Source organism: Lactuca sativa, chromosome 1 (genome assembly GCF_002870075.4).
Source record: "Lactuca sativa cultivar Salinas chromosome 1, Lsat_Salinas_v11, whole genome shotgun sequence".
NCBI classification, from domain to species: Eukaryota; Viridiplantae; Streptophyta; class Magnoliopsida; order Asterales; family Asteraceae; genus Lactuca; species Lactuca sativa.
This window is the reverse complement of record NC_056623.2, coordinates 40,078,584-40,150,672: the sequence shown is the minus strand read 5'-3', so window position 1 is coordinate 40,150,672 and position 72,089 is coordinate 40,078,584. Positions and strand designations below refer to the sequence as shown.

At 35.5% G+C, this 72,089-nt stretch overlaps 6 protein-coding genes and 1 long non-coding RNA gene across 9 annotated transcripts in view; all 7 read left to right on the top strand.

Annotated features, from left to right (window-relative positions):
• The window catches only part of LOC111909968 (receptor-like protein 56), a 6,801-nt gene extending 310 nt beyond the window's left edge, over positions 1–6,491 (top strand). Inside the window, exons 1-10 of the mRNA XM_052765465.1 lie at positions 1–437; positions 771–929; positions 1,025–1,099; positions 1,850–2,005; positions 3,577–3,651; positions 3,817–3,975; positions 4,085–4,159; positions 4,384–4,530; positions 4,733–5,586; positions 5,627–6,491. The exon at positions 1–437 is cut by the window's left edge and continues 310 nt beyond it. Of these exons, the coding sequence (XP_052621425.1) occupies positions 1–437; positions 771–929; positions 1,025–1,099; positions 1,850–2,005; positions 3,577–3,651; positions 3,817–3,975; positions 4,085–4,159; positions 4,384–4,530; positions 4,733–5,586; positions 5,627–6,412 (2,923 nt within the window). The 3' untranslated portion in view covers positions 6,413–6,491. The remainder of the gene's footprint in view (positions 438–770; positions 930–1,024; positions 1,100–1,849; positions 2,006–3,576; positions 3,652–3,816; positions 3,976–4,084; positions 4,160–4,383; positions 4,531–4,732; positions 5,587–5,626) is intronic.
• Positions 6,492–12,380: 5,889 nt separating this feature from the next.
• On the top strand, positions 12,381–17,845 carry LOC111909923 (receptor-like protein 13). Its single transcript, XM_042900210.2, is given in 7 exon segments — positions 12,381–13,284; positions 13,606–13,764; positions 13,868–13,933; positions 14,509–14,583; positions 14,659–15,012; positions 15,131–15,277; positions 15,433–17,845. Coding segments are annotated over 7 exon segments (3,456 nt in total). The 5' UTR covers positions 12,381–12,839; the 3' UTR covers positions 17,643–17,845.
• Positions 17,846–27,537: 9,692 nt separating this feature from the next.
• Positions 27,538–39,274, top strand: LOC111909845 (receptor-like protein 14). 2 transcript variants are annotated; one of them, XM_023905620.3, is made up of 11 exons: positions 27,538–29,004; positions 29,308–29,466; positions 29,560–29,634; positions 29,758–29,913; positions 31,006–31,080; positions 31,396–31,551; positions 35,575–35,649; positions 35,803–35,958; positions 36,117–36,149; positions 36,287–36,433; positions 36,952–39,274. In XM_023905620.3, the coding sequence occupies exons 1-11, from the start codon at positions 28,563–28,565 to the stop codon at positions 39,135–39,137; spliced, it is 3,660 nt and encodes a 1,219-aa protein (XP_023761388.2). In that variant the 5' UTR covers positions 27,538–28,562; the 3' UTR covers positions 39,138–39,274. The 2 variants fall into 2 exon arrangements, with proteins under 2 accessions (XP_023761388.2, XP_023761382.2); XM_023905614.3 differs by having other exon boundaries at positions 36,075–36,149.
• A 5,694-nt stretch (positions 39,275–44,968) lies between these two features.
• Positions 44,969–45,671, top strand: LOC122195872 (uncharacterized). Its single transcript, XR_006186835.2, has 2 exons — positions 44,969–45,323; positions 45,429–45,671. It is a non-coding gene; the product is annotated as an uncharacterized LOC122195872 (long non-coding RNA).
• Positions 45,672–46,242: 571 nt separating this feature from the next.
• LOC111910654 (putative UPF0481 protein At3g02645) lies at positions 46,243–48,076 on the top strand. Its single transcript, XM_023906496.3, has one exon. The coding sequence runs from the start codon at positions 46,378–46,380 to the stop codon at positions 48,070–48,072; it is 1,695 nt and encodes a 564-aa protein (XP_023762264.1). The 5' UTR covers positions 46,243–46,377; the 3' UTR covers positions 48,073–48,076.
• A 5,441-nt stretch (positions 48,077–53,517) lies between these two features.
• On the top strand, positions 53,518–55,347 carry LOC111909984 (26S proteasome regulatory subunit 7A). 2 transcript variants are annotated; one of them, XM_023905791.3, is made up of 4 exons: positions 53,518–53,963; positions 54,072–54,254; positions 54,599–54,680; positions 55,037–55,347. In XM_023905791.3, exons 2-4 carry the CDS (start codon positions 54,090–54,092, stop codon positions 55,156–55,158), a joined length of 369 nt encoding a protein of 122 aa, XP_023761559.1. In that variant the 5' UTR covers positions 53,518–53,963; positions 54,072–54,089; the 3' UTR covers positions 55,159–55,347. The 2 variants fall into 2 exon arrangements, with proteins under 2 accessions (XP_023761559.1, XP_023761565.1); XM_023905797.3 differs by having other exon boundaries at positions 53,519–53,963; positions 54,988–55,347.
• A 7,651-nt stretch (positions 55,348–62,998) lies between these two features.
• Positions 62,999–63,988, top strand: LOC111910001 (uncharacterized). Its single transcript, XM_023905805.3, has one exon. It carries the CDS (start codon positions 63,105–63,107, stop codon positions 63,753–63,755), a length of 651 nt encoding a protein of 216 aa, XP_023761573.1. The 5' UTR covers positions 62,999–63,104; the 3' UTR covers positions 63,756–63,988.
• The last annotated feature ends 8,101 nt before the right edge of the window (positions 63,989–72,089 follow it).

Sequence of the window (72,089 nt, the reverse complement as noted above, 5' to 3'; positions counted from 1 at the left end):
TAGTAAGCATAAATCATTGCTATGTTGGCTGTTGATGTTAATGATGATACATATTCTAATAATGGCTGGGCATACACAAGGGGATTGCGTAGAAGAGGAGAGAAAGGCACTACTGGAAATCAAAACCTCCTATATGAAGTCATATGGTTCTGAAATTGACAATTTTCTCCCTACCTGGGTTGATTATGGTGGTGGTACCCCTGGGGATGGTGGCAGCAACTGCTGTGATTGGGAGAGGATCAACTGCAGCACAACAACAGTGCATGTGACAGACCTCTCTTTGTACAATTTAAGAGGGGTGATAGGGTTCGATGCTTACTGGTATAAGGATGAAAGCAAGCTGTGGCCATTGAATGTTTCCTTGTTTCTTCATTTTAAAGAGTTGACAAGTCTCAATTTGTCACAGAATTCTCTTGATAAAGAGTTCATGAAGTCAGGTACAACATGATTAATTGCTTTAATTAGTATTTCTTTCACCTTGTTCCAACATCATATTTTTTTGAGCAAAACATTCCAGTAAGTCGACTCTATTCAAATTCGTGAACATAACATCCAACTAATTTATGCACTCAAAGACGCTTCTTAGGAACCCTAATGGTTGGATAATGTTTTTCTATATATAAAAGACCAAACACAAGACTTTATGTGTACTTCAGATCCTGCAAATCATGCTACAGCTTTTTAGTATTTACCAATTGTGCTTAGAAAGTTGCCCTTTCAATATCAAAAGGCTAGGATGCCTGTGTTAAAAAATTCTCTTTCTTTTGCAGGGCTTGAAAGGCTGTCGAGTTTGAAGAAGTTGGAGGTACTAGACCTTAGTGGGAATCGTGATATCGATAACGACATCCTTCCATCATTAAAGACACTCACTTCACTCAAAGTCTTGGATCTTAGCGACACTAGCTTGAATGGAAACTTCCCTACCAATGGTAGGTTTGTGTCTTTTTCGTTTCTTCTTTTTTATGGTTAACATGCATAAATGCCTGTTTTAAAGATACTTACATCCTTCTCACATGAATTGCAGAATTTGGTGCTTTAGAGAACTTGGAGGTGTTGGATCTAAGCTATTGTCGCTTCAATGGTACCTTTGAGGTTCAAGGTAAGCAATATCATCATAAAAACATCATGCCAATAAAGTCACCTTGGACTTGTACACAAATCCCTCTTTTGCAACATTACAAGACCATAACAGAATGACTCATCCATGTGTGAAATTTAAAATATGACCTTTCTTTACTTGGGACAGAAAAATCGCAATAAGGACTTGATTATCTGTGGTAGAGATATTACTACTGCAATACACTACAATCAAGTCACTTGGTCTGATATAATAAACAATTCTTTTAATGGAAGCCTTACAATGCTTAAAACGGATATAGATATGTACTTGTATACGTTCTCCAAAAGAGATTGATAGACCCTTATTCATTCTTGCATACAATCTGATAATGAAACTATGAATTGATAAGATAGATTAGGGTTTTCCCATTCATTTGAGAGGAATGGACTCTCGAAGAAGAACAAAGTTCATTTTACAAATTAATTCTTAGCTACCTAAACAAAAACCTGCAGGGGTATATATTTAAAGTTTAAACTAGACATGACTCAGGGGAGTGGTCCCCTAAAACAGACCTGGGACAAAGTTAGTGCTCCCAACATAACAAACAACCAATAACAGACATAATACTAAAAAAGACCAAACTACCCCTGGACCCAAAACAGACAATAAAATAACTATAATAAAGCAATTCAACTAAAAGCAATCCATGCTAAGTTGGGGCTTATCAGAGCTCTGTGGCTGTATGAAACTGGCTAGAGCTTATAAATTCGATTGGATTCCTAAATGTAGGTTCTGAGAGGGTTTCCATATTGAGGAAATTGAAAAGTTTAAATCTTGCGGGCAACTGGTTTAATGAAAGCGTCATAACATCTCTAAAAGCCCTTTCATCGCTTACAAACTTGGATCTTAGCTACAATCAAATGCCGGGACCATTTCCAGCTCAAGGTACCTCCTATGACTGTATATACTTATTTCCATAGTTGTTTGAGTATCATTTTTAGACCATATGAACTTGATTGATTTTATCTTGTTTTCAATTTGGTATGATGCATGAGAACCTATATTTATAGAGTGTTTGTGGGATGTTGTGTCATGTCTATGGTCTATGTGTGATCTTCACACATTGAGATGTATAAGTGTTTCGGTTGCATTGGCTTGGTTAATAGAGAGACGCGATAGGTGACATTGAGGGGGGCTTTTGTTTATGTTTCAAACTAGTGGTGCCGATATGAAATTTCCTGCAGAATGAGGGACACAAAGTCCAAGAAACTTAGTATACATGTCTGAATTTCTATGTAATTGTAGTTATCATTTATTATCTACAGAAGACAGAAATATTATCTTTAAATAATTGATACATATAAAATAATTTTTCATGGTCATGGGTAGATATTTATAGTATATTGATTTCATTAGTTCTTTTATGCATTAAATTTACATTTAAAACACTAAAGTGAATGTTGACTAAACATATTGAATGTGCAACTTGATAGTAAAATCATTCCTGCATCTTATACTTATACTTTTTTTTTTTTAATAATTACATATATGTATCTTTATAGCTTTTCAGTTGTATATGCTTTATGGAATTTGTAAAATAAAATATAATGTTTTATCTTTATGATGTCAAATAAGCAGTTACTTTTTATAACTTGGCATCACAAAAATAGTTGCATGAAAAAGATTTGGTATGTGGAAATCACATTCATTACAAAATTGACATCACAAAAGGAAGGCACGTCTTGAAAATGCATAGTTCTAGAAATTCAGTCACATTTTAAACTTAGCGACAGAAAATGTATTCAGATTCATATATATAAAATAGTTATTTCTAACCGCATCTAAGTGAAAAATATAAACACACACACACACGCACACACACACATATATATATATATATACATATATATATATATATATATATATATATATATATATATATATATATATATGCAATTGGAAAAATATGAAAATGTATTCTTAAGAGGTTATGCTAAAGTAGGGGTTGGAGCCAGTCCAGACCCAAACCGATCTCACTGAGGATTGGACTGGTTCCAAATATTGGGACCCAAAAGGACTTTTTTGCAAGGTCCGAAACATGTTAATCTGGGGTTGTTAATCTAATATCATGCTGGACTTGGTGTATATTAATCTTATTTAAATGTCAATTGTTGGTGTAAATTTGTAAATTTCTAACTAGATACAATTTGTAAAAGAGTTGGAGATATTGGTACAGCTTTTTGATTATTTGATTTAGTACAGGATTTGCTTTTTGATTTCTGGTGTAGGGATTTAGGGTTTTGATTAAGGTTTTGAGGAACAAGAGAGATATACCTAAATAAGAGAGTGGGCATATTTTGTTGGGCCGATATTATACTCTAACTAAGGCTGCCTGGTTATAATGATGAGAAAGATTAATGAACATATAATGCTCCAAATTAACTAGCTTCAAAATTGTACATCTGAAAATACATGCATACTACATGATATATATGTGTTTTTCTTTCGCATTACAGAATTATCACATCTCACTAACCTGGAGGAGCTGGATTTAAGTTCTACCCATCTCAATGGCACACCAAATATCCAAGGTAAATGAATTCTCTTTTATAAGAGCGTAACCGAACCATGGTATGTTAACTTGTTAATAGTGATGAAGTTCCTGAATGCTAATGAATCTTAAATTCTTCCATAATTACAAACTTTACAAGACCATGCATGGTTTCTCTAAGATTTACCTTCCTTTATTTTTACAGATTGTAAGACCTTATCGAGATTGAAAAGGCTGAAGAGTATAAATCTATCATATAACAATTTCAACAAGAGCATCATATCATGCCTAACTGCCCTCCCATCCCTCAAGATTCTTGACCTTACATCTTCTTTTTCATGGGGAAGTTCCTTTCCTGTCCAAGGCATGTTTATCTTAAAAAGACTCATCAATATAGAAATATTATTTATTCATTTCGATTTTTGCTAATTGTTTTATTAAAATGATTGACACGACTCTATGCCTTAAATCAGAATTCCTTAATTTGTCTGATTTGGAAGTCCTCCTCTTGAGCAGTAATGGTTTCAATGGAACAATACCAATTGAAGGTAAAGTTCTTCCGTCACGACTTAATTAATGACATTATTATTATTGGCTAAACAACTCAGCCAAATTTAAATGAAAGATTACAGAGGCGGGTGGGTAGGTGGCTCACCACATTATCTAGCTTCAACCATCAATCATACATGACTTGTAGTTGTAACAAATCCTTTTTCAGGGTTTTTGTTTAGTAACCTACTTATCCAATCCTCTCTTCTTATCGATCATCCAGCTTTTGCATCTTTTCACCATCTGGAGGTCTTAGATTTGAGTTGGAACAGTTTTGTTGGGAGCGTCCCATCAGCAATACAGGCATTATCTTCCCTAAGAGCTCTCTCATTTGCTCGCAATAAGCTCAACGGCTCATTACCGGATCATGGTAGGTTAGCTAAAGCATGCACGTGTCTGTCTTGTGATTATTTTGTAACATTACCTTTCCTCGATGTTTAATCTTTTTGAAGCCGTATGACCATGCAAATGCAAGTCATATATTTCTTGAAGGTTAATATTTTGTAACTTACCTTTTGAGTTTCATGGCTTACGCATAACCTTTTTTTTTTTTTTTTTTTGTCGTTTGACAGGGTTGTGTGAGTTGAAGAACCTCCATGAGTTGGATCTTAGTGGCAACATGCTCCATGGAACTCTGCCTCAGTGTTTGAAAAATCTATCATCTCTTAAGTTGTTGGATATTTCTTCAAACCAATTCTCAGGGATACTTAAGCCATCCCTCATTGCTAATCTTACATCTCTCGAGTATATTGATTTTAGTCATAACAAATTTGAAGGTTCATTCTCCTTCAGCTCCTTATCCAATCATATAAAGCTTGAGGTCGTTCGATTCGGAGGCGATAATGACAAATCTGAGGTGGAAACAGAAGAGCCTATAGGTTGGATTCCAATGTTCCAGTTGAAAATTCTTGAGCTATCTAATTGTAATATGAAAATGCCTAAAGGACATGTCATTCCTGGGTTTCTAGTTCACCAGCACAAGTTACGGCAACTGGACATGTCACAGAACTCCTTGGAGGGACACTTCCCAAATTGGTTGGTTAAAAACAACACGTATCTGGAAGGTCTTGTTCTAAGGAACAACTTGTTTGTCGGTATGCCACTGTATAGGAATGCTAATATGCTGGAGTTGGATATGTCTGGGAATGGAATGATAGGTATTATTCCTGACGATATACCAAAGTTCTTTCCCAACATGGGGCATTTGAATTTGTCCATGAATAGTTTAAGTGGTGTTATCCCATCCTCAGTTGGTGAATTGAGTGAATTAGTGATGCTGGATTTATCAGACAATGAGTTATCAGGAGAAATACCAAAGGGATTGTTTACAAACATCTCTAAGTTGAATTTGTTAAAACTATCAAACAACAAATTGCATGGCGAGGTACTCTCAGGAAGCTTAAGCTGGGGTTGGCTCCAATTTCAATAACGGGAGGATTCTACGGTTTACAACAAAAAGACAATGAGTTATCATGATAGGGTTTTCCTTTAGTTCCTATTTCAATAACGGGAGGATTCTACGGTGGTCGTTTTCTAGCAACTTCGACTTCAATGCATTCGAAACAGATGATGAAGTTGAGTTTACAACAAAAAGGCTCTTTCTCAGCTACAAGGGAGACATACTTGATTACATGGCGGGATTGGATTTTTCCTGTAACAAGCTAACAGGTGAAATCCCACAACAACTTGGATTCTTAACCCAACTTCGTGCTTTAAACCTGTCTCACAATCAGCTGACTGGACCCATTCCTGTGAGCTTCTCAAATCTTACAAAAATAGAGAGCTTGGACCTTTCTTCAAATGGTTTGACCGGAAATGTTCCATCAGAACTGATTAAGCTTACCTCGCTATCTACTTTCATTGTTTCTCACAACAATCTATCAGGCAGACTCCCAGAATTTACTGCACAGTTTGGTACCTTCTCGGAGGCAAGCTATGAAGGGAATCCACTTCTTTGTGGACCACCACTCGTGAAGAAATGCACAACTACTAATTCACAGCTGACCAATCCATCAGATGAAGAAGAAGACAATGAGAAATGGTATGATATCGATATGACATGCTTCTACGGAAGTTCTAGTTCCACATGTTTTGTCTTCTTATCGGGATTTGTTGCAATTCTTTACACCAATCCTTGGTGGCGTAGAAGGTGGCTAGACTGGGTTGAAGATTGTATGTTTACATTTTATTACTCCCTTTCTGATCTGGCAAGGAAGCCTTCCCTGACCATTCATAAGCAGGACCTCCATTAGAATGCGTGATAAAATAAATGCAAACTTGTTTGTATGTGTATTCATATGTATGATGATGTATAAAGAAAGATTCGACTAATTTTTTTTCAATTGAATCGCCTCCTGATCACTACCCAACATTACATGTTGATCTCCTAAACATCCGGAAATCAGGATTCCAGATCAATAACCTGGGCCTTGCTTTCAAATAGCCTTAGGGATCTTTGATGTTTGCAAATAATGTTGATTCCTCCCAATCAGGTGTTTTAAAACTCAGAAGCATGGTTCTTGATGCATTAAAGATATGAGTAAAAATCCGAATTAACTAAAATATGTCTGTGGGCAAACCACATGATTTTACAAGATGGGTTTATCCCTTGATAAAATAAAGAATTTAAAGATCGAGGTACCCGGTGTTGCCCTCCCTCCTTGAGGTTGAGGGTTCAAGTCCCGTCGTGGACATAGGTGGATTTAAGGTGTAGTTTAGGAGTAGGTTAGATTTGCCGTTTCAAAAAAAAAAAAAATAATAAAAAAAAAATAATAAATAAAGAATTTAAAGACCGACTAACACTATAAATGTGATGAATGGAGTCGAGATTACTTATTATTATTTTTTATCAAATAAACTGCGACATTTTCGTAAAGCAAATTCTGAGTTCAACTCATTTACTTAGAAACCAATCAATTTAGTATATTTTACATCTACGACCCAAATGAGTCAAATTTTGAAACTTAGAAAAAACAGGAATTAAGTTAAATAGGTAATAGGTAACCCAAATGTACTAAGTTGCTTATTCAAAATGTTACGTTACAATTTTAATGATATAACTTCTTAATCACATGTAATGCATTAACTACTTGTGAGATCCAATAAAAGACAAAGCAGTAGTGGGTGTTGGTGTTGATGTAATATTTTGATGGTTGTTTAATACAAATATCAACGATTCTAAATAAACAAACCACTATTATTCCATGTTACCAATGAGTAGAAATCCTGATTTAATGACCATCGATGTAATGCTGATGGTTTACAGTTTGTCTTAATTAGTCCTACCAGAACCTAATGCTTAATATTTAACATCATCTGCTCCAAATACATACTAATATTTATGTATCCAATTAAATGATTAAGAAAAGATACGCAAAATATTAGAACGATTTTGGAAAAATCCCTAGATTTGGTGTCAACCCTAGCAGTTCGGCAACGCTTCTATACCAAATTGCTCAAAATTTACCAATAAACGAAGTTCACAAATCCAATTTACAAACTACCCTGTGAGTGAATCAGAAGTATAAGAACCTAACCACATTTGTAAAAGGTTTTGCACTGAATCGACCTCTTTGTAATTTTTTATTTTATCATTCATTAGTGATTTTCTTCTGCCTAATCGTCCTTTTACAAAACCAAAATCGATTTCTTTGTGTGAAGAACCCAAGAGCCAAGCAAAAGGGAAAAAAAACTTAAAAGAATTTGGCTCAGGCCCATCAATAAACAGACAACCTTTTATTACATTAAAAATATGTTTATTATATTAACTAAATTTAAGGTTTATTCTCTTTAGATATATGGTTCTATCATTTAATTTTTGTCTTTATTTTATTATTAAAAAAAAAAAAAAAAAAAAAAACTTGTTAAAGGCGTCACAAACCCGAAATCTAAATTATTCTTTTTTGCAGTATTTTGCTGGGTAAATCTGCTCCAATTTTTTTTTTTATTTATTTATTTATTTATTATTATTATTTTTTTACAAATGGATCACATGTAGGTTATTATTTGTATAATAAATTTCTATATATAATATTTGTTACTTATAATGTTATATAATATATTTTTTTTACATCCCGTGTTGTTTTAAGACTCTTGTAAGTCCTCAAGCTCCTACCTTTATGTGTCAAGAATGCTAGATCTAGGTTTTTATCCAATTTCTTCCATGTTTGGGGTGGGTTACTCGTATGGACTCCATAAAGTTGGCAGCTTTATGGGTTCTTAAAGTTCCTTCGTGGTCTAGTTTCCCATATCTGGAGAGTTGTTGAGTTTTGGGTTCATACATGAGATCTCGATCTCTTTTTTATCCATATTGATATAACTTGAGCTCAAGACATGCGTGTCTATAAAGCGATTTTTATGATGCTTTGGGGTGAATAAAGCCTTTTAGAAAGTTTGAGTGTATAGCTTGAAAGATTAAGAGCTTAATGCATTAAGCTGTCTAGAGATGTTCCTATGACGTGGCGGATTGACCACCATGATGTGGCGATGGACACTCCTACGACTGTTTTTATCCTAATGCTGCCATAGTATGGCCAAATGGTATCTACGATGTAGGGGTTGGCCGGGGATAGCTTTAACCGCTAACTTTGACCATTGACTTCTTGACCATGTTAACTTTTAGTCAACCTGGGGGTTATAGAGTGTAGACTGAGAGTGAAATTTTATATTGTTAGTTAGGTGATTCTTAGGGTCGGTCTTCACCATTTGAGTAATGTTGTGTTGTGTCGAGCTGCTATATACAAGGTGAGTATTCTCACCATATTACCTATGTCATAATGAGGTGCATGCTAGACTAACTAAGTCTTATTTGTTGATTTTTGTTATGTGTGTTATTTGAGTTGTTAATAACTCCAGGACTATTGAAAGCCGTTGTTGATAACCCATATGGTTGCTGAGAGCCCATAGGACTGCTGATAGTCCTCGGGTTGCTGATAGCCCATAGTTGTTTATTATGTTGTGTTGTATGTGATATTTAGGGTAACTTACTAAGCTTCACACTTGTTGTTTGTGGATTTAAATGTGTTTTAGGTACTTAATATGATTGTGAGAAGACGAATGCTAGATTGTACACTCTCATCGACATCTTTCATGATTTCGTATTGTTATAATACTTTGATTTTTGGGATGATTGTATTTTAATACTTATGGTTTCATGACTTGGTTTTTCTTAGAAACAATGATTTTACTTAATTTAAAAATGAAAATTTTGGTTGTGAAAATCATGACGTTACAAACCACAAGACTACATCACATAATTTTGTCTTTATTAAATTAGAGGTTTATATGTTTAGATATTTTAAATTTCTTTCTGGAGCATTTATCAATTACATTTATTTTTATTTTATTTTGAAAAAGTGTAAAAAATAACTTGATTTGAGGAATTTTCAATTGAATTGTAAATCCTATATTTGCACTTTTATATTTGCACTTTTTCTTGGTGTAAATTTGCATCAATGCAACACAATTTTTTACATCAAATATGATATTGATAAATGGTATAAACCAAGAGAAATTAAATATCCTCCTACATTTTATTTCTAATATTCTTCTACCTATATTAAATGGTGATAAGTGGACTAAAATATTATCAATTTCATTATATATGTCATTAAATATGCCACATATCAATATTTTATAGGATAAGAAGATAAGTAGGAATAAAATGTAGGAGGACATTAAATTTCTCATAAACCAAATATGTTGTTAAAATATTCATTAACACCAAATATATTTGAATATTTCTTTTACATATAACTCCTTCAACTTTGAATTTATTCACATTTAGTTTGTTATACACCACTATAAAATATGTCTTTAATGACATACATTACGTGTCATAAAAGGGGACAAATGACATGCAAATACATGTCTATAACCCTCGTCATAAAGAAAGATGGCATGCAATTGTGTTTCATAAATTTACAACGTGCAATATAGTTTGCATATGCTTGTTATAATGGCCCCAAGAGTCACTCACTTGCATGGTTTAGGTCGAATAACTTGTTATAACAACAATTTTGAGCATATAACCTAGTAACTTGTTACATTGAGAAACTTCCTTAAAATGTGTAACTTGTTACCTTGAAAAGCAATGGAAGAATGATCTTCACAATTAACATACAAAAGGAAGGAAATGAGCATTTAGGATGATGTTTCCTTTCTTTATATTAGCTTTAAATTGGGTTTGTTCAAGGAAAAAAAACTAGAAGTGGGAGAGGGTTGCCAAAATTTAACGATAGGGTGGTTGTCGGAAAAAGTGAAGGATTATGAAGGTTGTGGGAGAAGAAGATTGCCAGAAATTACTCAAGATGGGTGAAGGATGGCGGTGATAAAAGAAGATGGTCATTGGTTTGGAAAATAGTAAAATGACTCAAATACCCCTCATATGAGGGGCACATGAGGGTGGTTAACGGATTCAATAAAAAAGTAACAAAGATATGGACGAAATGTGTAATCGAAACCTAAAATAAGGACCAATTTTGACAAATTTGAAAAATAGGACTAAATTTGTAAAATCATACTAATACATGGATCATTTTTGTAGTTTAGTCTTTATTCTATTTTGTTTTGGGAAAATAACACAAATGTCCTACGAGTTATAAGGTTTACCCGTTCAGTCTCTAAAGCTTTTGTCGGGCATTATAGATCCTTAAACTAGGATATGACATGGTCTTTTAGTCGTTATCAACCTGTAATAGCCCGTTCAGTGACCTTTTAGATAAAAAAACCTCACAGTATACCCTATAAATTAAAAAAAAAAAAAGTTCGGAGGTCAATACGAATTAAGTGTGAGTCGATTTTAGAAGAAAATCAGAGGTTTTTTTTTTTTTTTTTTGATCCCCAAACTTATTTTTTTTGCTTTATAAGAACACTTTATGAGTTTTTTTAATCTAAAATATCAGTAAACCGATTATTATAGTATAGGTTGATATGATCTAAAAGAATCATCTAGACAAGGGACTCGGGTAACCCTAGAAAATGCATTTCCCTTTGTTTTTTACCGCACTCCTCCATTTCCCTTTCCAGTTAAAACCCTTCCCACCCCTCCGTTTGTTCTCCGCTTCCTCTTCCGTCGACTCGACGGTGTCACGCTTATAGAATCCACTATGAACACCCCCCCGCCCCCCCCCCCCCCCCCCCCCCCCCCACGCCCCACCCACACAGACACACCATCTCGCCGCTGCCTTCACCCTCTACCACCCCTCTAAATCGAGGTCCGAGACTCTGTACCCTCGCCGTCGTCGGTGAATTGTGGTGAAAATGGTTACGTGGTTAGGGAAGACGAGGAGGAAAGGAAAGGAGGTGAAAGGTTAAGCATACTCATCGGGTTAGGGTTGTTGCAATTTCAAATTCGCTGACGCCGGTTTCATTGTCGGGTTATCGTGCTCTCTAGCAATGGTTCTCAATTCGCTGTTTACCAGGAATTGATATGATCGATCCATGAGAACCGCAAGGAGCTGTGCGAGTCTACAAAGGTATGGTAGGTGGATTTTATTTTCTTTTTATGTGTGGGCATATATGTGTTTGTGCGTCATCTGTAATGATCCACATAACTTTTTACATCAGGGTTCAGGAATCTGCTTTAAAAAATGAGGGGATATGAATGGGGGAGGTGGGGCCAACTTAATATAATATGGTATACAATAATTTACATAATAGTAAAATATCATAAAAAGAGTAGATAAAGGTATATATGAGATGATGGCCAAAATCGTTATAAAAACGTCAAATTAAGGACTAAATTTGTAAGACAACTTTCTTGTACCAAAACTGAAAAAATATGTTAAACTTGAGAATCAAAATATAATATCGTTCTAAATGAATGATAATCAGTACTTCCGTTTTTTATTCATAAGTAGGATGCTGTGGCCTTCTAATATAATATTTGAAATTACAATCTTTATCTTTGAAAATAACTTCTAATATATCGAAGTAAATTATTACAAATGTGTCGATTGATACAAGACACTCTTAATATCGGACCCTTTATGCTTTTGTTTGTTCTTCAAAAATTATTACCTATGAGATTCATGGTGTAAATCAGCTTACCTTTTAACCAGCCATTAGCTTATAAATATTGTTGGGTACCTGTGTAAGAGCTCAAGTTTTAAGTGGTCTTTTTGAGTAACAATAAGCTTGAAATGCAGAAGGGAGTACAGGAATTCAATGCTTAAACAAAAATATCTATTAATTACACTAGTCATTCTCTTTGTCAAATTCTTCTTAGGATTATTTATATACTTTAGAAATCTTGAATGAAAATTATGTAAAAGAAATGATTGTGATAATATTAATGTTTAGCTAATAAATATTTTTGTTTATATAAGCAATTGAAAAATATGCTATGTGAATGGAGACTTGTAAGTTCGTTGAAAAGTCAACAAATGTCGAATCATAAGTTTTGGGGAGTGTAACTGTATCATACTTGATACTCCAAAAGGGACAAGTTGAAGGAATGGTTGACAATGGAATAGATGGAATAGAGTTATGTGTGGAGATCGACCATTGACTTGATGAATGGCGGAGAATTATGCAATTAATATTCAAACATATTCACTTTATCACATATAAATTGTTTTCCATGCCTCATTACATATCTGTTCATATACCAAGCAAATAAAACCAAACCAAACTAAACCGGAAGTTTGTGTCTCTATAAAGTCATCGTTAGCTACTAAAATGGAGTGTTGGGTTGTGAGTCAGAGTAAATCATGGGTATATCGGTCCTTGATGTTGATGATGATAAATATTCTAATGGTCGGGCAAACACAAGGAGATTGTATAGTAGAGGAGAGAAAGGCGCTACTCGAAATCAAGGCCTCCCATATGAAGTCATATGATTCTGAAATTGACGATTTTCTCCCTACTTGGGTTGATTATGGCAGTAGTACCCCTGGGGATGGTGGCAGCGATTGTTGTGATTGGGAGAGGGTCAACTGCAACACAACCACCGGGCATGTCATAGAGCTTTCTTTGTACAATTTGAGAGGAATGGTAGATGAAAACATGGAGCTTGGGATCCAGTTGTGGCCATTGAATGTTTCCTTGTTTCTTCATTTTAGAGAGTTGACAAGTCTCAATCTATCATATGATTTTCTTGATAAATTAGAGATTATGAAGACAGGTATAGTACAATGTGATTAATTGCTTTAGTTATTTTTTTTCATCCGGTTCCAACATCATCTTTTTTTCAAATTCATAGACTCAACATCCAATTAATATATGGGATGTAATTTTCTTCCCTCTTTTTCTGGCCTTTAGCTATTTTAATAAAATTACGGTTGCTCTAAGTAAAAATAGACCAAACACAAGTCTTTACTTCAGAAGCTGCAATTCATGCCGAATCTTATCTGTATATAACTACTATCTGTGCCCGGAAAGTAGTCCCTAAAGTATCAAAAGACTAGGATGCCTTTGATAAAAAACTTTTTTTTTTCTTTTGCAGGACTTGAAAGGTTGTCGAGTTTGAAAAAGTTGGAGATACTAGACCTCAGTTTGAATTATGATATTGATAACGACATTCTTCCATCATTGAGTACACTCACTTCACTCAAAATCTTGGATCTTAGCCACACAGGCTTGAATGGAAACTACCCTATCAGTGGCATGTTCTTGTCTTTTCTTTCATTCCTTTTTTTTATCATGTAGAAATGCATATTTTAAAGGTACTAATTACACCCTTTTTACATGAATTGCAAAATTTACAGCTTTAGAGAACTTGGAGGTGTTGTCTCTAAGCTTTTGTTACTTTAATATTACCTTTGAGATTCAAGGTAATCAATTTGTCATCTTAAACCCATCATGCCAATATATAATCACATTGGATTCATACACAAATTTACCTTTTGCGACATTACAAGTCGACCCTAACAGAATGACTCTTCCAGGTTTTGAAATTTGAAATATGGCCTGTTTCTTTTATTGGACAAAAGAAAAATGTAATGGAGTCTTAATTCTTTTGACTAATGCATAACAGAAGTAAAAGTGGATGTATTTTTATACTTCATATATGTTCTCCAGAAAGAGCTTTTCCATTGTTTCCAATTTACGGTGATACATGAGAACGCATATCTATACAGTGTTTGTGAACATATATCTAATTGTTAATTAGATTAACGCAACCGAAACACCTATAATCTTTTAATTACTTATATAAGCATCCCTTGAAAAACATTTATCAAAATATAATGCCTATTGTGGTGAACTGGTATTGCACGTTAAATAAGGGTACCTAGTTACAATCATGTAAAAATACCAGCGAACATATAATGCACCAAACTAGCTTCAAAATGTACATATGAAAATAGCAAGCATGATGTGTGATATATGTTTTTCTTTCATATGACAGAATTAGCTCATCTGATTAACTTAAAGAAGTTGGATTTAAGTAATACCTGGTACCTTGGCACACCCAATATCCAAGGTAAATGAAGATTTATAGTTACATGCTTGATAAGACCATGCATGGTTTCTTTAAGAATTGCCTTCCCTTTTGCAGACTGTAAGAGCTTATCAAGAATGAAAAGGCTGGAGAGTATAAATCTTTCTGGTAACAGTTTCAACAAGAGCATCATATCATGCTTAACTGCCCTCCCATCCCTCAAGATTCTTGATCTATCCTATTCAACTTCACTGGGAACTTCCTTTCCTGTCCAAGGCATGTTTACCTCAAAAGGAGTCATCGTTAAAAAACTAAAATACTATATTTCATCTTCATTATTATTTATTAATTTCTCTTTCTTGCTAATTGTTTAACACGTCCTTCTATGTAATTCAGAGTTTAATGATTTGCGTGATTTGGAAGTCCTCCTCTTGAGACGTAATGGTTTCAGTGGAACACTTCCAATGGAAGGTAGCGGTTTTTCCCCACAGCTTAACCAGCTTCATTCATCAATAATCATCACTTATAACAAATCCTTTTTCAGGGTTTTTATTAATTAGTAACCTTCTCTTCTCTTGTTTCCATCTAGCTTTTGCATCTTTCCGTCATCTTGAGATCTTGGATTTGAGTGAAAACAGTTTTGTTGGGAGCATCCCATCAACAATACAGGGATTATCTTCCCTAAGAGTTCTCTCATTCGCTGAAAATAGTCTTAATGGCTCATTATCTGATGATGGTAAGTTATCTAAAGCATGCACGATTAGAAGTCTAGGATTTTTTAGGACAAATGCATATATGAAATGCTGTTACGGTATGGTTAAATTGGCCTTTCCCCGATAGTTACTCTTTCAGATGCCTAAATGAGCGAACAACTTTTTTTTTTTTTGGCAGGATTCTGTGAGTCAAAGAATCTCCAGGAGTTGGATCTTAGTAACAACATGCTCCATGGAAGTCTGCCTCTGTGTTTTGACAGTCTAACATCTCTTAAGTTGTTGGATATTTCTTCAAACCAATTCTCAGGGATACTTATGCCCTCACTCATTGCTAATCTCACATCTCTCGAGTACATTGATTTTAGTCATAACATATTTGAAGGTTCATTCTCATTCAGCTATTTCTGCAATCTTACAAAGCTTGAGGTAGTTCGATTTAGAAGCGACAATGACAGGTTTGAGGTGGAAACAGAAGAGGCTATAGATTGGATTCCAAAGTTTCAGTTGAAAGTTCTTGCTCTATCTAATTGCAATATGAATTTTCATAAAGGACATCTTGTTCCGGGGTTTCTACTTCACCAACACAAGTTACTAGAATTAGACATGTCCCACAACTCCTTGGAGGGGGATTTTCCAAATTGGTTGATTGAAAACAATACGAATTTGCAAGTTCTTAATCTAAGGAACAACTCCTTTGACAGTTTTCCACTGTATTGGAATGCTAATATGAAGTTGTTGGATTTGTCTGGAAATCACATGAAAGGTACTATTCTAAACAATATCCCAAAGTTCTTTCCAAACATAAATCGTTTGAATTTGTCCAGAAACTCTTTAAGTGGTGCTATTCCTCCGTCATATGGTGATTTGAGCAGATTACAAGTACTAGATTTATCCGATAATGAGTTATCAGGAGAAGTACCAAAGGAATTGTTTACAAACCTCTCTTACCTGGATATATTGAAACTATCAAGGAACAACTTGCATGGGGAGGTACTCTCAGGAAACCTAAGCTGGGGTAACCACCAATGGGTTTACTTAGATGGCAACCGTTTCACAGGGAAAATCGGAATTAAGAGCTGGGAGGAAAATCTTGAAGGTTTGAGAGCTCTTGATATTAGCAATAACTTATTTACAGGTGTCATTCCTAGCTGGTTAAGCAATATGAAATACCTGTCTGAACTTGTGGTGAGAAATAATAGTTTGAAAGGTCGGTTTCCTTGTGGAACAGCTCCATTCTCGTTTCTGGATATCTCACAGAATTCTTTCTCCGGGCCCATCCCATCCTGCTTAAATTTGCAAAATATGGAGCATCTTTATTTGGGTTCCAACAGATTTACTGGATCAGTTCCTCTTTCCTTTGGTAATTTGACTAAGGTTTTGATTTTGGACATAGGCAACAACAAGTTGTCGGGCGGGATTCCCGAATTTCTTGGCGAACTATCCGATTTAAGGATTCTTGTTTTGAGAAATAACAACTTTAGCGGTTCTATTCCGAAGCAATTATGCCAATTAAGTAATGTGAGTTTGATAGATTTATCCAGTAACTCTCTTTCTGGTTCAATACCTAGATGCCTTCAAAATATTACAGGCCCACGTTACCTTGCTTTCATTGAAAGAATGATGAGTCAGTCTTTCACGGATTTCACTTACGTGGATGGAAGTGATCCTCAGAGGGGGCTTTCTATCAACTTCTATCCCGAAGTGATTGAAACACGAGACGAAGTTCAGTTTACAACAAAAAGCATGTCTCGTCCCTACAAAGGCAATATTCTTGATTACATGGCAGGATTGGATTTATCGTGCAACAAACTGACAGGTAAAATCCCTGAAGAACTGGGGTTTTTGACCCAGATTCTTGCTTTGAACCTGTCTCACAATCAGCTGACTGGACCCATTCCAGTGAACTTCTCAGATCTTGCTAAACTGGAGAGCTTAGACCTTTCTTCAAATGGTTTGACTGGCAAAGTTCCATCAGAACTGATTGAGCTGACTTTTCTAGGAGTTTTTAATGTTTCTCACAACAATCTGTCGGGTAGACTCCCAGACATGAAACAGCAGTTTGGTACCTTTACAGAGGCGTGCTACCAAGGCAATCCGCTTCTTTGTGGACCACCACTGGAGAAGAAATGTGCCACTGAACCACATGTAACAACACATCCATCTCTCGAAGAACAAGGCACTGAGAAATGGTATGAAATTGATATCGTGTGTTTCTATGGAAGTTCTATTTCAACATTGGTTGTGTTTTTATTGGGATTTGTTGCCCTTATGTACGTCAATCCTTACTGGCGCAGAAGGTGGCTAGACTCTGTTGAAGAATGTATGTATACATGCTATTACTTTCTTTATAATTCAGTAAAGAAGGCTTGTATCATCTTCCGTAAGTAGGACCTGATTATTTAGAAAGAGTGATGTATGCAATAAGACTATGTAAACCGGTTAAATTTATGGTAGGCAACATAGCTGAATCTATTATTGCTTAGAATCTGTTATGAAACAAATTCTGTATTGCTTTCTTGTATTGATTATTTGAAGTTTGAACACCTTTGCTTCGGCTGGTGTCTAGGTAATGAATGTTTATAAGCTATAAATTTATATAATAGTATTACTCGTTAGTAGGAATCCATGACCTCAAAACCAGTATTTGCACAAGAGAGAACACAACTGCACTTGCCTTCCACTTTATCACCTCTTTGAAAATGTTGCTGTGGTGGCCTCCTATGATTATATATGAGAATACAGTCTAAAGTTACTTGGTACATATTAAAGTAAATTACTACAAATGAATCTGTTGATACCCTTTTAATTTGTTTTTTTTTTATTTTACATTTTTTAATACTTTTATAACTAAAAATTAAAAAATAAAATCTCACCCCACCGTACCTCACAAGCATGCATACACCACTCATAACGCTTAACTGTCTAAAATCATTTTACATTCTTAAAATCATCCTTTTCGTAAAATGATCCCAGTCTTAGTTTTTTTAATAAGGTTTACAATCTAAAAGTTTAAGAGTACGAGCGTGTTCAAGATAATATCACATAAGTCTCAAGTAAGAACTACATCAATTGTGGCCTTCTAAATATCCAACCCTCCTCTATAGTCTTCAATCTGTCAAAATACATACGTTAGGCTCGAGAAGCCTAGTGAGTAGCACCGGAGTTCAACATCGTGAAAAAAAAAGGTAAACAACACCATTTGAGCGGCCCACGTAAATCTGCCCCAAGGCCAATGTGGGAAATCAATTACGGAACACTAGTAATATTTCAAATGTGTCATGGTTTGAACTGTAGACCTTCTGTTTGGAATTACGTACCTCAACCACTAGGCTCCCACCGCAAGGAAAATAATGAAATCAAACTATAAAGGGTTCAAGGGTTCAACATCTTGAAAATTCAAAAAATTGGCACATTCTCAAATAAATATGAACCCTGGAAATATCATTAAAATCATTATGAGTAATGTACAAAGAGTTACTTTTGGGTAATAAGAAACATTTGTAAATACATTGTATAACTCTTTAGGCGTTAGTCATTAAATGTCATCAATAGTAATTTTGAGTCTTTCTCATATGTCATCAATAGTTTTTTTTGGTCTTCGTGATAAGTCATCAATAGTAATTTTGAGTAACCATTAAAGTCTTTAGTCATTCCTCAGTGTACTTTATATTAAAGTCATTCATAAAAATACGATTTTGGTAGATGCACACAAGTTTATGTATAGTATTTCGCATTGCATGGAAGGTATGTAGCCATCATTACTATATTAATCAATAAAAAATAGTGTATATATTTAGATTATTGTATTTGATTCTTTCCTTATTATAAGGATTCGGTTCTTGTATTTGTATATATACTTGTATCAACGAACAAGATCTGCAAGTGATTATCATAAACCTTTATGGTATCAGAGCTAAGGCTCAAAACCCTAAAAATCACTACCGGCGGCATCCCCTGTCACAACAGATATGTCGACCATAGAACAACCAGAAAGTAGCACAAAGCCAACACTTCACCCGGTGTACACTGTCACCAATATCCAACATAAGGTCTAAATACTTGATGGCATCAAGGTTACCTATTCTTCTTGGGTGAAGTTATTCAAGCTTCATGAAAAAGATACAAAGTTCTGCATCACATTGACGGAAGTGCAGCACCCAAAGTCAGTTATGCGTGTTGGTATATAGCAGGGGTAATAAAGTCTTTTATTACCAAAATGGGAAGTAACACAGCAAAAGGAGAAGCTGCACAGGGAACAAAATTGATAAGGAGCAGGGAAGGGAAAATCTGGAAAAAACAGCTTTAAAAAACTGCACAATGAAGGAATACACAGAAAAGACAAGTGAAAACACAGGGAACAATATGAGGCAAAGTATTCTACTTTATTCACTGAACAAAATAATTAAAAATGGGAATACATTCAACATACATTTGCCTCTCTACTTATACTAAAGCATAGCTGAAAAATAGGAACTAACTTGACTAGTTGACAAAGACCAGGAACACACTCACTGGAACTTTGATTTATTCAAACATCAAATAAAACGTGCATAACACAATAATTCAGAATTATTCTTAACATTTTCCCCCTTAATTCTGAACCTTCTTCACTCCAATTAAGTCCCTCATCTCTTCATGCTTCACTCTTGCTAGGGACTTTGTGAGAATGTCTGCTTTCTGGCTTTTCCCACACACATGAGTAACAATAATTTCTCCATCTTCAACACACTCTCTGATAAAATGATACCGGATGTCAATATGTTTGCTCCTACCATGAAATACAGGGTTTTTCATCAGGTCAAGTGCTGATTGGTTGTCTACAAACAATGTCACAGGTGGTACTTTTTGTCCTGTGATTTCTGTGAGAAGTCTCCTTAGCCATATGCCCTAACAAGTTGCCATGGTGGCAGCAATGAATTCTGCCTCACAAGATGAGAGAGCCACGACCCTTTGCTTTTGAGATGCCCATGTGACCAAGTTTCCATTCACATAAAAAGTCATTCCCCATGTACTTCTCTTGTCATTAATATCTTTGGCCAAGTCACTATCTGTAAAGCCTGAGATAGTGACCTGTTCACCTCCTTTAGAATAGACTAGACCATAGTTCAAGGTCCCTTTCACATATTTGAGGATTCCCTTTACAGCTTGGAGATGTTTTATATAGGGATTTTCCATAAAACGACTAACAACACCAACTGCAAAAGTAATATCGGGTCTAGTGTGAGTAAGATACCTTAGGCAGCCAACAATGCTCCTGTATTCTGTTGGGTTCACCAGCTCTTCATCACCATCTTTGGTCAAAGAGAGTTTTTGTTCCATCGGGCTCTTGGTGGGATTGCTGTCTAACATCCGGGTTTTGAGCAAAATATTCTTGGCATAAGCTTCCAGCTTCAGAGTGATTCCATTACCTTGTTGATTCAGCTCAATTCCAAGATAATATGTTAACAGGCCGAGATCACTCATCTCGAACCTGATCTTCATTTCTTTTTTAAAGTCCTTCACATCTTCTGGGTTGCTTCCTGTCACAAGTAGATCATCTACATATACTCCAATGATTAACTTATTCCCATTCTTTGACCTTATGTACACTGAATATTCTTGACCACACCTTTTAAAACCCAAACTCTTTAAGTACTTGTCTAAACACCAATGCCAAGCTCTGGGAGCTTGTTTCAAGCCATACAGGGCTTTGTAGAGTTTATACACTTTGCCAAATTCATCCTTCTTCTCGAATCCTTGAGGTTGTGTGACATAGACTTCTTTAGTTAGGTGCCCGTTCAAGAACGCAGATTTCACGTCTAGGTGGTGTACATGCCAACCATTCGAGCCTGCAAGTGATAAAATGACCCGGACTATTTCAATTCTCGCTACTGGCGCAAAGACTTCTTCATAATCGATGCCCTGTTTTTGAACGTAGCCCTTTGCCACGATTCTTGCTTTGTGCTTCATAGTCCTTCCTGTTGGGTCACGTTTCACCTTAAAAACCCATTTTAATCCGATTGGCTTCCTTCCTTCTAGGAGTTCGACTGAGCTCCAAGTCTTATTCTTCTCAATTGAAGCTATCTCAGTGTTCATCGCTTCTACCCACTCTTTCTTTCGAATCACTTCACTGTAGCTCCCAGGTTAGTCATCGTTGCACATTAACATCAGTTCCTCCGGTGGCAGCTCGATTTCTTCGGTATTTTCATAGAGGTCCGTGAGCAAACGAAACCTTTTGGGAGCACCTCCACCAGTCGAACTTGGTGAATTGGACGAATTTGGTGTTATCGGAGGGTTTAATGGAGTCGTGTTGTTTGACTGACTTCCTTGTGGGCTTATTTGAGGGTCCGAATCAGTATTGGGTTGGGATACACTTCTGGTCCAGTCCATATTGACGGAGGATATGTGAGTATCGGGTGTAGATGGGGTAGACCCATGAATAGATCTGGTGCCTTCAAGATCATCGATACCCTCACGGTTGAAGTCAAATCCTTCAACGGTGAAGCTTAATCCAGGTGTACCATTGACTCTCGATTCCTTCTCCCACATCCACGCCTTATCTTCTTGGAACACAACGTTTCTACTAACGTGAATTGTCCTAGTGACAGTATCAAAAAGCATGTAAGCCTTTGTTCCCTTTTCATTCCGCTGATATACTGCTCGCTTACTTCTCTCGTCCAATTTCTTCAACTGATTCTTGGGAATCATTACGTGTGCAAGGCAAACGAACACCCTCAAGTGGCCTACATGAGGTTTGCGACCAGTCCACATCTCGTAGGGTGTGGAATCATTCAAGGCCTTCGTACTTATTCTATTTAATACGTAAATGGCGTGACTCACAGCCTCTCCCCATAGCGTGTGTGGAAGCTTCATGGTTATTAGATTACTTCTTACCATTTCAACCACCGTGCGATTATGCCTCTCCACCACCCCGTTTTTTTGTGGGGAGTATGGGGAGGTGTATTGTCTACCGATCCTTGTTTCACTGCAATAATTGGTAAATTGGTTGGACAAGAATTCTCCTCCTCTATCTGATCGCAAGACTTTAATCTTCTCTCCGGTCTCGTTTTCCACTTTTGCTCTAAAACTTTTTGAATGACTAGAGAGCTTCATCCTTCGTTCTTAGCAGGTATACCCACATCACCCTGTTGTAGTCATCAACCAGGAGCATGAAGTACTTGTTTCCTGCTGGTGTAGGAGGTGACACAGGGCCACACAAATCTTCTTGAATCAGCTCTAATTTCTTCTTGGCTCTGAAAGTTGTACACGATGGGTATGGATTTCTTGTTTGTTTTCCACCCAGGCAGCCTTCACATGGGTGGGATGGTACAATTATTTTAGACACTCCTTCTATAATCCCTTTATCTGACATCATCTTCAAGGCAGTGAAGTTCAAGTGACCTAACCTAGTGTGCCATAACCAGGTTGGGTCATTTATTTCAGCTACAAGACATCTTGGAGTGACCTCTGTGAGCTCGATTTTGTAGAGCCTGTTTGGTGATCTCTGAACCTTCATGAGTAGCCTCATCCTGGAGTCATATATTCTCAAGAAATTCTCCTTGATTCTAATTTCATCTCCACCTTCTGAGAGTTGGCCAAGGCTTATAATATTACTACACAACTCAGGTATATAGTATACCTCTCTTAGTTTCCTTTGCTCACCATTTTTGCATTGGAAACTGATCATACCCCTTCTTTTAATTCTGACTTTTGAGTTGTTACCGAACTTGACAGAGCCCTAGATTGTGGTGTCCAACTCTTGGAATTTGCTTCTCTCTCCAGTCATGTGGTTGCTGGCTCCTGTGTCCAGATACCACATGTTTGAGTTACTTGCAACATCACCATTTGATCTTAGCTTGGGGATGACTTTTTCTTCATTCAAGAACACTTACCCTGTCTCTTCTTTGGCTTCAAAGGATAACAACAACAAAGCTAGCTCATTGTCTTCCTAGATCAAATTGCTTTCGTGATTCCTTTCTTTCTTTGGGTTCTTGCACTCGGCTGCATAGTGCTCGAGCTCTTGGCAGTTGTAACATTGGACTTCACTTTTATCTTGTCTGTGGCTTCTTTCTTTTTGCTGGTTAGAACCACCTCTGCCTCGACCACCTCGACCACCACTAGGACCACCCCTGCTTCGGCCTCTTCCTCTTCCCTGTGATGACCCACCACAATTTCCTTTTGGGGTTGACCTTGAACTGCCTTCTCCTTTCTTCTTGTTTCTCTCAGTCCACTCTTGGTGGGTTAAGAGAAGCTTTCTTTCTTCACTTTCACCATGTCCTTTCAGTCTTTCTTCATGAGCCTTCAGCCTCCCAATGACTTCTTCAGTTGTCAGTGTTTCCAGGTCCCCAAATTGTTCAAGAGTTGAAGCAATTTGGAGAAACTTAGTGGATACTGCCCTAAGCATCTTCTTCACTACATGGGACTCATTCACTGTGTCCCCCAATGTACGCAAAGAACTTACTAAGTTGCTTATTTTGGCAGCAAAGTCATCGACCCCTTCTGATTCCTTCATGTTTAAGGATTCAAACTCAGCTTTCAATGTTTGAATCCTTGCTGTCTTGACACGATCTGCTCCTAGGAACATCACCTTCAAAGCATCCCATGCTTCCTTAGTTGTCTTCTTCTCAGACAAGGACAACAACAGGTCCTCGGGAATCCCTTGGTAAATAGCAGCCAATGACAACTTGTCTTTCTTGATCTCCACAGCTGTGTTGGCCGTTCTGGGTTCCACTGCCTCCCAGACTCCTTGGGCTTGCATGAAAACTCTCATCTTTATAGCCCATGCAGAATAGTTGCTTCTTGACAGCATCGGGTAGTGAAAGGTGATTGGACTCTCTTTTTCCCCATTTCCATTGCTTCCTGCCATCTCTTCACGAGTTTGGTACTTTGGCATACAACAACCAGCCTTTGCTCTGATACCAAGTGTTGGTAAATAGCAGGGGTAATAAAGTCTTTTATTACCAAAATGGGAAGTAACACAACAAAAGGAGAAGCTGCACAGGGGACAAATTTGATAAGGAGCAGGGAAGGGCAAATCTGGAAAAAACAGCTTTAAAAAACTGCACAGTGAAGGAATACACAAAAAAGACAAGTGAAAACACAGGGAACAATATGAGGCAAAGTATTCTACTTTATTCACTGAACAAAAGTAATTAAAACTAGGAATACATTCAACGTACATTTGCCTCTCTACTTATATTAAAGCATAGCTGAAAAACAGGAACTAACTTGACTAGTTGCCAAAGACCAGGAACACACTCATTGGAACTTTGATTTATTCAAACATCAAATAAAATGTGCATAACACAATAATTCAGAATTATTCTTAACAATGCGACATACGAATCATGGTCTGAAATTGATACTATTGTTCTCCAGTGGATATACGGTGCACTTTCTGATAATCTTCTGGTTCGTATATTGGAACCCGACACCACAACATATGAATCATGGAAGAAATTATCATCAATCTTCCTCAACAATAAGGGATCTCATGCAACAGCTTTGGAACATGAGTTCAACAACCTCAAACTCTCAACCATGTCATCATTGGAAGACTACTGTCAATGCCTAAGGATTTGGCCTCGCAACTCGACGATGTTGAAAGTCTGGTAACAGAAAATCGTCTTGTACTTCAACTGGTACATGGCTTACCCTCTGAATTTGATATTGTGGCTTTTTTATCAACCAAAGCCTGCCAACATGGGAAATGGCATGTAGCATGCTTCAACTTGAACAACATCTCCAATCCAGTCGAGAGAGCAATAACACAACCATAAACTCTTCTGGTGGAGCCCTTATTGCTACACACACCGCCATAGCTGATGAACCAACTCCTCCAAACCATAATCACCGACCCTGATTAAACCAAAATGGCCGCCCTATAAACATAGTAACCGTGGTCATGGCGGAAACAACACTTGTGGTCGCGGTGCTCCTTTTGGTAATCACAGCACCAGACCTCCAGGTGCACCTCTGGGTAATGCCCCATACCCGTATTGGGTTGCATACTCTCCACCACCATGTCTTTTTCCTACTCAGCAAGGTTGGTCCTACCCATGGAATTACGGACACCTATATCAGCAGTAGTATAGACCTGATCGTTCAACTCATCAACCACACCAGGCCCAACAACAATCAACACATTTGGCTGAAACAAACCCGCTGGACCCCACAGCTCTTGGAGAAGGTTTGCACACGATTGTTGGGTTAATCGGATATTATGTGTAGGGGTATTTTTGGAAAGTTTTGTTTTTTACTTTCTTTCAAAGTTTTTGTATTAGAGTCAAACTCTTGTTTTGTTTAGTATAAGTAGGGATATGTAATTGAAGTTTTATAATTCATTTTTCTGCCTTAATAAGAAATATACTAGCAGCCTAAGGAAATTTCCAAGTTTCTTTGATTCCTTTGTTTGTCGTTCTTCTTCCTTGTTCATAACAGGGGATTCATCAAAGTTGAATCCAACACTTGGTATCAGAGCCTAGGTCTTGTGAGGACGTAACCCTAGTAGCCAATAGTATATATAGACCCTTTGGGTGGAGGAAATCGGCACTCTTGTATCCCAAGAAACCCTAGAGCCGATTTTCTCACCCTCCTCTCTCTCTCTCTCTCTATCATCATCCTCTTGCTAGTTAGTGTTTGTAAGCCATTAGAGGAGTGACAATTGTGACTCTAAGCTCCAAAGACAAGAAGATTCAAGCAAGCAACTCAAGGTACTCCTTTAGATCTGTTTTCTTATGTTATGATTTGAATGTTTATACTAGATCTATCAATAGAAGTCTTGGATACATTGCATGTTCAATTAGAGAAACCTAGATCCAAGCATTAGGGTTTGCATGTGCACATAGGAAAGTTCTTATGGCTCAAACCCATCACAAATTTCTATTTTTAGAAGGTAAACTTAGGGTTTACCATGTGTGGATTGATACGAGGTGTTCAACACCCATCTTTTGGCGGTGAGTTGTTAGTTGCGGTCGATGCGACGTTGAGTTGGGTTTTTAGTCGGCTTTGTGGTTCAGGTGAGTCTCCTCAATATACTTGGGGGTCAAAGACACCATTGCCGACCCATTGATATATGTTACATAGGAAGACTAGGGTGGCCCCTGCAAATTGTATGAAAGACTTGGAGGTGGCTCCCGGCAAATTGTATGCAAGACCAGGATTTGGACTCCTGGTAGTTATATGTAGTATGCTAGTTGTCTTTGTGATACATGCATGGAAAACCAAGATGTGGCTCTTGGCACTTGCCTATAAGACTCGGGTTTTTGCCCCGGCTTGGCAAGGAAAGACCATGTTACAGCTCATGGCATAATGACAATTATGAGACTATGGATGACACATATCAATCTCTATTGTATGTATGATATGTGATATTTTGGGGAACTCACTAAGCTTTGTACTTACAGTTTTATGTTTATGGTTTCAGGTACTTTCGGTACGAAAGGGAAATGTCCGGCCTGACTGCACATCATCCCTAGAGTTTTCGCAGTGACTATTTGTGATTTTTTACTCTAATGTTTAAATAATATATTCACTTTGATTGGTCTTGGAACAACTTGTTTGTATGGTTTATCTTTTAAAAAACAAAACAAAAAAATAATTACTATGAATTTTTGGGACGTTGCACTAATGTTTGAACTTGTTGCATTCTATAACAATTATTTTACAAATTTAAAAATTTTCTTTTGTAAAAAATTTGTTTAAAACTTTTTTATTGTTCTTTTTTAAAAAACTTGTTTAAAACATCTTTTTAACAAAAGTGTAATAAAAAATACATTACACAACATAAATTGTGAGTGAAAAACTTCGAAATAATTGTACAAATGTATAAGAAAGATATTTTTAAAAATTGTAGTTCAAGTTTAAAAGACAATAAAGACTATAAAAACGTTACATAGAAGTGTAAAGAAAAATTTAAAAAGAGATTATAATACAAGTTTTAAAAGGTTGTAAAAGAATTCAAAATAGTGTATAAAAATTTCAAAAATGCCTTTAAAAAGTTTTAAAAAAAAAAAATAATAAGTATATAATTTCGTAAAAGAAAAATAATTTCAAAAAAATTTCGGACCAAAATTCATAACAAAATTTAGAATATAGACTAAAATTATAAAAATTAAAATATACACATATACAACATATAAAAATCAAAAAACAAAAGTTTATTATATTTTTTTATAATATATTTTGTTCGTAACTTAAATATTTTATTTTTAAAAAATAATGGTAACACTTGATTTTTACGGCTCCATCAAAACTAGCTTTCCCGTTCCCATTTCCCTTTCCCTTTAAAATCCCCAACCCCTCTGTCTATCCTCCGGGCTCTGGCCCCTTCCGTTGACAAAGTCCCGTTTAACGAACCCACTATGACAACCCCATCTCGCCCCTGCCTTCACTCTCTAACCACTGCCACACACCCCTCTAAATCGAGGGCCGAGACCCTGTACCATCAACGTCGTCGGTGAGTGGTGGTGAAAATGATTATTGATGTGGATCGATCGGAATGACAGTGAGAAAGAAACAGAGGAAGTTAAGAGAGAAGGTTTTGGAGCAATTTTCTGCTATATTCCCAACAAAAGGTCTTTGCCCTTTATTCTAGCACAATCCTAACTTCTTAGTAAACAGGAAAAAAAAGCAATAATTAAAATAGACCACTAAGTAATTATCCCATCCAAACAATGGACACATAACAATTACTTAGTGGGGGAAAGGCCTACTCATCATGTTATGGTTATTGCAATTTCAAATTCACTGAAGCAGGTTTCAATGTCGGCTACTGTGATCTCTAGCAATGGCTCTCAATTGGCTGTTTACCAGAAATTGATAAAATCCATCCGTGGAAATCGCAAGGAGGTTTGCGAGTCTGGTCATTACCAGTAAACAAAGGTATGATATCTGGGTTTTGTTTTCTTTTAGTTAATAAATATTTCGTTTTTCTAAAGTAATTGCGCAAAAAAAAATTAATAAACCTATTATATTCTATGTGGATGGAGACTTTGGAAGTTTGTTGAAAAGTCAACAAATGCCATGTCTTAAATGTTTAGTTGAAGGAGTGGGTGACAATGGAATATTGGAATAGATGGAATAGAGTTTTGTGTTGAATTTTTACCATTGACTTGATGACTTATGTGTGGAAATTTTGAGCATTGACTTGATGACTTATGTGTGGAAATTTTGAGCATTGACTTGATGACTTATGTGTGGAAATTTTGAGCGTTCATACATATTCATTTCATCATATATCAAATGTTTACCAAGCAAAGCTAAGCAACCAAATCTATCCGGAAGTTTAATGTTGTGAGTGTCTCTACAAAGCCACCATTTGCTACTAAAATGGAATGTTGGGCTTGTAGTAAGCGGAAATCATTGCAATATTCATTGTTGATGTTAATGATGATACATATTCTAGTGGCTGGGCATACACAAGGGGATTGTGTAGAAGAGGAGAGAAAGGCACTACTGGAAATCAAAGCCTCCCATATGAAGTCATATGATTCTGAAATTGACAAATTTCTCCCTACCTGGGTTGATTATGGCAGTGGTACACCTGGTGATGGTGGCAACAACTGTTGTGATTGGGAGAGGATCAACTGCAGCACAACAACAGGGCATGTGACAGAACTCTCTTTGTACAATTTAAGAGGGGCAAAAGATGTTTACATGGATGATGAGAACAAGTTGTGGCCATTGAATGTTTCCTTGTTTCTTCATTTTAAAGAGTTGACAAGTCTCAATTTGTCAGATAATTTTCTTGATAAAGAGTTTATTAAGACAGGTACGTACAACGCGATTAATTCCTTTAATTAGTATTTCTTTCACATGGTTCCAACATCATATTTTTTTAGTAAAACATTCGAGTAAGTTGATCTGTTCAAATCCATGAACACAACATCCAACTAATTTATTATTTATGCACTCAAAGACTCTTCTTAGGTAATTAGTAGTTGGATAATACTTTTCTATATAGTATAAAAGACCAAATACAAGACTTTATGTGTACTTCAGATCTTGCAATTCATACTACATCTTTTTAATATTTAAGACTAGGATGTTTGTGTTAAAGAATTCTCTTTTGCAGGACTTGAAAGGCTGTCGAGTTTGAAGAAGTTGGAGGTACTAGACCTCAGTTGGAATTATGATATTGACAACGGCATCCTTCCATCATTGAGGACACTCACTTCACTCAAAGTCTTGGATCTTAGCTTCACTAGCTTGAATGGAAACTTTCCAATCAGTGGCATGTTTTCTTCTTTTCATTCCTTCTTTAAGTTATCATGCACCACAAATGCTTGTTTTAAAGTTACTTGCACCCTTTTCAAATGATTTGCAGAATTTGCTGCTTTAGAGAACTTGGAGATGTTGGATCTAAGCAGCTGTGGCTTCAATGGTACCTTTGAGGTTCAAGGTAATCAATATCATCATAAAACAATCTTGCCAATATAGTCGCCTAGGATTAATGCACAAATCCCCCCTTTCTCTACATTACAAGACCATATATAAATCCGATTGCTTCAATTCATAAATGTAGGTTCTGAGAGGGTTTCCGTATTGAGGAAGTTGAAAACTTTAAATCTTGCGGGCAACAGATTTAACGAAAGCATCATAAGATCTTTAAATACCCTTTCATCGCTCACAAGCTTGGATCTTAGCCACAGTCTAATGTCAGGACCATTTCCAGCTCAAGGTATGTGCTATTCCTGTATATAGTTCTTTCCAAAGTTGTTGGAGTATCATTTTTAGACACAAGTAAATGCTACACCTCATATATTCTAGTAAGGGTAGTTATGGAAAATCAATAAACTGATAATGGCATCTTTAATAGTGGAAAGAGTAATTTAGGCAATTTAGGTTTTATTTCTATCAGAGCAGTATTTAGCAAATAGTGGGAGAGGAGAATATCATATTTTTGGTGAAATCAGGTTATTGTACCTTTTGGGAGAGATCTGGCACTCTCGAATTGCCATGAACCCTTATTTTCAATCTTATGAAAGTATTTGAGTACTGATTTTGATTATCTTTTCTTACTTCATCTTTGAGTGTTTATTGAATCGTTGATTGATTGCGTGAGTTCATAGCAGTAAACCATCATATATTTATGTAGTGTTTGTGGATGTTGTCATGTCTATATGTGATCTTCACTCATTACAAGTCTTTCAGTTGCATTAGTTTAGTTAACAATGAGACAACCATCATATATTTATGTAGTGTTTGTGGATGTTGTCATGTCTATATGGGGGCTTTTGTTTATGTTTCAAATAGCTAGTGGTATGATATGTAATTTTTTGGAAAAAGAGCAATAAAGTCCAAGAAACTGAGTATACATGTCTCAGTGTATATGTGATGCGTATGGGATTGTAATGATTATTTATTAATCTAACAGTAGACAGAAATATTATCCTGTGGGCCAAGGAGATAATCCGGTGTGGGCTCACGTCTTTTGTTTCTATGGAAGTAGTCCTTCTATCTTCAGGCAGGGGACAGGGCCTGCCTACATCTTTAATTTTAATGTAAAATGTTGGTGTAAACATGTAATGGCTGCAATCGTAGGTCTAACTAGATACAATTAATGGAAAAGGTGCTTTGGAGTTGGATAGACCCCAGCTAACTCCATCATTGAGATTGAGGACACTCACTTCAGTCGAAATCTTGGATGTTAGTCACACTAGCTTGAATAGATAATTTCCTAGCAGTAGCACCTTTTTTTTTTTTTAAACGTTATCATGCACCACAAATGCGTGTTTTAAAGATACTTACACCCTTTTCAAATGAATTGAAGAATTTGCTGCTTTAGAGAACTTGGAGATGTTGGATCTAAGCCACTGTGGCTTCAATGGTACCTTTGAGATTCAAGGTAAATCAATATCATCATAAAACCACCATGCCAATATAGCCGCCTTGGATTTTACACGAACCCCCCTTTTGCAAGATTACAGGACCATATATAGCAGAATGACTATTTCATGTGTTGAAGTTTGAAATATGACCCTTTTCTTTTCTTGGGACAAAGAAAACTTGCAACGAGGACTTAGTTTTTTTTTTTTAACTAAAGCTTAACAGTATTATATTTTTGGATATAAATATATGCTTGTATATGTTCTCTTAAACAACTTTGTTGTTTTATGGAACTAGAGCTTATAAATCCAATTGCTTCAATCCATAAATGTAGGTTCTGAGAGGGTTTCCATATTGAGGAAGTTGAAAACTTTAAATCTTGCACACAACCGCTTTAACGAAAGCATCATAAGATCTTTAAATACCCTTTCATCGCTTACAAGCTTGGATCTTAGCGACAATTCAATGTCAGGACCATTTCCAGCTCAAGGTACGTGCTATGACTGTACATTTTTTATTACCTTACATTTGTACTTATACATGTATATAGTTCCTTTTAAAGTAGTAAGAGTATAATTTTCAAATCAAATGAATTTAATCGATTTCATTTTGTTTACAATTTACCTACCATTTGTACTTATGTACCAACGTTTCATAATAAGACCAATTTATACAATCCATGATGGTAGTGATCTGGTTAACGGATTACCATTTTATTTTTTTGTTATTTATTACCCACCTCCAACACTACCACCATAGCATGAGATCCACTTCCATGTTAGACTGTGTTTTATATTTATAATAGGTAGAGGGTACCTAAATGTAATATTCTATTATATATAAAGTGATCTGATGTAATATCAATTTGAATTGAATAAGATACGAGGTTTCACTTGGTATCAGAGCCAAGTTCCCTCTGCCGCCTCCAACCCTAAATCGGCGACATCTTCTCCACCATCTCAATTTCTCTTCCAATCTAAACATGGCTAACCGCCCACAATACCCACAAATTTGCATTCACTCTTTCTCCTACCAACTATGGTTTCTGGAAGGCAATGCTAGAACCATTCCTAATCACTAATCACTTGATCGGTTATATGGATGGTACCATCAAATGTCCAGAACAGAAAATTACCACAACAGATGCAACAACTGATAACCCTAGTTATCCTCGTTGGGTTTCCAATGATGCACATGTAAGAATGATAATTCTATCTACCATCTCTAAAGCATCTTTCCAACATGTTCAAGGTACGACCTCTAGAGATTTGTGGCTTTCATTAGAACGTGCGTATGCACCAAACTCTGCTTCCCGTGAATACACCTTAAAAACACAGTTACTTCGCATAGAGATGAAAAGTGATGAACCTCCACTGACATATCTTAGCTGAGCAATGGAATATGCCTCTGCCTTTGCTAATATTGGTGAACCCATGAAGGACAAAGATCTGGTTATGCTTACAATCTCAGGCTTGCGAGATGAATACAACGGTTTAAAATCGAATCTTCTGGCCCACCATCCACCGAGCACCTTCAGCGACCTGCATGGTATTTTATCTGATCACGATTACATGATCAACAGATCAGCCACGGTTCCTGTTACTGCCTAGCCACAAGTGTTTGTTGCTGCTACCGGAGGAACTCCATCTGATTCCTTACCTGATATCACAACCATTCAGTCTCAACTTAACAGCTTAAGTTTGTTAGCCTCTCAGTTAGGATATCAACTAAATCCTATTAGCTCTAACAAATCTTGGCATCATTCTTCACAAATCTTGGCATCATTCATCGACGCTCCTGTCCTCATACTAGTGAACAAAATGGGATTGTTGAGCGTCGTCATCGCCATGTTGTTGAAACTGGTCTTTCCCTTCTTGCCCAATCCCATCTCCCACAACGCTTTTGGCAGTTTGCCTTTGAAACTGCTGTTTACCTTATAAATCGGCTCCCATCCAGGATTTCATCAAATCAATCCCCTTTTCAACAAGTTTACAACCGAAAACCTGATTATTCATTTCTTCATGTTTTCGGTTGTCAATGTTTTCCCTATCTTCGTCCCTATAACCGCCACAAGCTTGATTTTCGTTCTACTCCGTGTGTGTTCCTTGGTTATAGCCCTATACATCATGGCTATCGTTGTTTTGATCCCCAAACGGAACGCATATACATTGCTCGACATGTTCGTTTCAACGAAACTGTTTTCCTTTTTTACTCTCCTCCACCACCGACCACCCCCTCACGTAATCCCTATATTACTGTCTTTCCCACACCACCTCCATAGTGGTTCCTGATCTCATCTCCACTGATCCATCACCCTCTCCCACTCCTTTACCTACTGCCCCTACATCACAATCCCCACCTCCTCCTCCTCCTCCTCCTAGGTCTCGGCCCCCTAATTTGCGTCAAAATCCCAAACGTAAAATTCCATTTGATCCATCTACTTACACCTCTACTCGTGTTTCCCCTTCATTAAGCGAACCCACTTCGTTTACCGTTGCTAACAAATCGCCGGAGTGGCGTCTTGCCATGAATGAGGAGTTTCAAGCACTTCAAAATAATGGCACATGGTCTCTAGTTCCTTATGTTAAAAATACTAACCTCGTTGATTGTAAGTGGGTATACAGGGTAAAGACGGATCCACAGGGAAATGTCACTCGTTACAAAGCACGCCTTGTTGCCAAGGGCTTTCATCAACAACCGGGAGTTGACTATCATGAGACATTTAGCCCTGTCATCAAATCAACGACCATTTGGGTTATTCTGTCTCTTGTCGTGGCCAACAAATGGGATGTACACCAATTAAACGTGAAAAATGCATTTCTACATGGTGACTTACAAGAAACAGTTTACATGAAACAGCTTCCTGGCTTCGTTGATCCAACCAAACCAGACCATGTTTGTCTTCTGCACAAGTCTCTCTATGGGCTCAAACAAGCCCCACGGGCATGGTTTACTCGGCTATCCACAGTTCTACTTCAACTTGGTTTTTTAGGATCCAAAATTGATCCATCTCTGTTTATTCTCAATTCTGGTGGTACTCTTGCTTATGTCCTCGTTTATGTGGATGATATTATCATCACCGGTAACAACCAAGCAGCTATAAGTAGCATTATCAATCGTCTAAACTCCAGTTTTGCCATTAAAGATCTTGGTCCACTTCATTATTTCTTGGGCATCGAAGTTGTTCATCATCAGCAAAACATTGTGCTATCTCAAAGGAAATATATTCTTGAGATCCTTCAACGGTCCGGTCTCTCTGATTGCAAGCCAGCTTGCTCTCCGATAAGTTCCTCTCAGTCAATGACTACTGATGATAGCTCTCCTCTATTGGATCCTACTACATATCGTCAAACAGTTGGAGCCTTACAGTATGTCACCTTATCACGTCCGGATATTGCTTTTGCTGTCAACCGGGTGTGTCAGTTTATGCATGCTCCAACAGAAAACCATTGGTCTGCTGTTAAACGTATCTTGCGTTACTTGAAAGGCACAACTGATCTTGGTCTCTTGATTCGCCACCAGTCAAGCTCTTCTCTACAGGCTTTTACAGATGCTCATTGGCAAGATTTGGCCTCGTCACCTGTTCAAGCCTATTCTGATTCTGATTGGGTTGGCTGCCCAGTCGACCGTCGATCCACCGGGGGATTTGCAATCTATCTGGGATCAAATCTTGTCTCCTGGACTGTTCGTAAACAAAAGACGGTCTCAAGGTCTTCAACTGAATCCGAGTACAAAGCGCTTGTTGATACTGCTGCAGAGTTGATTTGGTTGAAAGCTTTTTTGCGTGAGCTTGGCATATCAGTTACATCTCCTCCTATTCTTTGGTGTGACAATCTCAGAGCTACCTATCTCTCAGCCAATCCTGTGTTTCATGCTCGTACTAAGCATGTTGAAGTTGATTTTCACTTTGTTCGTGAACAGGTAGCAAGAGGTCAACTAAATGTTCAATTCATATCTACGAGTGATCAGATCGCAGATGTCTTTACAAAACCTTTATCCTCTCAGAGATTCCAATTCTTACGATCCAAGTTGCAGGTCGTTTCCTGCCCTCAACTTGCGGGGGAATGTTAGACTGTGTTTTATATTTATAATAAGTAGAGGGTACCTAAATGTAATATTCTATTATATATAAAGTGATCTGATGTAATATTAATTTGAATTGAATAAGATACGAGGTTTCACTTTCCATAACCCTTGTCAGACCCTAGGATTTGGGTTTTTGATTTAGTCAGGAGTTGGTGATGATTTTGGTGAATGGATTTGAGTTTTGATTTTGGTTTAGGGATTTACGGTTTTGAGGAAGACGAGGGATAAACCGTGATCACTGGTTGCAATGTTGCACAGTTTGTCAAAGAGAACTAGCATATTTTGCTGGACCGAAATTACTCTCTAAATAAGGCTGCCTACTTATAATATATAATGATGTAGAAAGACTAATGAACATATAATGCTCCAAATCTGAAAATAACATGCATAATACATGATATATATGTGTTTTTCTTTCATATTACAGAATTATCACATCTCACTAACCTGGAGGAGCTGGATTTAAGTTCTACCCAGCTCAATGACACACCAAATATCCAAGGTAAATGAATCATAAGCTTCTGTTACACCTGGTAAGTTTTGAATAATAGAAAAGTTAAAGTTTTTAAATGCCAATTGGTCATAATTCTTCCATAATTACAAACTTTACAAGACCATTACATGTTTTCTCTAAGAATTACTTTCCATTTTACAGCTTGTAAGACCGTATTGAGATTGAAAAGGCTGAAGAGTATCAATCTTTCAAGCAACAGCATCAACAAGAGCGTCATATCATGCCTAAGTGTCCTCCCATCCCTCAAGAATCTTGATCTTTCTTACTGTTCATTGGGAAGTTTCTTTCCCGTCCAAGGCATGTTTATCTTAAAAAGAGTCAATAAAGAAATTAAATACAAATATTATTTATTAATTTCCATTTTTGCTACTTGTTTAATTAAACTGATTGATATGTCTCTCTATCTTATTCAGAATTCCTTAATTTGTCTGATTTGGAAGTCCTTCTCTTGACAGATAATTATTTCTATGGAGTAATACCAATGGAAGGTAACGATTTTTTGTCATTACATAATTTAAAACTATATTGGTTTAAGAACTCATCCAAAGCTGAAAGATTACAGAGGTGGACCTTATCTAGCTTCAATTTGTTTATATGTAACCCTCTCTTGTTATCTATCATCCAGCTTTTGCATCTTTCCACCATCTAAAGGTCTTAGATTTGAGTGGAAACAGTTTTGTTGGTAGCATCCCATCAACAATTCAAGCATTATCTTCCCTAAGAGCTCTCTCATTCGCATACAATCAGCTCAATGGCTCATTACCGGATCATGGTAAGTTATATAAAGCATGCATGGTAAGTTAATCTTTTTGAGCCGTAGGACCATGCAAATAATGGTAGTTATCAAAGCAGGCACGTTTGATCGTTGCGATTATTGTTTAGAACAAATATATAAACGCAACAATGCGAATAGCATGGCTGTTACGGAATTTTCAGCACATATAAAACTTGATACTATATATTTTGCTTCATTGTATCATGAGATATAATTTGGCAGCAACTCTTGCACAATGTTCATATTAGTGGTGAAGGCAAAATTGCTTTTAGTATTGAGATTGCTCAATTTAAAGCAATTAGTAGTATTTTATTCTGTTATCATTTAGTCACTCGTCTATAACCAAAACATCAAGGGCTACATCAGTGCATTCCCTTTGTAATATTACCTTTCCTCAGTTGTTGATCTTTTTGACCATGCAAATGGAAGTCATATATTTTTGGAAGGTTAGTCTTTTGTAACTTATCTTTTGAGTTTCATGGCTTACACATACCTTTCTTTTTCTCGTTTGACAGGCTTGTGTGAGTTGAAGAACCTCAATGAGTTGGATCTTAGTCACAACATGCTCCATGGAACTCTGCCTCGGTGTTTGAAAAATCTATCATCTCTTAAGCTGTTGGATATTTCTTCAAATCAATTTTCAGGGATACTTGTCTCATCACTCATTGCTAATCTTACATCTCTCGAATACATTGATTCTAGTCATAACAAATTTGAAGGTTCGTTCTTGTTCAGCTCCTTCTCCAATCATATAAAGCTTGAGGTCGTTCGATTCAGAAGCGATAATGACATATTTGAGGTGTTAACAGAAGAGCCTATAGGCTGGATTCCAATGTTCCAGTTGGAAATTCTTGAGCTATCTAATTGTAATATGAAAATGTTTCCTGGGTTTCTACTTCACCAACGCAAGTTACAGCAAGTAGACATGTCTCACAACTCCTTGGAGGGACAAGTTCCTAATTGGTTGATTAAAAACAATAAGAATTTGGAAGTTCTTCGTCTAAGGAACAACTCCTTTGACAGTATGCCGTTGTATAGGAATGCTAATACGAAGTGGTTGGATATGTCTGGAAATGGCATGATAGTTACTATTCCTGACAAATTACCAGAGTTCTTTCCCAACATAGAGTATTTGAATTTGTCCATGAATAGCTTAAGTGGTGTTATCCCATCCTCAATTAGTGAATTGAGTGAATTAGAGACACTGGATCTATCTAACAATGAGTTATCAGGAGAAGTGTCAAAAGGATTGTTGACAAACATCTCTAAGTTGAATTTGTTAAAACTATCAAATAACAGTTTGCATGGCCAGGTACTCTCAGGAAACTTAAGCTTGAGTAGCCTCCAATATGTTTACTTGGATGGCAACCATTTCAAAGGGAAAATTGGAACTAAGAGCAAGGGATATGATCTTCTGATTACTCTGGATATTAGCAATAACTTGTTCACAGGTATGATCCCCGATTGGATAAGCAACATGAGTATGTTGTCTGAACTTGTGGTGAGAAATAATAGTTTTGAAGGCATTTTTCCATGTGGAGTAGCTTCATTCTCTTTTCTCGATATCTCACAAAATTCTTTCTCTGGGCCCATCCCATCCTGTTTCAATTCGCAATATATGAAGCATCTTCATTTGGGTTCCAATAGATTCACTGGATCAATACCCAAATTCTTTCGTAATTTGACTGAAGTTTTGACTTTGGACATTGGCAACAACAACTTGTCAGGTAGGATTCCTAAATTTATTGGCGAACTATCCGATTTAAGGATTCTTCTTTTGAGAAAAAATAACTTTACCGGATCTATTCCCAAGCAGTTGTGCCAATTAAGTGACGTGAGTTTGTTAGATTTATCATATAACTCACTTTCCGGTTCAATACCTAGCTGCCTTCAAAATATTACCGGCCCAACTGACCTTGCTTTCTTAAAAGAATTCCAAATAACGTTTTCCATTGATTCCTCTTTCCATTATTGGGGGATTCAACGGGTGCGTTCGATCCCCACCGGCATTGATGTATTGGAAACAGAAGACGAAGTTCAATATACAACAAAAAGGCTCTCTCTCAGCTACAAGGGTGGCATCCTTGATTACATGGCGGGATTGGATTTTTCCTGTAACAAACTATCCGGTGAAATTCCACAACAACTCGGATTCTTAACCCAACTGCGTGCTTTAAACCTGTCTCACAATCAGTTGACTGGACCCATTCCAGTGAGCTTCTCAAATCTTGCCAAGATAGAGAGCTTGGACCTTTCTTCAAACGGTTTGACCGGAAAAGTTCCATCACAACTCATTAAGCTCTCCTCTCTATCTACTTTCATTGTTTCTCACAACAATCTCTCAGGCAGACTCCCAGATATGAAAGCACAGTTTGGTACCTTCACAGAGGCAAGCTATGAAGGGAATCCACTTCTTTGTGGACCACCACTCGTGAAGAAATGCACAACTACTAATTCACAGCTGACCCATCCATCAGATGGAGAAGAAGAAAATGAGAAATGGTATGATATCGATATGGCATGCTTCTATGGAAGTTCTAGTTCCACATGTTTTGTTTTCTTATTAGGATTCGTTGCACTTCTGTACATCAATCCTTATTGGCGTAGAAAGTGGCTAGACTTGGTTGAAGACTATATGCTTACATGTTATTACTTTCTTTATGATTTAGTACGGAAGCCTTATATGATCATCCATAAGTAGGACCTCCTTTGGAATTTGTGATAGAATAAATGCAAACTTGTTTTCATATGTATTCAGATTTCTCTGTTTTCATATATGTATGATGATGTACAAGAATAGTTTAGTAATTTAAGTGTTATGCAAAAGTATTTGATTTATTATAAGTTGCAAAGTTTAACAATTTACTAAACCTTACTTGACCATCCCTTTCCTACGTGGCCAATACCCTTGGAATTGTTTACTATAATTGGTATAATGGCTTTAGGAATCTTTAATGTTTCCAATGTTGATTAATCCCAATCCAGTGTTTTAAAATCCATATGAATGGTTCTTGATGCATTAGAGACACAAGTAACATGTACTCCACTATCAGCATTCGACACCTCCGGTTAAGTCCCAGATTAATTAGTACTCAGTAGTCGATGGTTCCAAAAAGTGCATCTCTTTTCTCAAGAGCTTTAGTTCACCTAAAATACGTGCTTACAGGCAAAGCACATGATTCTACAAGCTGGGTTAATCCCCTGATATATTATTTTTTTCTCCAATTTTCTATAGAATAAAGAATTTTTAGATCGACTAATACTATAATTGTGATGAATGGAGTAGTGATTACTTATTATTTTTATATCAAATAAACAGCAACATTTTCGTATAGCAAATTCAACTCGTTTGCTTAGATACCAATCAATTTGGTATATTTTACATCCAACGAACCAAATTTTACAGTAACTATAATGTTTCATCCGAAACTATATAATTAATAATTTAAAGTAATTTTACAGTGTGTTTTGAATTAACCAATATTTACGAAACGACGGTTGAAAAAAAAGCCGTTATTGATAATTTAAATATGTAATGACAAATAAAAGATTTGTAATAATTTATTAATTTACAAAGATAGATGTTTTATCTGTAAGTTTATAACGATTAGTTAAATTAATATATACATTGTAATGAATATTCGACCTATCTTTATGTGTAGAGATTTGATAAAGTTATGATTTTGTATTGAATTTATTTATCGTGAAAAAAAAAATACGACCAATCATGAAAATGACATTGATATATGACAAATTAAAATGACAATAATGTAATAAACATATATAAACACAACACGACAAATTACAAATGATGATTGAAATGTGATTTAGTAAAATTAATTAATGAAAAGATGATATACAAAATTAAAATCTACTAATTTTTTATAAATTTTTAAAAACTTTTATACACGGAAATGGAAAAACATCATTGTTTGATGTATTATGCACTACAATTAAAGAAAAACATTAGTTTTGGAATAAAGACTAAAAGTCGATCCATAGCCACCAAATCTAATAGTTAAGTTGACAAAAAATTTCAAATATGCCTAATTGCCCTTGGGCCAAATCATTAGACATATAACCTACAAGGACCATATTTTTAATTAGATGAAAATGAAATAAGGGGCATGTCTTATCATCCAACCAATTAACTTCATCTTCAATACCTACCACAAGTTAAAAAAATATCAACATCTAAAGACCATTTTTAAAATATTGAAAGCATGAAAAGAAAGAAAAATACACCCTTTTTCCCATTGATTGTAGAACATGCATTTGCTAGTGCAACCAAGTAACTTCATTACAGTTGCAACTCCACATCTTGGTTCTACAGGACAAAGACACAGGTAATTTAGACATGACATATAATATGTAGTGTTTGTTGATTCTTTTTTCTATATTTCATACTATTCAAAAAGATGGAGGTAAAAGTGGTACACAAGACCATCTATAAAACAAAAGCCCACCAAGATCAAAACCCTAATTTACAATTCTTACAATTAATTATAATAAACCAAGAAGCAAAAATAGAATACTTTTTAGCAAATATAATAAACCCAAGATAGATGGAAATTTTAAGTAATAGAAGTCAATTAATTTATTAACTGTTATATTTGTGGAAAAATAATTAAGAAAAGATGGAAAATTAGTTTTGAGTGCATGGGTGAGGGGGTAGTAAAATCCGGAGAGCACAAATTACCCATTGATGTCTAACCAGCAAATGCATATGGTAACAGTAATCTTCAAAACTCCCAACTGATCAAGGAAAAACACATTTGTCATCAACAACAAAATAATGTTATTGAAGCAATAAAAATGGCATGAAGTGGAGAGAGCATCATCATAGACTTTAAAATCGTTTAAAATTCAGAATGTCCATCATTTCTTTTTAACTTTTTCTGGAAAACTAACAAAAACATTGATGAGCTCAAACAACAATATAGGCTGTCAAGTTACAACTATGAGAATTGCTTTAAATTTCTATGATTACATGGTTTTTCCAACACCTATCATCAAATTCACACACATACAATCATATATACATAGGGGATTCACTTACAAAGGGGTGAGTGTGGTGTTCTGGTGTTTTCAAACACTGCATCGACCATATATGTTTCAACAGCATGTAATTGAAAATCATCACCTTAATATTAATTAAAACAAAGGGAACATCATATTATGGTCAACTAAATTAAAAGTAAACTCTCATAATACACAATACAGTGATTTAACAAGTGGCCAAAATACATTTGCTTCCCGAAAAGTAATCCAGCTTCAGCAAGAATCATTGATGTCTTGCAGTTGGTCTATATAGTAACAAATGAGACATTTTATTCTCACTCGTAAGCCTATCAACTGTTCCATGAAAAACCCTATGGAAAATTTTAATTCCTTAAACAATTTAAGAGAATATTGAAGCCTTCAAATGAAAAGAATAAAAACCAAGCATTGAATGTAGCTGCAATAAATTAATGTTGTATTTCAAAAGAAAACCAACATAAAAATCGGTGAAAAAGAACAATGGAACCTTTCATATACCTGTAACCATATCTCCAATGATGAAGATGAAATCTTCAACCAATTTCAGGACCTGTACACACACACACAAACAATTAGAGAGAGGGGTTTCTGGATCAAAAGAGAAGTAAAAATAGGGATGACATGATATGATGGTGGTGTAGAATGTGTGGTGGTGCAATGGTATTTTCGTTCTATCTTGTCTCTTTAACCTCCTTAACGATGACGACAACCATAACATAACCCTCGTGTTTTGAATAAACAAATATTTGCTCGAGAATAAGGAACTTAATGGAGACGATGAACAGCGACAATTACTGTAAAAATAGGGGTTTAAAATAGCCAAAGAGGTGAACCAGGGCAATTAGATATGATGAAAAGGCAATTATCAGTAATCGTCTTCAAATTTCATATGTCCCATCTTCTTGATAAACTTCTTTTTTTCCAGGTTCTGCAAAAACTTCAAAAAAAGCACATCCAAAATTGAACTAATAAAAGCTCCCAATTGCGTTTATTCCGATTTGGAACTTAATGAATCTTGAATTCAATAAGAAAACACATCCAAAATTGAACTAATAAAAACTCTCAGTTGGGTTTATTCCGATTTAGAACTTAATGAATCTTAAATTCAATAAGATAAAAAAAAAAGGACAGAGAAGTGAAATCAAGATACAAAAATTTAACATGAAACCAAAAACCCAAAAAATAAAAAGTCGCATAGAAGATGCACATGGAGATTTTGAGAGCAGATCAAATTCATCTTTGGAAAACCCTAAATTGAATACAAAACTTGAACCTGGAAGGAAGCAACTATATAAGATGTGTTGGGTTACATAGAACGATTTAAATTTGGAGATGATGTTGTTCCCTTGTTTATTGCAATTTAATTGCTGATTCTATGTAGCGGATTTTATGCACAGAGTTTGTTTAAAGTAAAAGGGTATTTTCGAAAATTAACTTAGAGATTTGAGTGGGAAAAACTCGTTTCGAATCACCATTGAGTCGCTCTAACCCACCTATTTTGTCTATCTCTTATTCCTGGTTAAGGGGAACTCATTTCAGTTATAACACACATTAATCACATACTTAATTCAACAATTTAAGTTTATACTAAAACAACAAACACACCATGTGAATATGATGATCTTCCTCATTGTCTTGGTTCACCATTGACAATTAGATAAGACGAGAGGGAATATGATGTTTAGTGTGTAATGTCGTTTTGTATTGATACATTCTACACTTTGTACAACCTTGTTTTGGGCTCATTATTGAAACATGTATGGAAAATACCACTACCACTTAAACCAATATAAATAGATCTAAAAAAGTTTAATTCTACCAAAAACATGGATTCATGCAAATATCAACAATTCTAAATAAAGAAAGATGTATTATTCCATGTTACCCATATTTATAAGGTGAAATCATCATTTAATGACTGTTAATGTAATACTGATGGTTAAGAGTTTGTCTCGATGAGTCTTACCAGAACCTAGAGTTGTGGTGACAAAATATATTTAGATATTTACCGAAGTATAAAACAAAGTACAAACTTTAATGCTTGAATCTATAAAGAAATTTTAGCAACCTGTAGTGGTTGTTAAGTTCTCTTTCCATAAACATCATGATACGTTCCTTATGGGAGGGTGTATTGGTACTCCTTGTACCACATCGATCACAAACAGATTTTGGGCTTATTAGTGTAGTCTTGACCCTAATTGGTAAGACGCGTTTTGTAAAGCTGTGAGGGTTAACCCCAAAGCGGACGGTATTTGATCCATTGGTTTAGGGTTGCATTAATGGTATTAGAGCCACCTCTTGTTCGTCTCATTATGGGAGACAACTCTTTGGACCATCATTCGAGGACGAATGGTCTTCGAGGGGGAAGTATTGATATGTTCCTTGCGGGAGGACCTTTATGGGAGGGTGTACTGATACTCCTTCTTCGACATCGCTCACAGATAGAAGGTATTTTGGAGCTTAGTAGTGCAATCTTGACCCTAATTGATAAGATGTGTTTTGTATCAATTTTGTGTGAGCATAAAATATAGTAATAATTATCAATCTCCTTATCAACATTAAATTACACATAAACATATAAAGATCTAAATTGATGCTAATAATGAAACAAACTAACTAATCATAGGGAAAACGTGTAAACATTGAAAAAAATGCTAATATTTAACATCATCTACTCCATATATATATATATATATATATATATATATATATATATACACACAAGTAGGCTCATGCGAAAATATAAATATGTTGCGAAAACACGAAAACAGATTCTCTTATAAAAATCAAACATAAGTACTACAAAAATTAAATTTATTAGCAATAAATTAAAGATAATAAGTTTACATTGGATTGCGTAATGATAATAAAGATTTAAAGAAGGTTTTAAAAACTATTTTTTTTTCACGTCTTTAACCATTTTTAAATTCATGTTTTTATAATAAAAATGTCAAAAATCATGTTTTGCTAATATGAAATAATTTAACATATATCATCGATTATCATGATTTAGTTCAAAGTTTGGATGAATTCTTGTCTAAAATATAAGAATGAGATGACACAATTTCATAGTTTTTTCTTGTTTTTGCGTTTTCGCAAATTATATGTATTTTCGCATGAACCCTCCCCTATATATATATATATATATATATATATATATATATATATATATATATATATATATATATATATATATATATATAAATGAGGTGTGTGTGTATGTGTATATATTAAGGTTGTAAAAATCGTTTGACGGTAGCTCAACAGTCGACTAGTATTAAGGGATTAATTGGTCTTGGCGGGGATTAATCGAGGATTAATCGGAGACCATAGATTATTAATAAAATATTAAAATTAATTAAATATTAATATATCTTAAGAAAAAGAAGTACTTCAAAATTACAAAATAAGAAAAATTGTAATTTGGAAATTTGAAAATACGAAAATATGAACATTTTGGTATAATATCTAGTAACAAACTTACAGGTGAAATTCCACAAGAACTTGGGGGGTTGAGCCAGATTCGCGCTTTAAACCTGTCTCACAATCAGCTGACTGGACCCATTCCAGTGAGCTTCTCAAATCTTGCAAATATAGAAAGCTTGGACCTTTCTTCAAACAGTTTGACCGGAAAAGTTCCGTCAGAACTGATTCAGATCAATTTTCTATCTTTTTTCGATGTGTTTCACAACAATTTGTCGGGTAGACTCCCAGAAATGAAAGGACAGTTTAGTACCTTTACAAAAGCGAGCTACCAAGGCAATCCACTTCTTTGTGGACCACCACTAGACAATAGATGCATAACTCAGTCGCAGGCTTCTAAAGAAGAAAAACGCACTGAGAAATGGTATGATATTGATATGACGTGTTTCTATGGAAGTTCTAGTTCAACATGTGTTGTGTTCTTGTTGGGATTTTTTGCGCTTCTTTACATCAATCCTTACTGGCGCAGATGGTAGCTAAACTCGGTTGAAGAGTGTATGTATGCATGCTGTTACTTCATTTATGATTCACTAAGAAAGCCTTGTATGATCTTCCGCAAGTAGGACCTCGTGTTACATTATAAACATCAACTTACTTTTGTATCGATCTGAATTTTTCTGTTTGATATATGTATGATGATGATGCACAATAATACCCTAGTAGTGAGATTATAAGTGGGTATGTTGTTGCTTGCAGTCTGTTAGGAGTTAAACTCTGTACAACCTTTGTGGCTATATAATATCTGAAATTTCTTGCACCAATTAATTCTCCCGTTTTATGTAAAGGTCTCTAAGATTTCATAGCTGTTGAAGCTGCTGAGGTTTTGGAATAAATCATCTAGAAATCTTCAATCAATTAGTCTCCCACATATCAAGAGCATGTTTTCAACATTCCATCTCTCAAAACTTATGATCTGCAAAAGTCTACTCAATTAATAGGTGGCTCCCAAGTTCTATCCTGCCTAAGGCATGGTTATTTGGAAAGTTTTTGTTATCGAGTTAACTAAACAATTGAATCTGGTCTTGTTTGTACTAATTATTACTTTTCAACATTCCTATGTAGACAATGCTTGAATTGAGCAGTTGTAATTTTGTTCCATTATATAATTGAATTGTGGGATGATGTGATTCAGTTTCAGTCTAATCATAAGCTACTCCCTTTTTTGAAATTGCAAAATTATTACCAAAAGCTAGCATATACCCATATCAGCGGACAAAAAAATAAGAGTTTGTTGCTGAGGAATAATAGCAGATTTTAGATTTTTCACACATCCTAATTAACCAAACTGTTTACCCTATTCCACTAAATAGGTAAAGGGTACATGATATCAAAAATGGCGTTACCACTTGCATTAAATTGGACCTGAGTTAAGGTTGTAAGCTAGTAATTAATTAACTGGAATATGTTACCACCTATTGATGTTTATTTCGTCGTCAAACCTTATTAAACTTCATCACCTAAATTTATCTTACCTGCAAGAGAAACCACATACGGCATCAAATGCTCAAAATCTCACCATGAATTCGAACTCAAATCCAATTTCCAGTGACCAGCGGTGGATCCTTACAATTCGTCAAGCCATCGATGAAGACATAGAAGAAGATACTGATATCCCGGTGAGTATATTCAATGTCCCAATCGTCCTTGTGTCCACAAAACCTGAGTCTTACATTCCACAACAAGTAGCATTAGGCCCTTACCACCATTGGCGACCCGAGCTCTATGAAATGGAAAGATACAAACTTTCTGCTGCCAAAAGATGTCAAAAGCTAATGCAAGATAGTAATGTTAAGTTTCAACAAATTGTTGATCAGTTTGTGGTTTTCGAGCCAAAGATCAGAGCATGTTACCATAAGTATCTAAATTTCGATGGTGAAACCCTAGCTTGGATGATGTCCCTTGATGTTTCATTCTTGCTCGAGTTTCTTGATGTTTATAATATCGAGAAAGGAAGATTGATCACACGAGTAGCGTCAAGAATGTCCCATTTGGTTGATTCTTCATGTCGAAAATTTGGGCATGATGCAATTCTTAGAGATATTGTGATGTTAGAGAATCAGATTCCAATTTTTCTTTTGGAAAAGTTGTTGGAATTCAAATTCAAATCTCAATCTCCCGAATCTACTCAGAAATATTTAACTTCGACTTTGTTAGGGCTGCATAAAGAGCTTTCGCCTTTTACGGTTGTGGATCAAGAGTGCAATCTTCACTCCAGTGAAAACTGTGCCCACGTGCTAGAGTTTCTATACCACATGATCATTGATCCCAACATCAAACAACAATGGTATGGAACAACTAATGAAGGTCATGCTGAAGAACAAGTACAAGAAACTCGACACAAGTTACAACGAATCATCGATGCCATGCAGAACTTTGTTAAAAGATTGATATCTTCGGAACCGGTTAAACTATTAGTAAATTTCCCTCTCGCGATCATTTCCAACACATCCATGGTAAGAATCTTGAAACAACAAGTATGTTATGATGAAGATAAACAAATTTCAAGCGTAGAATGTACTAGTAAACCACCATTAATGGAGGAAATCTCGATCCCTTCGGTCACCGAGCTTGTTAAAGCGGGATTCGGATTTTCTCCCTCATCGGGTGGGATCTTGACCATTGACTTTGATAATAAGACGTCTAAGTTATTTCTACCCATCGTGAGTTTTGATGTAAATACAGATGTCGTATTAAGAAATCTGGTCGCTTACGAGGTATGCAAAGCATCTGGGCTGTTGATTTTGACTCGTTACATCGAGTTGATGAATGGGATTATTGATACCAAAGAAGATGTGAAGTTGCTTAGAGAAATGGGGATCATCAAGAACCGACTGAAAAGCGATGAAGATGTTGCTAATTTGTGGAATGGAATGAGCAGGTGTGTGAGATTGACGAAACTGCCCTTCTTGGACACGGTGATTGAAGATGTTAACAGGGTTTATGAAGGGAAATGGAAGGTTAAAATAGGGAAATTGATGAAGGTTTATGTGCTTGGTTCATGGCAGTTTCTTGTATTTGTAGCTGTGGTGATGGTCTTGTTCTTGATGTCTTTAGAGGTGACCACTTCTATATTTAGATGTATATTTATGTTTTTTATAAGAAGTATTGTTTGATTTATTTTAGAGGAAACATGTCGATCTAACCTGGGACTAGTATATTCGGTTTTGAATTGATCACATTTAAGTGTTTAACAACTTGACATGGAACCATTTTCGGAGTAACGTGGTATAAAAATCTATTTATTTAACGATGTTATAATCCGTGGAAACCACGGTGAGTATATATTAAAATTTTTATATAGATAAAAATAATATATATATATATATATATATATATATATATATATATATATATATATATATATATATATATATATATAGAGAGAGAGAGAGAGAGAGAGTAAATTACTGAAATAGTTCCTATAGTTTGGTCAAAATTACACGTTTGGTCCCTAATTATTTTTTGCACTCGGATCGTCCTTGTGGTTTGATTTTGTTGCGTTTTTCGTCCCTTACATACATAAAGTTAGGGACCAAACATGCAATTTTGACCAAACCATAAGGACAAAAAAACGCAATAAAATCAAACCAAATGGACAATCCGAGTGCAAAAAAAAATTTAGGGACTAAACGTGAAATTTTGACCAAACTATAGGGACGATTTCAGTAATTTACTCATATATATATATATATATATATATATATATATATATATATATATATATATATATATATATATATATATATATATATATATACACACTGTTGATTGTAAGTCATTATAAATTAATTTATTAAGCATAATAATCTTATTAGGATATGATTTTGTATTTTCAAAATTTAAATTGAATTTGATTTGTACCAAAAAAAATAATAATAAAAATCATAGAAAAATATCACGTACCAAAGAGATATTCTAAAAAACTGACACGTATCATTTTTAGGTTTCATTTATTGGAAGAGATAAATTTGTGTCAAAAATCTTAGAAAATAATCAATTCTCTCTCTCTCTCTCTCTCTCTCTCTCTGGGGAGATATGTTGAATGTTATACTTTTTTTTTCTTCAAAATATGTTACAAATGGTTGGTTTTAACACAACCCTTTATGCTAAAAAGGTTATCTCGTTAAGTTGGTTAAGTGCAATTGTGCAAACCACCTTACGCCATTTTGCTAACAATCAAAATGTTCAAATGAAACGAGATTGAACTCCACATAGAAAGCAGCACACCTCCAATTTCTAGCAATATTATTCAACAATGAGTTTCAAAACTCAATTCATATGCTATTCTAATCGAAGCACCACCAATATGTTGAATATCTAACTCTGGAAAACATTCATTTCAGAAAAACAAATGTTAATCCAAATGTTACATAGATTTCTAGCAAGATCTTCAATGTTTTCCACATTCAAAAATCTGGCAAATCAAAAACATTTTGCCAACTTACAAGTTCTTTGGAGGTAAACATATATGTCATTATGCCATGTATCCCAAAAAGCTCCCTTAATCCATGATTACCACAAGAATGTCGGAAATTGGTGATATACAATGTAACTCAATTACATGATAAAGCACCATAGTTTGTCTTTTTGGCCCTAGGATAAGACCCGAAACTATCAATTCCCTCTTGAGGACCACATGTAAATATACATGGATCCCCATATTAACTCTCCAAAAGAGTCTTTGTAGACAGGAGGGGGACTCCAACATATATATATATATATATATATATATATATATATATATATATATATATATATATATATATATATATATATATATATATATATATATAGTCATTTATAAGACTGTGTCGCACATATGTGAGATACACTATCATTCTCCGGGATAGACATGGATGTGCTGAACCACAGGGCGCGAGATGTCGGCTCTAATAACATGAAAACAAAAATTACATTTGAATCAGATTAGAAAAATCCATAAAAACCTAATCTATACAAAACTATGTCAAAAGAAATAGATTTGGTTTGCAAACCCTCAAATGAAATAGAAAAAACGCCAGTTGCACTAGGTCTGTTGTTTGGGTATACCCGTCAGGTTTTGGATTTTTTTCGGGGTGGGTTTTTCGGATAAATATCAAGTGAAACTATAACCGATACTCGAACCGAATTGAATTTCGGGTATTTGGGTTTCAAGGTTGGGTCGAGTGAATTTTAAGATACCCAATTTTTTTAATATATATATATATATATATATATATATATATATATATATATATATATATATATATATATATATATATATATATATATATATATATATATTTCATTATAAAAAATATAGATAAGAGTAAATTACTGAAATCATCCTTGTGGTTTGGTTAAATTTGCACGTTTGGTCCCTAACTTTTTTTTGCATGCAGATCGTCCCTATGGTTTGATTTTGTTGCGTTTTTCGTCCCTGTGGTTTGATTTTATTGCATTTTTCGTCCTTTACATACATAAAGTTAGGGACCAAACATGTAATTTTTACCAAACCATAGGGACGAAAAACGCAACAAAATCAAACCACAGGGACGATCCGAGTGCAAAAAAAAAAGTTAGGGACCAAACGTGCAATTTTGACCAAACCACAGGGACGATTTCAGTAATTTACTCTATAGATAAATATTAGGGTTATTTTTAATTAAAACAAGTGACATGTGTGTGTGTCTATATATATATAATTATTGCAAAAAATAAAAATCATTTTTATAAATTTTTTATCATGTTTATTTTTTCTTATTTCTTAGATATTTTTGTAATATACATTATATCACAAGAAATTTAAGCTTTTTAAAGCAACCTCAAATCATAGAATGTTTACAAAATCATTGTTTTCAAAATATTGTTCCATATCATAGTACCTCATAGATCAAAAGTACATAAAACAGAGGATGTGTACGGTCACGCTTTCGTCTTCCCGCGATCGTCCGAAGTACCTGAAACCACAACTAAAAATTATAAGGCAAAACTTAGTGAATTCCCCCAAAGTATCAGCACATATATAATAACAACATGTACTGGGTCCACAGTTAGAAGACTGGATTACCCTTGATCCCACAAAATAAGTATGGCCTGCCCTCGGGGCCCACAACTTATGTATGGCTTGCTCCCTGACCTAATCAGTCATCAGATTGAAATACCCTCAAGCCGTCAATACAAGTCTGGCATACCACTCAGTCCTCAGCTCGTATCTGGAATGCTCCTAAGCCCTCACTATGAGTCTGACAAGACCTACTCGGCCCTCAGCTCATATCTAGAATGCTCCAGGGTGTGTTGGCTACAACACAAAGCAGCACCCAACACAATATGTCAATATATAACATATAACAAACATATACATATAATCATGCAAACAGAATCACATGTAGTCCTACAGATCTACCAGACTAGCATATTGGCAACTAGCATATAATCATACAGATCTATTCCATACTCAACATATTAAATTCAACTGGTCAAATCAACTGAGTCAGCCCAACCGAGTTAACCCAACTGAGTCAACTCAGCCGAGTCACCACAAAGTGAGTATGCGGGGCGTACTCGAACGTTGACCACCATCAGGGTGGTTGACCTCGTATGGGGTGCGTACTCAAGGTACGCTGGGCGTACGCCCAAATGCCCAAAACCTTTATTAAGAGCTTAATGGCTTAAGCTCTCACGTCCATTTTCCGATCCATGGCTAAAATACCCTCAAGAGTCATAAATTTTCCAAATTTATGACTTTGCATCTCCATTAAGTGCTTAATTCAACTTCTTAGTCCATTAAGACCTTCTAAATGATGCATGGAGTAAAACCAACCATTTGGAACCCATTTTTATGACTCAAAACTCTCCCTAAGGGCTAAAGGGATGACTTAATGGGTCGAAAACATTCCATGTTGGAGAATCTCCATATTTGTGACAAAAAGGACCAAAAATCATTCCAACACAAGATCTAAATGAAACTTCACCAAGTTCATAACTTGATACTACAAAATGGTGCCAAAAGGTGGTGTGATCATGGATCTATAGAACTTCACTCCTCCAAGGTGGTCTCTTCTTCCTTTCTTTTTCTTTAAAAACACAAAACACATGCACTCAAGCTTGGAAATGCTTCACAAGATGGATTAGGGTTGCAAAAACGTATCAAGATGATGGAGGCTAATGAGGTGAGGGGAAATTAGGCTATAATTGTTGGATTAGGTGTCTAAGTTCATAACTATTCCTGGAATGTACTTGACCCGGTTAGCATGGTCCATTTGGATTGCATGGCATTGCAATACTTGGATAGACTAAATGAGAGAAAGGACACTTAAGGATTATTAATATATTATAACTTCTAATATATTAATAATATTATTTAATTAGTATTGATCAAAGAATTAATTTGGAATTAATTAAGTGATCAAAAAGAGACTATTTAAATATATGGGGTTGATTGTGTAAATCATTTATTCTTGTATAGTGGGCTAATGATTCATAGTTTGTATGGATTGGGCTAAAACCTATAAGGTGCTCCATGGATAGTCCATGGAGGTTACAAACCCATGGATCATGAAATATGGAAAGCCATGACAATCAGGATTTACATGGTATAACCCTACTTGTACCACAACTATATAAAGACCCCTAGACTAGCAAAATTGGCACTACCACAGTCAACAATAAGAGGGCTAGCCGAATTTTGAGTGTTAGTGAAATTCTCTCAAGGTTTTTCCAAGTGTTGTGGTGTTGTGTGAGACATTTGAGGCATCACACTTGAGGTGTTAGGCTCACAAGGTTCTCAAGGAATCCAAACAACAAAAGGTGTGTTCTTCTTATAGCATTTATGTTTAAAAGTTCCCCATGCTATGCTAGATAGGTTAAGAACCTTGGAAAAACAATTTTGCATGTATCGTAGTAAAACATAGATCCAAAGTTTCTAGGGATGCATGTACACCTTATGAGTGTTAGAATGCTCAAAACCCTTCAATAAAGGTGTTTAAATATGATTCTAACCCTGAAAATTAGGGTTTGCATGTTTGACACGTACGTCATGTGTACATATGTATGCCCAGCATACTAGGGTGCGCCCTAGTACGCTCATCGTACTTCCCCAACATCCCATATTACGAAATTGCCACTAGGGTCTTCTTTACACACTTTCTTTTACTTAGGGTCCAAATTGCAATATAATAAAGTTATAGGGTCGAAACTAGAAGTACCTTATTTTCAGGATTTACATTTTTTTTAGTATTTTATTATTTATAAGCTCTCAATTATTGACGTATACCTGTAAATAAATATCTATACAATTGTTAATTTATATATATATATATATATATATATATATATATATATATATATATACACACACACAAATACATATATATAGAGAGAGAGAGCTGGGTTCAGATGTTTAAAGTAATTATTGTGTTATTGTATGCAGAAATGTGGATCAATCAAAATTTAAATCAAAAATAAATAATTAAATAAGAATAAATAGGTAATTTGATAATTAGTTTCCACAAATAATATCTTATATTTATGGTAACCATTGACTTCAGAATTTAACCCATATATATTAGAAATCTACATCTTTTTGGGTCCTAACAGGATTTGGAATAGAAATCTGCCCTCGTTAATCCAAAAACCGAAATCAGAATTTAATTGATTGGAAACTGATTTCAGAATTTGAGGTTTAAGAAAGGAAAATCAAAGCATCGGCGGGTAAAAGATGTCGTCGTTGTCTCTGATTCCTCTTCCATCATGCGTATTGGTAACCTTCTTTATCCATATCTTGCTATCTTCCTTAAATCTCCCGTAAGTTTGTTTTCAAGCCTGCAAGCACAAGGAGATGGTTGCGTGAAAAGGAAGAACCGAGCAAGTCTGCGACGATTCCATATGGCGATTCAGACCAGACGTGGTTCGATTGACGATGGTTGCGTGAAAATGGGTAGTCGTATTAAAGGACAACGTCTTCACCCCAATCGGATGTCTCCGCCTTCGGAACCTAATCCCGATGCATCGGTTACACCATCAGGTAGTGATCCCTTTAATCCGATGGGTTTACGATTTGGGTTTAATGAATCGGCACAGACCCCTAGTTTAAACCCTAATTTTGATGATGAATCGTTGGATGATTATACAGATGATCAACTCATAGTGAATGAAGAACCAAAGAAACATTTTTCCATCGAGGAGATCCAAATCAAATCATTGCCCTCCTGTAGCAACAAAAAAAGCGATGCCGACTGACATAGAAGATGAGATTATGGACGAGAAGAATCTTACCCATCTTGATGAAGACGATATCGCTCTTCTCAAGACTTATGTGAGTTAAATCGTGATTCTTACAAACTAAAGACCTAATACTTGTTCCACTTGATGCCCTTATTTAATTGGCTCTTGTTCTTTTTAACTTGTTAAACCATCGAGCAACACTACGGATCGGGTGAAAGATTAGCTTTGTGCGCTGATGAATTGCTGCGATTTAATACAATTTGATTTGAAATTGATTTTTAAATGCCTTCAGTTGTTAGGAACTTAAGATAGTTTGATCTTTATCTTGCATTTTACTAAGAGTTCTTGGGCATTATAGAGAAACGTTTGAGTTAATAGTTTGTGTTGGTTGAAATGTTCTGTTTATCGCAATTGAATTGATGAAGACTTATGCAGGGATTGGGGCCATATTCCACAAGCATCAAGAAAACCGAAAAAGATGTAAAGGAAATGGCCAAAAGGATCAACGATTTATGTGGTAAGCTTATTTTTGTGAGGTTTCTGACTCAAATAAGCTTGTATAAAGACTTTGCTTTTTTGCCTGTTCTATTACTTAGAACATTCTTCTTTGTAGACTACCTGTACATAAATAGATAATTAGAATTTTCTTTATACAATTCCAATTCAAGTGGAATTTGGGGGTTTTGAGTGATATTGAGATCATATGTGTTTCTTTCAAATGGTCTCATTAATGCAGCAAAGGGACTTATTCAAATGGTCTGATTCATATTTTAATTTATGTTTTTTTTTTCTGATTTAACACTTCATTTATGTGGATAGTGCAGGATCTTGATTAGGTTGAATTTTGAAAATGTATCAAATATGTTTATGTAGATAATTCAATGGATAATATTGGTGAGATTCCAATTCTATTGGAATGGAATCACATATTCCAATTCTGTTGGAATGGAATCACGAATTCCAATTCTGTTGGAATCACAGAAGTTGATGCTTGAAGAACGGACCACAAAATTAAAACGGACCACATTATTCTTTTAGAATGTATTAGACGTTGTTAGATTTTGATGTTTTCTTTCCCATTTTGAAATCTTTTTCAGTTTTATTCTTTCACAATAAATGTAATTCTTAACAATTGTTACCCGTATTCTATAACAAATAATGTATTTTTTGTTTTTATTCTTCAATTGATTATTCAAGAATTTGTTATTCTACAAGAAGTTCTTAAAGTCATGATCAAGAAATAGGTTCAAGAATATTTTTATTATTTATTGTTCAAGAATATTTTTATTTTTGAGTAATTAATTAAATAAATAAACATATTCTGTCAGAATGTCCGAATTAAAATAGTTATAATTCGTAAAATCGGAGTTTTAAAATTAATAGAATCTATGATCCTTTAAAATACGCAATTTTCTTTTATTAAATCTATATTAATTGACTAAAATACCCTTGTAATTACATTAGATGATATTTTTCAATTAAATTTAATTCAATAATATATATTAATCACTTTCTTAAAAATAAGTAAACTTGATTGACCAACGGTTATGCATACAATAACACAATAATTACTTTGAATAGAATAACCTAGGCCTATATATATATATATATATATATATATATATATATATATATATATATATATATATATATATATATATATATATATATATATATATTGTAACTCCCGTAGATCCAGGCTAGTCAATTTAGACGCAATAGGGGTTGAAAACGACTTTTCGACAAAAGATTCTTAAGAATAAATAATCTCAACCAAGTTTTAGTATATGTTATAAGGTTTCCGTACATATAAAGAGCGTTGAAAACCGAGTTATAACAAAGAAGTTATGGCTCGTCGAAGTTTTACGGCAAAACCGGCACGGCACCGGGAGACGTAAATAGTGAATTTATGATAGAGCTTCTTTTAGCCTTAGTAATCTAAATGAAAGTCGTAGAATATGTTAACCTGAGAGTGTCCATAAAAAGAACGCCCAAATCTGACTTCTTATGAGGAAGTTATGATTTTTCGAAGTTTCGGCTTAACGGTGTACAGCCCGAAGTTTGAGTATTAGATCGAGCAGTTTTTAGCCGACACAACCTAAACGAGAATCGAAGATCTCGTTATTAGTAGCATAACGATAAAAAGACAGACGAAAATGGACATCGGATAAAGAAGTTATGAGATTTTAACGGATCAATCATGTCCCGGCCTTTTAAAAATATAACTTTAAAAATAAAGTCAAAATTAGCTGACGGAGTCTAAACGAAAGTTGTAGAGTACGTCTCCACCTACGTGTGGATATAAATAACGTCAAAAACGGAGTTCGTATGAACAAGTTACAAATTATAATAGCATATTTACGTATTAAAATAAAGTATAAATCATATATACGTACATATGTATATATCATTAGAAAGGTATCGACGATGCGGTCATTATAAGACTAATGTTGAGTTCTTTCGACATTAGTTTAGTGCAAATATCGTTAAATCTATTTAAAATAGTATTATGAAGGGGTGTTTAGTTGTTTATATAACTACAAGGTCATAAAGTAATTATGGAGGGTAGTTTTTGTAAATTCAATTACTATAAATAAGAGGCTTGGGCTCGCATATTTCTTGCACCATTCTCTTGATTCAAGTCTTTCTCTCTTTATCCCCCGAGCATTTCGGTCCCTCATGATTCGACTTCTCTTTCTGTAGTTTTAGTATAGTAAGGTGAGCGCTGAAGCGTTGCACGAATCTTTCTTAGAAAGATTCAGCGACGAAGTTCTGCCCTTGCAGAGCCCGACTCCTAGCTAAAATTCCCTTATAAGTAAGTTATGCTTACCCTATTTTAAATATAGTTTATATTTAAAATTAGTATTGTTATTATAAATTTATAATAAATATTTGAGCTATTATTATGACTTATATAAGTATCGTTATAATATCTTTTTAACTACTTGCGGTACGGGGAATCTGGTTTAAAGAGCCGCATAGGGTTGTTGGATTTCAGAAGTGTTATACGCCAAAATGGTCCTGCCCTCCGGTGTTTTATGTCTGGCCCCTGTCTGTACATAGTGGTTGGAAAGTATTGTTTAAACGCTTATATTATAATAATAATAATAATAATAATAATAATAATAATAATAATAATAATAATAATAATAACAACAACAACAACAACTAGTCACGGTAATATTAGACTAAAATCTAGTGGTGATAATACTAGGTTTCGTCGAAGGAAATTATTTTAAAGTAAACGAAGCGTTGTCCGAGTACCGAGTTACCACATTTTCAAGTGAGTGCATAGTTACTTTCAGCTTACACATAGATATGAAGTATTTTATATAAATTACGTGCTATGTGTGCATATTATCTGAATACTTGCTATCTATGCTGGGTGAACGATCTTATACATGTTTTAAATGATTTAAACTGTATATGTATTTTATATCTACAAATATGTTTGGATAAAACATGGATAGATGAAATAGTTTCTGTGTGACAAAAATAAAATGATGAAGAGGTAATATAGACCATGAGGTAAGGGTGAGAGGTGAACCATGAGAGAAGCCTTTTTCCCAAGAGGTGGCCCCATCATCCAGCAGAGTATGGATGACAACCACAGACTATTCTAGACAGTCTAGTGGACACTAGCAGGCTTGCAACCTGTAGGTGTTTTGAACTGTGTATTCACCAGGTGTACTCTAAAAACCCATCGACATGTATTGCGAGTAGAGTCTCGGAAACGATACCATCGATAAACGAGATAAAACCCATTGACCTGCATTGCGAGAGGAGTCTCGGAAACGATACTATCAATAAACGAGATAAACCTTGGGAACTATGGATTTAGTGCCCGTTGAGTAAACCTTGCAACGATGGATTTAGTGTCTATTCCTTAGGATAACCCTTATGAATAAATAAACGAGGTATAGCTGAATTCTTAGAGTAGAATAAAGAAGAGAATGGGGATGAGTAATTGTGTTGATTGCTTAAATATTTAATCATAATAATTTATATTATTGTGGGTTGAAAACCCTATGTACTCATCAGGTTTCCCAACCTGATCCACTCAGTTTATTTACATCACAGGTGTTGATATGAAGTTACATTACACTGAGAGATTAAAGAGATGTAGATCACTAGTGTAAATAAATGTAAGTTCCGTTTATGCTTATGTTTCTGTATTGACGATGACATCCCAAACATTTTAACATAAATAAAATACGTTTCTTTGAAAATGTTTTGATAACATATTTATCGTGTTTTTTAGGGAACAAATTCCGCAACATTTTTATGTAAAGAAGTACTCTGATTTTTATAAAACATAAATAAAACCGGTCTTTTCTGGCCGTGAAAATGGAAATGTCATATATATATATATATATATATATATATATATATATATATATATATATATATATATATATATATATATATATATATATATATATATATATATAACAAATATGGATAGACAGTTATATTTTTCATTTTTCATTTTTCATTCAATCCATAAAATTATCATTTATTGTTACTTTAGTTGTTTATATATTCAGCACAAAAGATATGACGACTCAAGAAACATACGAGGGTTCGATGGAAGACTCAAGAAACAAACAAGGCTTTTTTTACATTAATGATCGGGAATGAGGGTGAACAACATTATGAATAAGAGTAAATTACACGAACAGTCCCTATGGTTTAGGGTAATTTACATGTTTGGTTCCTAACTTATTTTTTTAACTTGGAAGATCCCTACTATTTGTTTTTGTTACACGCTTGGTCGCTGTCTTACCTAAAAAGACTATTTTGTTCTTGATATTTTTAATTTATTTAAATAAACACACCTCAACCCCACCCCCTCACCTTATTTTATCTATCCAAACATTTTTTCCTATTTAAATAATAATCTTTTTAGCTAAGATAGGGACCAAACACGTAAAAAAACAAATAGTAGGGACTAAATGCGTAACAAAAACAAACAATAGGGACCTTTCGAGTTAAAAAAATAAGTTAAGGATTAAGCTCATAAATTACCCTGAACCATAGGGACCATTTGTGTAATTTACTTTTGAATAAGTGTATATTAACTAATGGATCCTTTATTTTTAAAATAAATGGGAGATTTCCGATATACCTTAGAAACCTTATATATGTACCCTATACTCGATCTAATAAAAATCGGGTTACTTGAATACCCAAAAATATATACCTGATACTTGATTTATCTTACCCGATTTGCTCGAATAGAAAACGGGTCGGGCGGGCAATTCGGTTTCGGTTATTTTCGACATGCTTAGTTGCAACTACGATCTGGAAAAAAAAAACATTTTATAACCCCGATATGAAGAGAAAATATCACCATAAAACTCGATTTGAAGAGAAAAATCTCACGTTAAAACCCCAAGAGTCGTTAATATAAAGTTGTGGTTGTGTAAGTGAGTCTATCATAGTGGATGTTCGTGGTGACGCAGTTTGGTTTGTTGGAAGACAATGTCACAATAAAATGATGTTGGTGGGTAGGATGTGAGTGATGGTGTATGGTGAATTGAAGATGGTAACAGACCAGAGAAAGCGTTTGTCGGAGTAGTTGTAGGCAGTGGTGGTCTACAACCATTATTTAGGGTTCTTCTATTATAGTTTAGAGAAGAAAGGAAGAAAGAAATATGTGAATGAATGGAAGGACAATGTACTGGGTCGGGTATGAAGTGAGCCTTTTTTACTTTCTTAAAGAAATAATGATAAATAAATTATAAGTAATTTAAAAGTAAATTGGTAAATGCAATATAGTATTTTAGTTATGTTAGGGACGAATCATGTAAGTTTAATATTAATTAATGATTGTTCGAGTGTAAAAAACAAAATATATAGATCGACAAAGCTCGCATATTGGACCAAACCAAATGGATGATTCGTGTATTTACTATTTATTTTATTTTGTCTGATGGGTAGTAGAGTGGCATACCCGACTCCTAGGTATATTTTAGAAACAACAAAAAAGGCGACGTGGCATGCTCCTCTGGTTATCTTCTAATTGAAACTTAGGGACTTCAATTATGAAACCCACATATGGAAAGATCAATCTCTTCCTTGATAAGCTATATTTGACTAAGGTGTTGTTTGTTTTTTCTAAAAAACAACTTCTGACCACTTATTGTTGCGTCGCGCAGCACACGTGCCACACTTGGCCCTTCGTAGTTGTTTGTTTTTCAGAAGTTTTCTGGCTTAAAAATTATTACGCGTGTGTTGCGTGGCGTAGCACTTGACCCTCTACTTCAAACTTCTTCACACCTTATTTTAACTTATTGCAACAGTCTGAAGAGGTTAAAAAACAAACAAAGTTTTTATTACATCTTGCAGCCGTTTGGTCCCCCTTTTCTGCTATAGGTGATTGTAGAGGTGATCCGCAGATTTCGTATATTTTTGTTTCGAAAAAACAACAACACCTAAGTAAATGGTTATGAGAGCCTTGACATAACTAGCTAAAAGTTAAGGTGTAGTTTTTTTGTGCATAACTTATATATTTTAAAAGCTCTTTAAAACTACTTGAATTGATTTTTGGATCATTAAATTTTTTGTTTAAAATAAAAAGTAAAAATTAATTCTTACTACAAATATAAAGTTTTTTTTAACACGCTTCTAAAAACTCTCAATATCTGCATGTTGAATACGTGTTATGTTAATTACACAAAAACTAAAATAAAAGACAAAAGTAACTAAAAGTAATATTTTAGTTAAAAACAATCCCCACAACAAATCCAAACTTAGAACGATATCATAAAAAATAATGAGCTTTGTATACTCTGTAAAGTAAACGCGTGTTCTCCGGTCGGTTGCAGATTCGGAGCACTATGCCCCCACTAGGATATCGTGGTGTCCCCTTATAGGCACCTTATTGTTTATTATTGATTTATTTCTCTACGTCCAAATAATTGTTATCAACACAAACATTGTTTATTAGTTGTTACTGTTATAGGAACTTTTCCTATATAACGCTTTTAAATAACTTTAGTTCGATATAAAGTTATAAACATGATAGTCAGTTATTCGAAGTTAAAACTCAGGAGCGTATGCATCAATTTTAAAAAATGTAATACTCTCACAAAATGAAGTCTATATGTTTTATTATTGTTCAATAAAAAATATTTTATGACAAAAAGGTATATTGATGTTATATGGTAAAATAAAGATTAATAACAGGTAAAAATGAGTATTTACTGTTTTTTAGAAAATAAATAGATTTTTATATTCTTCTCTTGATTATTCTTCCTACTTATATAAAACCATAATCATATAAAATCATAGTATGGGCTCCACGATTTTTTTTAAGTTCTCTTAGGCTAAGGAGAGTAGCATTCGTTATGGAACTCGTCAGGCTCCCCAACCATACTAGAACACCGCCCACTAGCTCTCGCTAGGGGGGTCGCTACGGGAGGCATGCCAACAGTTTGACGAAAAAAAAGAGAAGGCCTTTGACGATTTTGATTTAGTTGGAGTGTGTTTGATAGAATTGCTTCCTTCTTGACTCAGTCTAATTGTTGAATCGCGATGTGTAAGCTCGGAAATGGAAAATGGGACAACGATGGGAGGAAGAAGACACGAAAATCTAAATTGTAAAGAAATGGACCTCCAAAAATCACATACTTACACATCACAACCCTCATCTTAATCCCTCTCACAAACCAAGTTTCTGAAATTACCAAAAGGACCCTACACTTAAATATTTATTGTTTGTGGTTTACAAAAATAAAATATGTTTAATATTTGTGAACAAAAATGTTTATATATTAAAATAAAGCGAAATAATTAAATTAGAAAAAAAATCAAAAAAAAAAAAAAAAAGAATGCTAAGAATGTTATCACTCTCTACCAAATGTTAAAATTAGGTGTTAAATGGTCAAAAATAATATAACGCTAAAAAATCTAACGTGGCAAGGTGTTAGAAGTATTATCACTTTCCTTAACCTTATTATTTTCCATAAGTCAAAAATACATTGTCAAGCAAAACAAAATCTTCTAAGAATCTAGTATGATTCACTAACAACAAAAATAAATCAACAATTTAACGTCATATCTTATGTTACATATATTAGTTTATATCATAGTAATGAGTAGTCAATTATAATAAATGAAGATTTTTTTTTATTATATGTCACACTTTCATTCAATTTGTCAAATGTCACGTTATTATTTTGAATTAATTTTTTTTCTACATGTCACTTTATAGATTTCTTATTTTATTAAATTTTATATAATATTTTAATATAGTAATTATAATAAATGTAGTAATAAATTATATTAATTTCATTAATTAACTTATTTTCTAATTTTAAAATTAAAGTATTAGTTTCATTTGTTTATTTATTTAAATTTGAAAAATAAATTTCAGTTTTAATAATATATTATTTTTTTATTTTTGTAAATTGAAAGTTATCAAATATTAGAATTTTATATTTAATTTTTTTATAATAGATTAAAACTAATTTTTTAACAAATTAAATTTTTATTCAGCACTTCACTTGACACGTGTCGCTGCTAACAAAAGTCCTTTATTCATCATGTGACAACAAGCGCCATCTTTCGCGCCCAAGCCGTTACATCTAATTCCATAAGCCCACTCTCAGTCAAAGAAACGTTTTCAACGCGCCACTCTTATAGGTGCGTGATATTCACGGAGCGTGACCAATACATTCGCTCTTTGTTTCTCACCGCCCATAGCTTATGGAAGAGTTCGGAAGCCGTTGTTTCCTTTAACCAACGGCTGACGTGTTATAATTGACCATCTATGTCACACTTAATTTCACTTCTGCCACAACCTTTTGAACTGCTATATAAACGGTGGCTCTTGCTACTCTGGGTTTGCCAAACTGAACACTTAAACTCCCCCCTGATAAATTCCCAATTTGACAGTTTCTTCTTCCTTGAATTCGTCGGTTACTCTGCCAAATTAATGATGTCGTCGGAGAGAAACAAATCCGGTGGAGCATCAGTCATCCGGAGTAGTTTTCAGCGATCAATTTCACCGTCCGGTAGGTTTTGTTCCTCCACAATCTCATCGTCTTCATCTGCTTTTACTTCTTCCATGTCTGGTTTCTCTTCCTCGACCAGATCCACGTCGCCATCGAGAATCAGCGTTCGTTCCGGTTACACGTCATCATCCCCGTCGGTTCGGTTTTCGATCGGTCATCGTCACTCGTCTCCTGGTCGTTCGGTTGCGGCGTCGTCTTCGCCGAGAAACGTGAATCGGCGTTGTGATCGTAATAACAATACGAATAAGGCGTGGAGTCATGGATCGAAGAAGACGTGTCTCTGCTCGCCGACGACGCATCCTGGATCGTTTCGGTGTAGTTTGCACAAGAACTCGAGTACAAGAAATGGTAACGGTAGTCACGACAGTATGGCGTCGTATCACTCGCACAGATTGTACGCTCGGAGATCGGCAATGACGAATTCGCTTGTGAGAATTGGAACTGTGGAAGGTGATCTGGTGAAGAGAGCGTTGGCGGCATTGATTCGTCCGTCGTCTCACCAGCAGAGACGGCGGAGTGACTTCCAACCAAGGCCTAGTCGGCTCTCCGTTATGTCCAAAGCCGGTGATTGATTCTGCCACCTCTGGTACAATCACAAACACAAATGACAAATCACAATCCACAACCAATTTTGTAGATCATTTTGATCTTGTCAGATGAGCTCTTTTTTTCATATGTAGGCTCACCAATTCCCATTGTAGATACATATGAAAGAATGGTGGCGTGAGTCTCCTTGAATTAACTGGAGATTCACATTTAGACTACTGTAAATACCTTAAACAAGAATTTTCAGGTTTCAAATGGATTTGACTCTTGTAGTATCTGCTGTGATTTGAGTATTGCGGCCATGAATCGTCTTTGTGGATGTTCTTGAATCTGACTCCGGCCATTTCACAAAGATGTAACAGTGTTGGATTATTTATGTGTTCTTTTTTTATGATTTGGTACTTTTGTATAAAGAAATCCATCGTCAATCACTTTTTAACCTAGATAACGTGAGTTGAATCACACTTTTTATGTGAACATACACAAATTCAATATTATCATCAAGCCTTTGTTATAACTTCAGAATCGTGTTTGAATTTCAATTTTCAAACTGCGAAGTGTGATGTTAAGTTTTAAAATACGAATGTACTTGGTATGTCTTTGGACTTTACAAATTGGAAATATTAAAGAAATAGATGCAGAGTTTTTTTAAAGTCTCGAAAGTTTTTGTCGTGGCATCTTGGGAGGAAAAGTTGACCATCAATTCATGGACATGTGGCAGAGGAGTCCTTGTCTCGTGGAACTAATCAACCGTCGACTTTGGACTTGTTTCTAATTTCTAAGCAATAATTTTTCAACACAGATGCCATTTTGTACACCTTTTTCTGCCTTATATAGTTATATGCATTTTTTTCCAACACATTTTAAATAGTCAAAATGTATTTTGAATTAGTAAAATATGATTGTAAAAAAAAAAATCGTACGCTAACGTTACCATTTGACACTATGAACATAAATTGAAACAATGGGACCGGTGAGAAAAGATGATTTTCTGGTTTTTATGTGTTAGTTTCTTTATTTTTTTTTCAAACACAATGATATAATGGATCTTGAAGCTGAATTAATCACCATCCTTGTACCAAGTTCAAAATCCCATTCATAACGTTGGTTTTGTTGTCTAAAATATTTTATTTTATGAGATCGATGCAAAGAAATATAAAATATGATCATCAAGTCTTTTTAAACCCGGAACCCGTTAGTTTTTTATGCTAGTGGGCTGTTGAATACCAAATTTATTTTCACACAATGTGTTTGGGGTTTTCGATGTGGCCCAGTTAAGGTTGTCGGAACTCAAGCTTAAATGTCGCGATGAAATAAAAATAAAGTCTGTAAAATAAAATAAGTAATGTAAGCAAATATATGTTGGTATAAAAAATGTACATAAACAGATGTCTCTTCGTATAAAAAAAATGTTGTAAACAAATGTTTCTTTGTTTGGTGGATATAATTGAGCTTACTTGTATTATAAGATAGATATTAATATAGGTTTGGGTACCGACCAAATATTTGGTGATGCTTTTGTTTGTTTGCAATAATTTAATAAAGCGCGTTAAAATAATCGTTTTAAATTCTGATTGTTGGTTTACTAGCAGCAAGAGATAAACAGTTATCCAACTAAGTCTATTCCTTCTAGCTCGATGCTTCTTTAATCAGTTGAATGCGAGCATCTGAAAGTCGTCTGCTGTCTTTAGTGGGTTGCAAAGTTTTCCATTGACCAATCTAGAGTTACTTTCCTTTCACACCACCCAAATCAGTGTGTAACATTAAGCGCCCATAAGTTTCAATTTATGACCCCTATTAGGCTATAGGGAGTGAGCTCATTAAGAACCCTTATACCCACCACATATCATATATGTAGTGGGTATCACATTAGTAACACATTTTGTACCACTAACATAGGATATCTACCATTAACACACAACTACATATCATTATTTTTATTTATTTTTTAATTCAAAAATACAATAAAATTACATTTTTATAATTAAAAAGCATGCATGTTTTAAACAAGTGTTTCATTAATTATAAAAATAAAATTACAACTTCAAACTACATTACTTAATTAATCTAGAAAAAAAATACATTAATTAAAAAAACAAAGAAACATACATATAAAAAACTTAATCGTCGTTCATGTTATGTTGGTACAAATGTTTTGCGATATCTTCTCGAAGATTGAAACACGTTTCACTGTTATGAATTTCAACAACTCGCTTTAAAAACGCATTCGTTCCGGGTACGAACTCCTCAATTGGAACGACAACATCGTTCGGATCATACGTGCAAATCGTTTGACCTTCATCTTCAATAATCATATTGTGCATTATAATACATGCGAGGACCACTTGTTTAATTCTTTCATTATCTCAGAGTCGTGTAGCATATTTCACTACATGTCATGTCTGCTTAAGGACTCCAAATGCCCTCTCGATATCCTTTCTTGCCGATTCCTGTTTTTTTTTTTTTAAAAAAAACTTTGTCTTTTCACTTCGAGGAACCGAGTATGCCTTTATCAATTTAGAATAATCCGGGTAGTAACCGTATTTATACGCGTGCCCATTCACCGTGAACGTCATATCAGGTGCTTTGTCGGTCCAAATATCGTTGAAAAGTGGAGATTGGCCAAGAACATTAAGGTCGTTGTTAGACCCCGCTACTCCAAAAAAAAGACATGTCATATCCACAAATCTTGAGATGCAACAACTTCTAGGATAATGGTTGGTTCACCTATATCTCATCGAGTGAACTGATCACGCCATGCAGTTGGAGATTTTTCCCAAGCCACATGCGTACAATCTAGACTGCCAAGCATACCCGGAAATCCATGTCTCTCTTCATGATCCGAATATAATCTCTCAATATCACATTGAGTAGGTTTACGTAAATATTCTTTAATGAAAAACCTCATAAACACATGCTGAAAACCAATCTACACATTAAACTACGGTCATTTCGGATACTTTCAAGTATTCGTCAGATGCATCGAATGTTATATCGTATCCAAAATACCTAAGAGCAGTTGCACATTTTTGTATACTACTAAAATTCATTCTTCCTCTAGCGTCGGGTTTTTGTTTGAAAAAATCATAACAAGATTCTAAAGCATTACTAATACGTAAAAATATAGTCTTATTGAAATGGAAATGACGTTCGAACGAGTCGTCATTATAAAGACAATTATCGGCAAAGTAATCACGTACCAATAAGTTGTGTGCGGCTTGGCGATCACGATTGACGACCACCCTTGTACGAGCTGCATTCGAATTTTCTTCGTCGTGAATGTGTTGCACAACGTTGAAGAATGTGTTGACGAATTCTACGTCGTCATCCAAGTCAAAAGCATTTAAAAATTCAATATGTTTTGTGGAATCCATATATATGTGTTTTGTGGTTTTAGAGAATGAATGTTAGAATGAGGTGTAATTTTTGGTGAAAATAGAAGATATATTTATGTAGTGAATTGAGTTTGAAAAAAAAAATAAACAAACGGGCAAAATAGCCGTTCAACTGTCAAATAAACCAACAACAATCACCTTCTTCGTTTGATTTCGTCGTCGGGAGCATGGATGAGCACGACCACGCCCGACCACGGAACGTCGGGGTGGTGTGCATGAGACTTTCTTGTGGCCAGCTAGACCACGATTTGCTTCGTGGTATGTATACCACAAGGTCTAAGTGAGATGTTAAGATATGTTATGAGTGTTACACGTCATCATTCCCTACGAGGTGTTAAGCAAGTTGCTAAGAATGAGGTGCTAAGTTGGTAGCGAAAGAAAGTAAAAATGAATGTTTTGAAACTATTTTTTTAAACAATTTTAATTCCTTTTTTTACATTTTAAACAAATTAAAAATAAAAATAAAAATAAAAAAAGGTGTTACGTTATCGATGATGGGCTTTACACCTTTGGCATCTACAACGGTAAATATGAGAGATGAAAAAGTGGAAGATGGCGTTTTGACTACTCTGGTGTTGTGTGTGAGTTTAGATTGAGGGTGGGGTGGTTGACCATTTTCTATTTAATAATATTAATCTTATTAAAACAAATGAAAATTTTTAAAAAGAAATTACATGAATGAAAATAAATTTCAATTTGGGGAGGGACAAAACTCAAAATGAAACGGAACATTTTGTGCAAATTTCATCGTTTGGAATCTAAAATCCCAAAATTTTGCTAAATTTCATAATCGTAAACATAACATAATAAAAATATATAAAAAATGAATTAAAAAAGTATAATATTCTTTTCAACTTCGACAAAAACTTGTTCTACAACCAGTGATGGATCTATGTAGAGAATTGGGGTCCCGGGCCACTGTTCAATTTCCGGTTCGTAGTGTAATTTTTTTTTTAAATTTTTTCTATTAGGTGCACTTATTTGAAGTATGAAGGACACCCCTACTAAAATTGTCTGCGTCCGTCACTGTCTACAACCAAACCCTCTAAAAAAACTATATTTGCAAGTTTAATTTTTTTTTAACTTCAAAAAAATACGAACAAGAGAGACTAATTTTGTAACGTCACAAATTTCGAGTCCAAAAATTTTATTTTTAATTAATTGATTATAAGAACATTCATAAGAATACTACGTAAAAATATATCATTTCATAAATCAATATATCATGTTTGAAAACTCAAATCATAAAATAGTAACATGTCAGAGTACAATCCCAGAATATCTCAAATGCGGAAAACCAATACGTGTGTGTATGATGTGCTGCTACCGCACCAGCTCATTTCCCTTCGTTGAAGAGGTACATGAAACCAAAACTATAAACTGTAAGCACGAAGCATAATGAGTTCCCCCATCGTACCACATACCATACAATCACATAACATACATATATTGCCAGACATATCTTGGTGTCCGATCTACCCCTTCGGTCCTGTCGACCGGATACTGCCTAGCATATCTGGGTGCTGGCCTCCCCTTCGGTCATGTTGACCGGATACTGCCTAGCATATATGGGTGCTGACCTCCCCTTCGGTCCTGTCGACCGGATACTGCCTAGCATATCTGGTGCTAGCCTCCTCTTCGGTCCTGGTGACCGGATACTGCCTAGCATATCTGGGTGTTGGCCTCCCCATCGGTCATATCGACCGGATACTGCCTACCATATCTGGGTGCTGACATCCCCTTCGGTCCTGTCGACCAGATACTGGGGACTATTTTACCCCTCTACTACTACCACATAACATGTATCCCATAATCATATTCTATATAGTATGACTGGGTATGACTACCCCTCTTCGGCCCTATCGACTGGAAACCTTGGGGACTATCTCCCCTACTGCTACTAGCATATAACATCATATCATAATAACACATAACATATCAGGTAGTAGCAAACCTAGATGAATATCACAAAGACAGTCATCTAACATACGACTCCTACTGGTGGGCCGACATTGGTGCCTTAGACCCACCGCTACTGGAAGGTAACTCACCTCGTACGAATAGTTGCTGATAATACGCGCGAGAAATCTCTATTTGCTGCTGCTCCGGAAATCCTCCGGCTATAATCCCCACGAAACACTCGGTCAGAACCTGATATCTACTCTTAGGGTAAAATGACTATTTTACCCCTGACCAAGTCCAAGTCAAAGTCAAAGTCAAAGTCAACTTCCAGTTGACCTGACTCGCTGAGCTGGGCCGCCAACACGTCGAGTCCCTATCCTTTTAACTGTCCTCATCCACGACTCTACTCGTCGAGTTTAGAAATGACTCGACGAGTTCTCCTTGTATACGAACATCGAATGAACCTTCATCCAACTCGCCGAGTTGTATGAACAACTCGTCGAGTTCATCCTTATCCTATAAACCAGGCCAGTCCTTGACTCGCCGAGTTGTATGAACAACTCGTCGAGTTCATCTTCAAGAGTTGAGAGATTGCCTTGGACTCGTTGAGTCCCATGAATAACTCGTAGGGTCGCTATTGTCCAAGTCCCATTTCTCGATTTCTGGCGTACAACTCTTGTCGAAATGATAGATCTAGGCTCCAAAGATCGATTTGGCACGTAAAGTTACAAACTTTATGCGCATGCATGGGAGAATGAGCTCAAATGGCTCAAAAAGGGGCTCCTAATATGCATGGGGCTTTCAATGGGTTCAAAGACAGCTACTTTATGCCTTAGGGTCTCTTAATGACCTTGGATTTGGAGCCTTAGCCTCCAACCATGCTTGCAATCATGGTTGGTTGCCAAGAATAGCTCTTAGAAGCCCTAATTTCCTTCAAGAAGAGATCTACCTTAATAATGGACAAGGTATGAGCCTTATACCTCAGATGGATTGTGAATGATGCTCAAGCTCGAATTCCTTTGGCCTTTTCTTGTTCCTTCGATCCCTTCCTTCCTTCCTTTGATCAAAAAACCACCATGATCACTCAAAAGCCTTTAGATCTTCACGCACACAATTAGGGTCGATATGGAGGGTTCTCGAAGCAATAGGGACGAAGGGTGGCTGAATGAGACGTTTAAATAGGGTGTAAACCCCTTAGATTAGGGTTTTGTCCAGACAGTGCGGACTCGTCGAGTCCGGACGCCGACTCGTCGAGTCGCTCACTTAACTCCCGTGTCCGATCCACTTATACTCGACGAGTTGGCTCACCAACTCACCAAGTCATAGGTCAAAAATGATAAATATACTCAAATGAAATACATACCAAGAATCAGGTGCTACAAATTTCCGGAGCATGATTTATGGGGCGAAGTCTGATCCTAATGGGGTAGAATTGTAACATCACCAGATCAGGTATACATCGTGACCCTTGGTCTTTTGAGTATTTTGCCATTTTAGTCCCTTTATGAGAAAATGTGGTGAATGAGTACGCAGGGCGTACGCGACTGTACGCTCAGCGTACTCATATGTGTGCATTTAACGCGGAAGCCACCTAGTATGTTGGGCATACTAGGCTCAAAGTGGAAACCCTAATTTAGGGTGAGACCCTTATTTAGAGGTTATGATGACCTCATTCATGGCCACCATTCTCAGTCACCAACCCTCATAAACCCTAGTTTTCGTTCTCAGAGCTTGTGAGTTCATTAAGGAGCCTTGGGAGCATTCTTGAGTTTTTTTTAGAGTGAAAAAAGGAGTCTTGAAGAAGGAGTGGGACTTCATGCCTTAGATCTGGGCTTATCTTAGTATGGAGCTTCATTTTGAGGTATAAAGCTCAAAACTTTCTCACTCTTTTGGTTTTTGCATCTTAGTAGAGTTTTATAGGGTTTTGTCCCAAAAGTTGGAGACTTTATGTGATATTGTGCTCCATAGACCATGATCCACCCCCTTTGAGTATATTCAGTGGTGTAGAGTTATAAAAATACTATCTTAGACGTTGGGATCAAGCCATGCATGAGATATGTGCTTTTTGTCATAAGAGGGTGAGTGTTTTGTGTGTTTGGGACCTTTCCAGCCATACAAAGGCTTAAAGTCCCTGACTTTATGGGTTAAGAGTTGTTAGAGAGTCTAGATCTTAGATATGAGCCAAGGTCTTAACTGTTTAAGACAAAACAAGTGAGAAGTGTGAAACAAGAACGTACGTCGGGGGTAATTCCAACACGCACAACATAGGGGTCGCGCATCCCCGATATCTGCATGACAGCCGAGTACGCCCAACGTAAGCACCTAGTACGTGCGGCGTACTTTCTGTCGTTGACTTTTGTTGACTTTTAGGGTTTGGGTCAAATGATGGACAATTAGGGTCATTGAAGGGTAAAATGGTCTTTTGCCCTTCTGTGAGATAGTGTAGCCTCTTAAGAGCTGTGATTAATTAGGGATAATTGTTATGTATGTTAGGCGGAGGCTAGACCGGTGGTTTGAGTTCGATTTTTGCTGACTTCTTGCAAGGTGAGTATTCTCACTATACTTGCCTTGAGTGGTACCTTGTGTGATTGAGCTGCTTATTGTGATTGTTTGTGTATTTGATATTTTGCATTATGTCTTTGTGATTTATGTTGAGTATTGTTATTATGAGCTTGCCGAGTTAGGACTGGAGGGTCCCACTAAGACACATTGATCGAAGGGTCTTATCGAGTTATAACCCATAGTGGATAATGAGTTGTATGTGGTATTTTGGGGAGCTCACTAAGCTTTGTGCTTACCATGTTATGTGTTATGTGTTCCAGGTAGTGTCGATGATTGCGGGAAGGCCCCGACTTGATTGTACACACACTCGCATTGGAAATATGTCTTGGAGGATCCTCGTTTATGTGATAAACAACTTTTGACAAATAAATTGTATTAATGTTGATACTTGATACTTTCGGGAAATATGACATGTGATTTTTATGTTTAAAAATGAAAATTTTGTTTTGAAAATTTCAGTGTTACACAATATCGACTCCTATCTCCATGATCCGGTTGGCT

Bases quoted from the DNA above. Each gene is read 5' to 3' on its own strand.
- LOC111909845 (XM_023905614.3), top strand. From the start codon at position 28,563: ATGGAATGTTGGGCTTGTAGTAAGCGGAAATCATTGCAATATTCATTG. The intron at 29,635-29,757 runs GTAATCAATATC...TCATAAATGTAG, and splicing joins TGGTACCTTTGAGGTTCAAG to GTTCTGAGAGGGTTTCCGTA. The intron at 36,150-36,286 runs GTAACGATTTTT...TCTATCATCCAG, and splicing joins TGGAGTAATACCAATGGAAG to CTTTTGCATCTTTCCACCAT.
- LOC111910654 (XM_023906496.3), top strand. From the start codon at position 46,378: ATGTTTATTTCGTCGTCAAACCTTATTAAACTTCATCACCTAAATTTA.
- LOC111909984 (XM_023905791.3), top strand. From the start codon at position 54,090: ATGAAGAACCAAAGAAACATTTTTCCATCGAGGAGATCCAAATCAAAT. The intron at 54,255-54,598 runs GTGAGTTAAATC...AGACTTATGCAG, and splicing joins TCGCTCTTCTCAAGACTTAT to GGATTGGGGCCATATTCCAC. The intron at 54,681-55,036 runs GTAAGCTTATTT...ATGTTTATGTAG, and splicing joins AAGGATCAACGATTTATGTG to ATAATTCAATGGATAATATT.
- LOC111910001 (XM_023905805.3), top strand. From the start codon at position 63,105: ATGATGTCGTCGGAGAGAAACAAATCCGGTGGAGCATCAGTCATCCGG.